General features: G+C 34.5%; 3 protein-coding genes across 4 annotated transcripts in view; 2 read left to right on the top strand and 1 right to left on the bottom strand.

Moving 5' to 3' along the window:
• Positions 1-16,642: 16,642 nt before the first annotated feature.
• On the bottom strand, positions 16,643-42,463 carry LOC120274152 (crossover junction endonuclease MUS81). Its single transcript, XM_039280910.1, has 15 exons — positions 42,110-42,463; positions 41,943-42,025; positions 41,787-41,865; positions 41,605-41,691; positions 41,401-41,526; positions 39,138-39,378; positions 36,223-36,328; positions 36,036-36,094; positions 35,743-35,885; positions 32,352-32,409; positions 19,807-19,965; positions 19,305-19,384; positions 17,359-17,602; positions 17,127-17,213; positions 16,643-17,026 (listed from the first exon to the last, which is right to left on the bottom strand). Exons 1-15 carry the CDS (start codon positions 42,298-42,300, stop codon positions 16,925-16,927), a joined length of 1,845 nt encoding a protein of 614 aa, XP_039136844.1. The 5' UTR covers positions 42,301-42,463; the 3' UTR covers positions 16,643-16,924.
• Positions 42,464-50,568: 8,105 nt separating this feature from the next.
• On the top strand, positions 50,569-52,076 carry LOC120273205 (uncharacterized mitochondrial protein AtMg00860-like). Its single transcript, XM_039279839.1, has 2 exons — positions 50,569-50,715; positions 51,495-52,076. The coding sequence occupies exons 1-2, from the start codon at positions 50,569-50,571 to the stop codon at positions 52,074-52,076; spliced, it is 729 nt and encodes a 242-aa protein (XP_039135773.1).
• A 2,352-nt stretch (positions 52,077-54,428) lies between these two features.
• The window catches only part of LOC120274158 (uncharacterized protein At2g37660, chloroplastic), a 10,995-nt gene continuing 4,475 nt past the window's right edge, over positions 54,429-60,948 (top strand). The window contains exons 1-5 of one of the 2 annotated variants that reach the window (XM_039280919.1): positions 54,429-54,752; positions 58,868-58,980; positions 59,494-59,547; positions 59,632-59,712; positions 60,184-60,332. In XM_039280919.1, coding sequence (XP_039136853.1) covers positions 54,479-54,752; positions 58,868-58,980; positions 59,494-59,547; positions 59,632-59,712; positions 60,184-60,332 — 671 coding nt within the window. In that variant the 5' untranslated portion in view covers positions 54,429-54,478. Of the gene's footprint in view, positions 54,753-58,867; positions 58,981-59,493; positions 59,548-59,631; positions 59,717-60,183; positions 60,333-60,948 lie in introns of both variants that reach the window. The other variant, XM_039280920.1, reaches the window with a different exon arrangement.

The raw sequence follows: 60,948 nt of genomic DNA, 5'->3' as shown, positions 1-60,948 counted from the left end.
TAGTTTTTTATAAAAGCCAAAAATAATCAATGTCTACCATTAATGAAAATATACGACCCACAAACTTCAGTGTCTATTTTTCATATAATTATTAAACCCAAACAGACAGACCACATGACTTGATACCTAAATCAATTTAGATATCTAATTTGGGTCATTTATGTAATAAACCTAGTGTGATATTGACCACCTTTAACTAAACCTATTGAATCTCTAGGATTTTTGTGACTCGAGTGAGCACAATTTTGTTTTTTGGAAAAAAAAATTTCATTCTTTCATTACATTTATTTTTATGTTAAAAAAATAAAATGTAATTTCCATTAAATTAAGAAATTGTAAAAAAAAATAGTGCTTAGGTTTTTGGTTTTTTAATAACTATGGTTGAAGCATTTGTACGTTAAGATTTTTTTTTAATTCATAGTTATACTAAGTGATTAACAAATTGTTTTTTTGTCCCTTTAAATTATTTATTTTATAATTAACATGATATTATATATCAAACAAATAAAAAAATAATTTATAATTCTAAAATAATATTTTAAAATATTTTTGTTAACCTAACATTTATCGAATGATCTGAAGATTGAACAAATTAATCTAATATCCAGAGCTTGATATTTGGACTAGTTCTAAGAAATATACTCCAAACATTATGTCAGTACACTTATTTCCATAAAATAAAAATAAATTTTTAATAATTATAATATGTTTGAAATATATAATAGAATATTTAATGCATAATGGAATTGAAAACCTCTCTCATTACTAATATCACATTTAATACAAAACAAAAACTTGTATTAAATGACTTAAATGCAATAGGAAAATTTCTAAAAATAAAAAATAAAAAAAATTCTTGTGGATTATACGTCTACTTTAAATATATATATACATATTGCCTCAAAAATTTGTGAAAATCTTGATGCAAAGCCAGAAAATTTATCTAATCTATACATATACTTAAAGTAGTAGTACAATTTGATGTGAGAGCATTTAGAAGAACAATTATAAATTTTTTTAAAAAAATTATTGTATTTAAATATTTGTTTGAATTAAATATGGCATTATTAATAGAAAACATTTAATTGCATTTTTTAGTTTTACATTAAATATTTCATTAAACTTTTGAAAACATTTAATTGCATTTATTAGTTTTACATTAAATATTTCATTAAAATTTTGAAACCAATTATAGTGACCGAAAAATATTTATTTTGTGGAAAATGTACCCCAACAGTTTACATTATAAGGAACTATTTGATCATTACTTTTTTTTTTTAAGGCCAACTTGCAAGTCATCATTGAAAATGGCTTTCTACCTTAGTTTATATCTAAGAAAATTAGAAGAATTTGAAGATGTTAAAATATCAAAAATTAAAAATTCAAGGATGGGAGATGTTGAAACCCCAGAAAAGTGAATGTATTTGTAAAAAAATGTGACTATGATCCTAAGTCAGTGGTTTTGATTTTAATTTGTTTAAATAGTTCTATGATATTTATTATTGTGTAATTAAAGTTTCTTTACCCTTTAGTTTCTCTTCTATTTTTTTCTTCTTTTTTTTTTTTAACTTTTTTTGAAAGGTTCTCTTCATGCATATGTTTCATTTACATTTGCTTTACTCATTTTCTCATAAAAACTCAGTGTATGATGTTATAATTGTATTAATTAAAATGTTTTATTTGTATTTTAAATTATATGTCTACATACAATATTGTCTTACAACCATCAAAATTGTAAAAAACAAAACAAAACAAAAAACAAAAACACGACTCGGGGCAAGTGAATTTGCCTAATATAATAGTAATTTGCTAGATTATTGCACCTTAGAAAGATAGTTTTTGTTTTAAGTCACAATATATACTTATATATTTCTCAGTAAATTTGTATTTTTCACAATTTTTTTAGAATTTTGCAATTATCAATATTGAAGGGGAAAATTAGAATTCAGGAAATGCTTGTTTTAAAAAAATGTTTATTTTAAATGTTGTTCTTTTAAAATATTTTCATTCTTATTATTATTTTTTGATTTTGAAAACCTCATGGAGTTAGGTCCGGACTAATTTTTATTTGCTCATTTTATAAAATTTAATTTCTTGTTAGTTCCTCCGGTGTGGTTTGTGGGTATTAAGTAACACTTAAGCACTCATAGAAGTCTCACACAAACCAATAAAAAAAAACACACAAACAAACACAAGGAGACACACAACGTTGGTAACCCAGTTCGGCGTCCACTCACCTACGTCTGGGGGGCCAAGCCCGGAGATAAACAATCCACTAAAAGAGGTAAAAATAGATGAGTACAAACACTTGTCACTCACACTCTCAACAATAAAGATCACTACCCTCTCTAGATTGTCTGGTGCTCACACACTCTTCTCCAAGAGTCACTCAAGAGTCACACCTACAATCTACGAGCAAGGTAGCTTATATAGACGCCTCAACGTTCCAAATATAGCACATACCTCTTTTAGAATCTCCGTGGCTACTAATTTAAAAACCTGCCGAAATTAGCTGTTGCAACTCCTGTTGTAACATAAGTTGCAACATGGCCATGACTGCTGACTTGACTGAGTTCTGGTTACGTTGCGGACGACCTCAAGACCCATCAACCTCCCGGTCATGCTTAGTCTGAGTCGATGCAGCCAAATCTCCCGATCCCGACTGCCGGTAACTAGCCTACCTCCTCAGTTCCTCATCATGCAGTCCCTTCGCAAGGGGCGCACGTCCTTGTGCGTCTTCACGAAACTTGCCAAACTTAGTCTTCAATTCACCTAAATTTGGTCTTCAAAGATTCTCCAAACTTGATCTTCAATTCATCTAAGTTTGGTCCTCAAATCTTGCCTTCAATAGACTTCAATCAATCCTCATCAAGGATTCTTTAAATCATATCTTCATTCACACCATGAATAGATCTTTCCTTAATTAAGCTCCACCATATTTAGTCTTCAACCATATCTCTCTAAATATGGTCTTGATATGATCTTGTCTTCAAAATGTATTGCATTGCCAAAAATAACTCCACCAAGATCTTTAAGATAGCTTCACCATGATCTTCAAGATGTTTGACCACATGTTGTAGACTTACTAAAAATATCTCCACCATGATCTTCAAGATATTTGCCTTGCACTCCAAGTCTCCATGCCATGTCACTATGCTTGCCATGTCATCAATTATGCCTTGTCACCATGGTTGCCACGTCATCTGCCTTGGTGTCAAATCATGCCAATTTAAATAGTGCGGTTGCACTAACAATCTCCCCCTTTGGCATAATTTGACACAAGCGCTTCGCACTGAGCCCGACTCTCGTTACAACATTACGTTACAACACCGACACGGACACGAGACTAAAGCGATCTTTCGTTATAACTTCCAGGTACAACATCAACTGGAGAACAGAAACTAGGACTGACACAAGATATCATCTAGTTGCTTACAAAATACTTGAGAAAAATATTACAAAGCTGCAACTAGTGAGACAAAAATACGATTAACCATAATGAGTCGACAAACATAACAATGTTCAACACAATAAGACTAAATGTTCAAATGCCCAAGAAATGAAAAAAACAAATAACTAGTCGGGATCTCGGTGCAAGCACACTTCTCCCCTCTGCGACATAATTGATGCCGAAGTCTTCATGAGCTGTTGCAAGCTTTGTTACTACCATCTTCGACAACTCCCCCCTTTCTTCGGGGTTTCACTGGTCTTCATCTCACCCACGAGTTGTGGCCATCGTCTTCTCTCTTCTTCTTCTTCTCAAAGAATTTCCGAGGCGAGATATAATCTTACGCTTTTGTTTGGCAATGATAAACAATTTTGCGAGATAATGCTCGATTGCCTCCTCTCCACATCTTCTAGTTGCTCTTTTCAACATCTTCTCATATTCTTCTTCTACCAATAGATCCGCCTCTTCTTCATTTTCGGGGCATTGGTGGTGGAGACACCCTTCCCTACTGGTAAATCAATTTTTCTTACACGGGGTGAGCGACTCGAGAAATCTTGACATCTTTACTTGCTGTGATTGCTTCTCCCTTCACGAGTTGTACTCCATGTTGTAACAAATCTCTGCGACGCGATGCAGGGGATACCCAAGTGATGTCAAGGAGCTTGTACAGTCAGCTTCTTTTACAATATTCCGGAAAAATCGGCCTTCCCAGTTGAACTTCTTGCCGGTACCAACGACGAAACAATAAAAAGCGCGAGCTCCTTCACTATATTGGAATTGTGTGGGGACTGGTAACGATTCCGAATGCCAAGTCTAAGCGAGAACATTGTACTTGGCCATAAGGGTGGATGCTGGGAGTCTTGTTTCTACTCCCCATGACTCCGTTCTTCCTCCAGTGATTTCTTTCAGAACTTCTTCATTCAACTCAAGCCGCTTCTTCAAAGTTTCCTTTTCACCTCTGGTTTAAACTCCAAGAATTTATTCAGACAAGTGGGAGTAAAAGGGATCCACTTACCTCGAACATAGACTCTAGTAATGCCTTTGTCAGATGGTAGTAAATTACTGTAAAACTCTTGGACCAATGACAAGCTGTAGCTTTTACGAAAATGTTGCGAGACTTGTATAAACTTCTTTGTTGCAGCTGACTCGGTTAACCCATACTTCTCAAAAAGCTTCTTCATCAATCATCCTTTCAACCACAATACCTCTCTCTTCAACAGATTCAAACTTCTTCTTGGATGCTTTGTCACGAAATCTGTCTTCATCATTGTCTTTTTGCCTGTTGGGTTGCTTTCTTCTTCTTTTTCCTTTCGTAGAACTTGCTGATGGTTTCTCCCCATTTTTCTTGCTTCGAGTACACCTTTTTCTTGTGCCCTAGGGAGGCTTCTACTTCAGGTTCAGAGAAAGATTTTCTTTTGGACTTGCTAGTTTTCTCCTTTTTCTGAATTTTCTTTCCTGACTGGGCCTTCTTTTCAGAATCTACTTTCTTCCTTTTGACAATCTAGGCAACTCGATCTTTTAATGGGATCTCATCAGAACTATGTGAACTATCTGATGTTGCAGAAGATGTTGTACCCGGCGCTGCGACATGTTCTGTTTCTATAGGTGCTTCAACATGTCGGTGTAGATCACCCAGAACTTCACTTAGGATAGTAGCAGCCTCTTCTTCAGCACTAGTGGGAGCATCTCCGCTTCCCTCTCCTGCTTGTGTTGGGGTCACTTCTTCTTCTATAGCATCTTCAACCCTAGCCTGTTGTTCTTCTGAACCTTCGCCTTCTGGAACTGTAGCAGAGTCCTCCTGTTCATCTTCCTCTGTTCTCTGAACATAAGCACCTGGAAAAGACTCACGAACCCATCTCAAGAGATCATCTCTATCTTTGACACCTGAAGGTAAATCTTGAGACGATGTTCCCGCTTCTCTTACTTCAGCATCCTGAGGGGAGACATAAGGGACAATCGCTTTCCCAAAATCTTCTGATTCTTCTCTCTTTGGTGGGCTTCCACCAGAATCAGTCCCTCTCATCCTTACTTCAGCAATTCGGGCAGCAATTTCTTGTGGGGTTGGTGGAGCACGGCGGGCCATCCTCTTTGTCCTCATTTTTTTCACTGTCTTCGTTTCTTTCTTCTCTCTCTCTCTCCTGATTTCAAAAACAATCTTTGGAAACAAATTGGGATATTAGGGTTTTTATGCCCCCATTAATTAGTTATAACTTCCAAGGCACCCTTTAAAAAAAATCTCTTTTCAAAAATAATCCCTCTCCTTTTTGAATATATATTTTTTATTTTCCCTCCTTTTTATTTCCTTTTTTTTGATTTTAAACTTTGAGAGACATCAAGAGATTTTTCACTCCTTGGAGTGTTTTGCTTGATTGACTTCATGGGACCTCAGTCAGACATATTCATTGTTGTACCATAATGTTGTACTGTCCGATTTATCACCATCTTCAAAACTCGAATTGGAGGACTCTTCTTCTTCTCTTGGTACTTTACCTTTTTGAATCCACAATTTCTTGATTACAATAGTCTTCCCTCGACTTTTCTTTTTAATGATTGCTTCTTCATGTCCAATTATTCTTCCACTTTTTCAAGTCTTCTTTCAATTTGTTGCACTTGGGTCTTATGTGGCGGTTTCTCCACAATGAAAGCATGTAGGCACTTCACTTTTTGGGTTCTTCCCTTGCTTTGACTTGTTTTTCTTTAACGTTTTGTTGGGCGAGTTGACTTGACAAACACAACTCCCCGAATCTTCGTCTTGACACTTGAGCTTTCTCCAATATACCCAATACCATGTCGGTCTTTACTAGTTCTTCCAAGCTGAAAGAATCTCGTCAAGCTTAGCGTTACCCTTGTTCATGGAGTCCAAGGTCTTCTCGAGCATTGAGCGACTTTTTCTTTACATATACTCAACTCTTCCTCCAGCGTTGGTTTTGCAACATCATATCATTAAATCTGTTCATTATGAGTTTTATAGTTTGTGAGAAGATCATTTTCATGTTACCTCATTGTACTCACTTTCGTCGGTTTCGAGTGGATGTTGTAGGCGATGTTGCAACATATTACGCAGCAGTGAGATCCATTCATCACGGCGAGGAAATGACGTATGATGGTTGCTCGAGACTTCCTTCATCGTCTTCTTGATTGCTACCATCGAGTCATCACTCCATCTAGCATTTAGTGATTTTCCTTTCTTTTACGAGAGTATTAGCACACTCGGCTGATAGTGCCCAAAGCCTCCACATTCTCTACACTTGATCTTCATGAGACGATCTTCAATTTCTTCCTTTTTGTGATGATCTTCGACTTCTTCCTTTTCTTTATTTAGACCATCTTTTCTTTGAAATTTCTTGCCTTGTGTCTTGTATCTTCTGAGCATGTCATGCATCTTTCTTGACAAGAAAACAATTTCTCTATCCTCTTCGTCTTCATCTTCTGTTATAACAGCCTGGTGTAACTCCTTCTGTTTTATTGCTTCCACCTTCAAGGCTATATCTTCTATTCTTCTTTTAGGATTAAGGTTCATCTCATATGCTTGCAAAGACCCCATCAGCTCATCCAGTTTCATAGTTGAAATATCTCTTGCTTCTTCTATTGCCGAGATTTTTGCATCAAATCTTCTTGGGAGTGATCTAAGAGTCTTCCGGACTAGATTTTTATCCGAGTACTCCTTGCAGAGCTGGTAGGCTTGATTTGCAATGTCCATCAATTTGGCATTGAACATGGCTATCGTCTCATCTTTTCCCATCCTGAGATTTTCGAACATAGTGGTTAACATTTGAAGTTTGGATTCTCTTACCAAGTTGGTACCTTCATGTATGGTTTGAAGAATCTCCCAAGCTTTCTTGGCACACTCGCATGTTGCAATATACTTGAACTAGTTCTCATCAACTCCTCCAAAGATTGCATTGAGAGCTTTCCCATTAGCATTAGCTTTGCGCATGTCTTCGACACTACAACAGCTTTTCTTCTTCATGATCACGTTCTTGTCTTCATCAACTAGAGTAGGAGGAGACCATCCTTCTTCTACAACAATCCATGCACTCCCATCAATGGACTTGATAAACGCCTTCATGCGTGCCTTCCAATATGGATAGTTGGATCCATTTAGCAACGGTGGTCGTGTGACGGAGGCTCCTTCTTTTCCGGCCATCAATGGAACTTGTTAGGACCTCGCCGACTTTGAAACCAAAGTGAAAACGGCGTCCAAGGCTCTGATACCACTTGTTAGTTCCTCCGGTGTGGTTTGTGGGTATAAGTAACACTAAGCACTCATAGAAGTCTCACACAAACCAATAAAAAAAACACACAAACAAACACAAGGAGACACACAACGTTGGTAACCCAGTTCGGCGTCCACTCACCTACGTCTGGGGGGCCAAGCCCGGGAGATAAACAATCCACTAAAAAGAGGTAAAAAAATAGATGAGTACAAACACTCGTCACTCACACTCTCAACAATAAAGATCACTACCCTCTCTAGATTGTGCGGGTGCTCACACACTCTTCTCAAGAGTCACTCAAGAGTCACACTCTACAATCTACGAGCAAGGTAGCTTATATAGACGCCTCAACGTTCCAAATATAGCACATACTCTCTTTAGAATCTCCGTGGCTACTAATTTAAAAACCCTCGCTGAAATTAGGTCATTGCAACTCACTGTAGTAACATAAGTTGCAACATGGCTACGCATGCTCGACTTGAGCGAGTTCACGTTACGTTGCGGGACGACCTCAAAAACCCATCAACCTCCCGGTCATGCTTAGTCTGAGTCGATGCAGCCAAATCTCCCGATCCCGACTGCCGGCAACTAGCCTACCTCCCTCGGTTCCTCATCATGCGGTCCCTTCGCCAGAGGGCGCAGCGTCCCTTGCTAGCGTCTTCACGAAACTTGCCAAACTTAGTCTTCAATTCACCTAAATTTGGTCTTCAAAGATTCTCCAAACTTGATCTTCAATTCATCCAAGTTTGGTCCTCAAATCTTGCCTTCAATAGACTTCAATCAATCCTCATCAAGGATTCTTTAAATCATATCTTCATTCACACCATGAATAGATCTTTCCTTAATTAAGCTCCACCATATTTAGTCTTCAACCATATCTCTCTAAATATGGTCTTGATATGATCTTGTCTTCAAAATATATTGCATTGCCAAAAATAACTCCACCAAGATCTTTAAGATAGCTTCACCATGATCTTCAAGATGTTTGACCACATGTTGTAGACTTACTAAAAATATCTCCACCATGATCTTCAAGATATTTGCCTTGCACTCCAAGTCTCCATGCCATGTCACTATGCTTGCCATGTCATCAATTATGCCTTGTCACCATGGTTGCCACATCATCTGCCTTGATGTCAAATCATGCCAATTTAAATAGTGCGGTTGCACTAACACTTGTTGTTATTAACAAGTAACTACCATTAATTAAAAACATTAAATTTAATGTTAAAATACTTAATTTAAATTATAAACCTTTATGGCAATGTATCATTGAACATCAATATCATAAAAGAAAATTACATTTTAAACTTTACCCTCAATTTAATATTAGATTTTCTTATTTTACCATAAAACTTTATTTTTCCAATTTGTTGCAATGTTGATCTTATTTTGTATTTTTTTTTTTTTATCAAACAACCATCATATAAGAGACTAAGATGCTAGTCCACATTGCTAGTGCAAATGAAAATTTGTCAAAAATACATTTTTAAATGTTATTAAAAAACAACATTTCTCACGTGTGTGTATATATAATCCGAAAATATTTGTATTCCTACTAAACATTTTCTTTTTTTTTGGCATGGTTGACATGGACTGTACCCCAAGTAATAGATCAACAAGTGATGAATTTCAATAACATTGAAAATAAAAAAAATCAAACAGGTGTAGTTCTAATGGTAGAGCTTTGATCAGCATAATTAAGTAGTTTTGAATTCAAATTTTTATATATAGAAAAACACCCGCTGGAAGAGGTCTATTCTCTTATATTCTAGTACCTCATCCTGAAAAACGGATGAGTTAAAAGATAAATATAATAATAATTGAAAATTTGAAAAATATTAGCAAATTAAGGGCAAGTTATTTTGCCCAAAAGTAGGGCAGTGATGCGAACATTGGTTACGATTTTTTTATTATTATTAAATCATTTAGTCATTTATTTAGTGAGATTTGGTACAAAATAGAATCATGTGATATCTAAAAGGCACCATCAAAGTGACTTTAGTTTAGTAGTACTGACCCTATTACAAAAGATATTTTACAAGAATTTTTATTGCCCAATCCATTAAATGCAATATTTGCATTCTTTTTTTCCATCACAAGTTGAAGGATTTTATAATGTTTTTTTATATTCAAAGTAAACAATGTTGATTTTTTAATCTAATTTATTTTATTTTATTTTGATAAAAATGACAAACGTTGTCCCACAAAAAAAAATTAAATAAATAAATAAGTATGATAGTGTACAAGTTACAATGATGGAAGAATTCGATCCTCAACCTCCTCATTCACTTTACTTATTTTTTCATTGTGCTAGGCAGTGTGGGGCTAATTTAAAATTAATGTTTTAAATTTAAATTAACTTTATTTTTTTTTGTAAAAAAAAATATATATACCGTTCATACTTTATGTAGTGATGGAGAAAGCACCTCATTGAACTCATGTTTTTTTTGCCTTATATGTGGAATGTTAGGATACTTTCTTTTAATTTTTGGCACATTAAGTTTTAAGGTGTCACATGCTCTAAAATGATAATAAGAGCTCATTGTAGAGTAAATTTTTATGTGTGTATATATATATATAAAGATCTGAATTTAAAATCACTTATTTAAATGATTTGAGTCTTTTTTTGGACCAATCTTAGTATAAGCCACGATATTTAGTTATATAATCAGATATAAATTCTACTCTATTAATATAAAAAAAAATTATAATCCAATCTAAAAGTATTAATGTATATGATAATGAATTGAATGATTATGTCTCGCATTGTATGTCAATTGACAACCAAAGTTATTTCTAAAGATGCAGATGGAAAAAATATCAGCAAAAATAAAATATGCAAAATACGTTTAATATTTTAAAAATATAAGGAGAAAAATACCTTTAACCTTGTGATATTTGATTATTTTCTACAAAATGAGAAATTGTAGTCATGTGGGGTAAGAGTACAAGCTCCTATTGAAAAGTACACATGAAATTTGATTCTTCTGTCACCTAACAAATTATAAATGATTTTTAAAAGTGCACTCAAAAATGGCATTTTTTTAAATAATATAATTTATAATTTAATTAAAAAATATATATATTTTAAATTATTTACAAGTTTAGGTAAACCAGGAAGTGTGATCCGGTTTTCATTCATTTTAAAAAAAACCGGGTCATTCTTTCCGTTTTCGGTGCAAATGCACTGAAAATTAAAAGTTGATCTTGTTTTCAAAATTTTATTTTATTTATTTAATTTTTTTTCTTTTGGGAAAATAGGATCATTGATTTAGTTCATTGATCCCGATATTAGTTTTTTTTTAATTATTTTTTTTAAATTTTTATATATTTTCATTTTAATCCGTTAAATATTTTTAATTATATTTCTGTTTTTAATTATTGGTTTCTTGCACTTTAACCTCTCATTTCTTTTGTAATTATTTAAATAATTTATTTTGTAGTCTTTTTAACCCAATTTCTTTTAAAAAAATGTTATTTAAATAAAAATATTATTTGAAACTAGAATTATTATTATTAATTATTAAAATAGGAATTATTTTATTAATACTTTGAATATTATTTTTATTAGAGTGATAATTATTTGAGTGGAAATTATTGAAAATTATTTTTATTATTACTACACACAAGTAAATGACACACAGATACAAAATTACAACTGCTTCCTGTTTGAATATTTTTTTTCTATAAACAGTTCATATGGAGGCCATATGATATGGACGATATATTTGTGTGTAATTTACCTGTGTGTCAGTGTAATAATAATAAAAATAATTTTCACTAACTCTTACTTTAATAATTGTCACTCTAATAATAATATTCAAAATATTAATTAAATAATTCTTGTTTTAATAATTAACAATAATAATTCTAATTTCAAATAATATTTTTATTTAAATAACAATTTTTTTTTAAAAAAATTGTATTATAAAGATCACAAATAATCTATTTAAATAATTATAAAACAATGAGAGGTTAGAGTGTAAGAAACTAGTAATTAAAAATAGTATTGTAATTAAAAATATTTAAAGGATTAAAATGAAAAATTGTATAAAATTTTAAAAATAATAATAAATAATTAAAAACTAAAAACGGGATCATTGATCCCATTTTCCCAAAAGGATGAAAAAAAATTAAAAGTTAAAAAATAAAAACTTGAAAACAGGATCAACCTTCGTGTTTTTAGTGCAAATGCACTAAAAATGAAAGAATGATCCCGTTTTTTTTTTTAAAATAAATTAAAATCGGGATCACACTTCCCGTTTTACTTAAACTCATAAATAATTTAAAATATACTTATTTTTTAATTAAATAAAAAACTACATTATTTAGAAAAAAAAGCCTGGAGAAAAGGTATTAATAATAAATATAAATTTAATATATTGATTGGTTCTTATGATCATTAATTTTGAGGAGATTATATAGTTACAATTTTTTAATGAAATTAATAATAAGTATAATTTTAATATAATGCAATTATAATTATTGATTGTTGCTTATGATCATTAATTTTGAGATTATATATATGAACACAACTAATAAATTTTGTTTTAAGAATAATTATTTATGAAATTTTTTATTTCATAATAATATTTAAAATCATCATTATTTTATTTTATTGTTTTTATAAGATATATGAGCGACTCAGATCAACTAATACTGTCAAATGATATAAATCTCTTAACATCCCATTTACTTAAAAAAAAAAAAGTTTCTATTATTTTGACTTGAGGGTGGTTATTATTTTGTTATTCATAATATCTTTTGTATTGTTTTCAAAATCATCACAATATTATAAAACAAATTCAAGAACTAATGTAGAAATCAGAAGTTAATTTTGAAATTTGATAGCAAGGTTGAGGTTGCCTCATCAAATAATCAAATTGAGAAGATTGAACTCGAATTGGACCAATTTGAGCAGCATATACACACATACACTGCCACGTTACCGGCTTTGGATGAGGTTTATTTATTTATTTTTTTTTAACACATTCATCTTTTAGGTCAAAGGTTTTTAGGTCTTATACTATTTGTAACAGTTTTTTTTAAAGAGTTATCTCTTTCATAACAATTTTTTTTCCACATACATAAGGGTATTTTTAGTGGTTAGACTATCCTAGAGTTTGATGGTTATGCCACCTCATCAACATATTAAACTCTTACTCATTAAACTATCTCCCATAATAGTTATATTATAAAATATGACCCACAATCAACACATCAACTCATTAAACTATCTCTCATTATTTATACTATAAAATAAGACCCACAACTATTTCATCCATTTTTTAAACTATTAACATTAATATATTTCAATAAAACATAGTTATTTAAAAAATTCTTGAATATTTAAAACAAAATTTAATAACATATTTAAAATTCTATTTCAAAACAAAATTTTAAAATATAATAAAAATGTTCTATATTATTCAAACAAAAAAAACAATTAATTTGTGATGTGAATAAATAAAAAATAATTTATGAAGATCATCAAAAAATAAAAAAAATAACTTATTTAAATTAGAAAATACTAAAAATATTACATAATTAAAGTCATTAATAAAAGACATAAAAGCATCAATTTTCGTTTTCGTTTCCTCCGAAGTGGTGCCAAATATGCTCTACTAAATCGGATCGAAGTTGATAGTGTACTTCTTAATCACGTATTTCGGCATTTCTTCTTATGTATTGTTGAAAATCTTGACTGCACCCTCGAATGATGAGGAATGGCGATTCACTTTTTTCGTCATCCCAATTTGTGATTGTATCCCCTTCATCTTCAACAATCATATTATGCAATATTATGCATGTGTATATTATATCTCTCAACTTTTCCCTGTGCCAAAAACAAGCAAGGCCACAAACAATTGCCCATCGAGATTGAAGCACGCCAAATGCTCGCTCAACGTCTTTTCTTCCAGCCCTTTGCATTTGTTTGAACTTGATTCTCTTTGGGTCTTCCGGATATGAAAAACTTTTCACAAATGTTGCCCAATTTGGATATATGCCATCAACAAGATAATATCCTTTCGTGTATGTTATACCATTAACATTGAACTGAATTGCTGGAGCATGTCCATGAAGTACAGAAGTACGTCATTGAATAGAGGAGATTGATTGAGCACATTGATATCTTTATTAGAATTAGCAGCTCCGAAGAATGCATGCCAAATCCATAGGTCTGCTGAAGCAACCACTTCCAACATAATTGTTGGAACTCCTTGATCCCCTCTAGTAAATTGGCCTTTCCATACGACTGGGCAATTTTTCCAATGCCAATGCATGTAATCTATGCTACTAAGCATACCAGGAAAGCCGGGTCGCTGAGAATGTAGTTGAAGTAAACGCCCAACATCATCATTATTGGGTCTTCTTAGATATCTTGCTACAAAATATCAATAATACATCGACAAAATTTAAATAGGTATTCAGTTGCAGTACATTTAGTAATTCATATGTACTCGTCATACTGATCAGCCGGTGCCCCATATGCTAATTGCCGAATAGCAACAGTACATTTTTGAAGTGGTGAAAGCCCTAGTTTACCAGTTGCATCAACCCTTAATTGGAAATATTCTGAATAACTTACCAGTGCTTCTACGATTCATAGAAATAATGCCTTGTGCATTCAAAATCTTCGACGAAATACATTATCAGGATAAACAGGTTCATCGGCGAAGTAGTCATTGAAAAGCCTTTCATGTCCTGCTTCATGACCATGATTCAGATGCCTTTGGATTCTTCTAGGGCCACTAGATGATTTACCTTTTTTCCACCTCTCCCATTCCTCGAATAATGCACACATCTTTTCTTCTGAATCATCCATCAACTCATCTACCAAAAATTGCTTGACTTGTTCCAACTGGGAAGGATCCATTATCTAGAATCTTAACAAAGTGATGTAGTTTACAGAACTTTGAATTTGTTAAGTGGAGAAGCATGGAATTTATTCTCATATATATACATATAGCACAATGTAATGACTAGTTTTCATACTGTTAGTAGTTACAGCGGCTAGTTTATAACGGCTAAGTTCAAACGGCTAGTTTATAATAGTTAGTTTACAACAGCTAGTTTCAAATGACTAGTTTATAACGGCTGGTTTCAAATGACTAGTTTATAACGGCTAAGTTCAAACGGCTAGTTTATAACAGTTAGTTTACAACTGCTAGTTTATTTTGATTTTATAACATTACACATTAGATGATGATTCTCGAGTTGTTCAGCTTTCATGTGGCTAGTATCAACGATTGTCGTTTTTCAACTTGATCTTCATGTTGGTCTTCATTCAAAATGATATTCTCAATCACTGGTTGTGTGGAAAAAAGGGGAAACTGAGAGTCAGAAAAAGAATGTTTCTGTTGTATTCTGTTGATCGGCATGATAATTTTTATCCAAATTTTCGGGGTCGCATGAAGGAATCTGAAAGCCACTTGTTTCAATATTGATTTGTTGACTTGTCATACCCATGCTTGGATTGATGAAACCGGGTCCAGAAAACATATGATAGCCTTATGGAAAATTTGGTTGATTTTGGACATTTGGATAAAAATGGAGAAAATTTTGTGAGGTGGGATAATTTTGTGGGTTTTGAGAATAATTTTGGAAATTTTGCATATGTGGTGGGAAGAAAGAATATGAAAAATTTTGAAAATTATTTGGAAAATTCGGAGCTTGAGAAGATGGAGGAATATTTTTATCCATAATATAATTGAAAATTTGAAGATGAAAAAATGGAGAAGAATGTTAAGGTTTGTTTGAGTATGTGGGTGTATTTATAGAGGTAAAATAAAAATTAAAAAATTAATTAAGAGTCACTGTCACATCTCAACGGTTAAATTTTAAAAATATTAAAAGTTGATCCAACGGCTCAATTAAAAAAAAAATTAAAATTTTTTTTATTCATGGGCCCACTGGTTGAGCACTCAACGGCCGTTGAGCGCTCATAATGGGCCTCCTTTTCTTTGAACACTCATTAAGCGTTAGAAAGCATCCATTAAAGATGCTCTAAGTATTCAAACTCAAAACCACTTATTTAATGAGTTCAAACTTTTATTACATAAAATAGTACGATTGGTGATGAGAGATGTTTTCATTATACTTTAATTACTTTTATATGTTTATTTTATCATAACAGTTTATATTAACTACATATATAGATTTTATGTATATATTGGAAAATTATATTAGTTTAAATTATTATGTATATATTTATATATTACATTAAATGAAAAATTTCTAGAAAAACATCCCTCTATATAATACCAAAAACTTTCATAATTTAACAATCTATTATTTTTGTGTAACTTTGTCTTTATTTTTATGAGGGTTATATTAATAAATGTTTAATAATTTGATGTTAAAACTTCAATATTTCCCTACATTCATCCTGCGGAAAAATTTATTTATTTATTTATTTTTTATAATGGAGATAAGTCATGTCACGCATTAAATTCTCAATTATGTTTTTTTTTTAAATTCAATTTCCAATTATATTTTTTTTTTTTTAAAAAATCGAACAACTAATTTTTTGTATGAGCTAAAAAACATTACAAATCACCTATTGCAATGATGATTTAAGTGAAATTTGTCGAAAGATATTTTTCGAATAGTTTGATTTAATTTCAATCAAACATTTAGCTCCACCGTCAATTTGTTGACAATTATAATTAGTTAACAATTGTTTTCTTGAAATTAAGAAATTCAACCAAACAAACGCTATCTGAAGCTTGTCATATTAACAATAACACCAGTAAATATCAAAATGTTTCAGTAAACTCATTTAATTCACAGGGAGTGAAACTAATAAATGTATGATTGACATTGCCAGAAAAAAATAAAATTAAAGATGTAAAAATAAATCATTGCACACTCCCATAAATTTCATAGAAGACACTTCCAAATGATCATAACTAATGGAAGAGAAAAACAAATCAATATTGGTTCTCAAAACCTTACAAATAAATTTCAATACAAAGCTAATGCCAGATATATATATATATATATATATATGAGACAGGTAACACAGTTAGGATCCTAATTGGCCTTGTCCAACTTCTTGAATTTAAATACAGAAGATGCTATAATCACTTGGAGTGATTTTACATAATTCATCTCTCATTTTAACTTCAATTTTTGTAACTCAAAGACGAAGATGACGGTCATCGAAGGAATGACATGCAAAATAGTTCACGCTGATATTCCGGAACCCCTTCGCTTAGAATCTGACTTCAGTGCAAGTTCAAAGTGAAAATTTTCAACCACCCCAAATCAACTTGAATATGTTCTTACTGGCTGCGCCACTGATCGATTTATTTTGATTCTTCAACATCTCCTCCTGAGCCCGAACATCACCTTCCTTCAACGATTGTCGGAAAATAAAAAAAATTCCAATGTCAGATGACTAGTAAGCAATGTTTCACTTAATAAGATAATGAAAGCTGAGAAAGGCTGCTCACCAGTTGAGCATATTTGTGAGCCAGGGATATAACAGTAGGATACAAGTCTACAACAGCAAGTGCCACTTCTTCCGTTACCTGTGGAACCTGTATCAAACACAATAAGCAACACAAAGTATATTCGATATATATACATAAAATGAACCCATCAAAACAATAGGAGGAAACGAAATCCAGGAACTTAGTGTGTCAATGACAGTATACTTATGTATCTCGTATTTAGAGTGAGTACCTGCATCAGTTGAAGAGCAAAGACATCACTGACTGTCATTCTCTCTAGATCTTGACATTTCTTAACAAAGTCACCAAAGGTAGGGCAAACTTTGTGGCTACTTAGTATGTCAGAGCCACGGGAAAAATGGTCGCTGTAGTACTGGCTTATGGCTTGTGTGAGATAGCCATACCTCTTTGCAGTATCAATCAAACCCTTTGTTCTTTGCACATCAAATCCTTCCAAGATTTCTGTTGTGAAACAACTGTAGACAGGAATGATTTCAAGCAAAATCTGAGATGGCATTGCTATGTTAACAGAACAGCAGTAAATAAGATTTTACATATATTGTGTGCGTGAGAGAGAGAGAGAGAGAGAGAGAGAGAGGTGACAATATGCAATGAGACTCAGAAGCAAGGGTTTCATATTTCAAGTGGTACCTAGTCATGATGACAACAAAGTCCTTGTTACTTCCGAAGATCAACCGAAATGTACAAGAAAAATTCAGATGCATGTGAAAAATTATATGCAACCCTTCAATAGAAACTTGTGACTATACATCTAGGCCACTTGAAGTCAGAATTGTATAACTTCCATCACTTATGAAATAACCTTAGTAGACATCTTTAAGAAAAGCCATAAAGACATTTATTGTTTATTTTTTACACGAGCAACAAATGAAAATTTGCAATTCTTCAATGGAAAACCATTGAAGAATTGCATATGTGCATATGTTTCTAATACACTTTAATTCAGAATCTAATACCTTCCATTAATTACAACATAGCTTATTTCAAACCTTCCCCCACAATAAAAATCATTTATTGCTGTTTACACCAAGCACCTAAAGAAAAAGGTCAAGCCCTATAGACATGGCTGGCTTATTAGCATATTAAACTAAAAATATTCTGGAATTTGGAGTAATTCCTACCAGCGTTTGTGAAGCACAACGAAATGCCAAATACTGACATTATGTTACCTGCTTTAAATGGTGATGGCACTCTGTTATGTATATTGAATAGCAACTGCCCATTTTATTTACCAAACCGCTAATGCATAGTAAGTTCGACCAAAGAAATTCAAAGCTGAATTCTAGAAAGTAGCGGCTAATATAACAATAAAATAATTTGAACACTGATCTATTTTGACTTACTGAGTTTCACTGAAGGATGAGGCAGAATGCCCCAAACTAAACAAACATAAATCAGCCACAATAAAATAAAATCCAGTAAATCATAGAGGAAACATAATTTGACTTGTTTACTCGAAGGATACCTCAGGTTATCTCTACAGCCGAAACCCCTAGAGTTGGGTTAAGGTAATCCCAACAATCTTTTTTAATTCACAAGATTTATTATTTAAATAAACTAATTAATAACTAAATTTTAAAATATTAATATTAATAAACAGCCATCATCAATAACGAAAATTTTTAATCTTAAAATATTTATTTTAATTAATATTAATTAAATCAAAGTTTGGAATAAATTTCTCTCTAAAACAAATTCAACCTAAAACTTAAACCCATTATCCCAACCCCAGCAAAACAAGGCTATTGGGTTTTTCATTTAGCTGCATAAAGCGCATTAGACGTTCGTCAAACCTACTTAAAAAGGAATGCCAGCACACCTGCAGCTGTTTCAAACAATATTGGCACAAGCAAACATGAAAGACCATCATATGTAATTCACAAATTGTAATGATATATGCATGATGAAAATTTTACATTTAGCTGGAACAGATATCTAGTTCATTGGATATACAGTCATTTACAGCTATCACATACTTCATGGATTAAAAATTGCACATGAAAAATGACATCTAGATAAGTAAAAAGATAAAAAAAAAAAATTGCATTCTGAGCTTAAATAAAAGTCTAATTTGACAGGCTTTCTACATCAATCATGAAGGAATAAGGTAGTAAGAGGTACATTGCTAAACACTATAGGATGTAAAAGTAGACATACGCTGTCTTGATGCTTTCAGCAGCTTCCAATGAATTTGGATCTCCTTCAACCAGGTATATCAGCTTTTGGAGTCCACATCTCTATAGAATGTGATAATTAATCTAAAATTAGATAGAAGAATAACATCTTGAACAAGAATATGGACAAGAACATAATATAAAGATGGAACAAGTTATAATTTGCTAGTAAGAATTTTTATGAGTTCTCAATAGTAGAACTAAATAAACTCATTATTTTCTTGGATGACTATGTCAAATGGCAAGGCTAAAACACAATATGAATAAAATAGACAGAAAAGATGAAGGAAATGTATCAAGGAAAATATTCTCCAATATTTGATAGAAGAGCATGGAGAACTCCACTCGTGAACTTATCCCACAGTGGGGCATTGTCTACAGACTTCTTGTATAATGATAAACTTGAAGAATTAGATAACTCAATAAGCCTACATGTACCAAAGGTTGTGAAAATAAGAAATCCAAGATTGCAAAAGAACCAATACCTGTAGCCTCAGTTTTTGATCTCTGTAACGGTTGTCCCTTATGGAGCTGCATAAGTCATCAACCTTTTTCCTTTCAACAATAAAGTCAAGCACATACTCGTTATTAGATTGTCTATCTCGAACAATCCAAACTCCATCTCCAATAGGCAAGCGTCTGACCTGTTAGAAAAATGTCAAACTTAAAACAAACACAAGATAGTCTTCATCAAGAAAAGAATTATTAATGCCACTAATAAGCAGATAAGCAAAAGCTCAATATATAAATTAAACTGGAAGTAGAAAATCAAGAAGATTATGTGTGCACACAGATGAAAAGCAGGTTAATATAACAAGAAAAAAGAGGATAAGCCCACAACTCTTAACAAGTTCCTTTTAAAAAATAGAATTTGGCTCATGATTTGAAATTAAAGAAACTTGAACTTCACCTGATGTTAACACGAAGTAATCTTTCAGCAACAGATAAATGAATGGTGTTAGGATTAATAGATGGTAAAAACACAAGATATTAAAGTAAAGTGGGAAAAATAAAAGAAGAAGACACCAAAATTAAGTGGTTCGGTTTTTTAATGTCTACGTCCACAGGAGGAGGAACAATTTTTTACTATAGAGATTGTAAATATACAAGTAGAGATTTTACTCAATGCCTATCAACTAAAAAACCTTAACACACTCATTCATCCAAGAGCCACTCTTGGTGTTTTTGTGGTAGTGTGTTCATCTTAACATGACCAAAGGGCCATGTATTTATAGGCAAAATGGACCAACCAAAGTCCATGCATTCGTACATGGATGTCAAAAGTTGTGGCTCCATGCATGTTTAAATGGAGGCTTCATACATACTTGTCAAAAATGAAAGGCTACACAAGGGTTTAGGCATGAACAACATGTGTAAAAATTCAAAGCATATTTTACACATACTCAGGTAGTCAAATTGAGATTCGAATCGTGAATCGAAATTCTAAATTTGTGAATCGAGAACCGTGAATCGAATCGTAAGATTCGGTTCAACATTTCAAAATCATATATATATAACATGATTATATAAAAAAAAATAAAAAATAAAAATTCTAAGTCATGCATTAAACATAAACTAGTTTGGAAGCCATTTTCTTAGTTTGAGATCCTGTTTTAAGCTTAGAAGACATTTTCAAGTGTTAAGCAAACCTATATATATTTAAAAAAAAAAATTAGTTATTTTAAAAATAGTTCAGATTTAAAAATTAATAGAATAATCACAGAAAGATTAAATTAAGTTAAAGATTAGTTTTTAAATTAAAAAGATTTCTTTCCATAACAAGGTTTTTAAGATAACAAATTAATTTGACATTAAAATTTTAAAAAAAAAGCATTATCTTTTAATTAATCTTTGAATTTGTTTTTAAAAAACAAATTCAAAGATTAATTAAATAATCACTAATTTAAAGAACTTTTCTAATAATTAAAATAGTTAATCGCATACATTATAATAAAGAATTTAAAAGTAAAAGAGATAAACGTCAAGAAAGATGAAGAGATGGTGTAAAATACCTTTGTTGAGGATGTTGGAATAAAACAACAAAATTTCTCTTTCCTCCTATGTTTCTTACTCTTTTTATTCTTCCTTTTGCTTTGATTTTCTTTTTTATAATTTTGGTATTTGTATCGTCAGGCTCTTCCTTTCCTACAAAGGCTAGTTTTCTTTTTCATTTTTTTTTTAAATTCAAAACTCATCTTAACTAGGAATCGTTGATCTTCTCGATTCATATCAATTCGGCCGATTCGTGACCGATTCAAACGATTCATTCACGATTCTAGATCAAATTCGATTCTTTTATAAGATTCGAACTATTACAGATAAAAAATAATATGAATCGTACGATTCGTATCGAGAATCGTATGATTCTAACGACACTGCACATACTTAACAAATCTCCATCTTGTCCTAAATTTTGTATATTTGAAGCTTTAAAATCTCCTTCTCCTCTGAAGTAACCCTGAAGGGCAGTCAAGTGCCGAGTATGTCAATCAAGTTTAGGCAATGGCTGAACTTGGCTAGTGGTAGAGGCTTGGTTAACATATCAGTAGGATTATTTGCAGTACTAATCTTTTTAACAATTATTTTGCCTTCAATGATAATTTCACAAATGAAGTGATACCTGACATCAATGTGTTTTGTCCTTCCATGAAACATTTGATCTTTGGTCAAATGTATTGCACTTTGGCTATCACAAAAGACAACAATCTCTTGATGATCTAAAATGAGTTCATTGTACAAGCCTCATAGCCAAATCGCCTCTTTAATGGCTTCAGTCACCGCTATTACGCCATATATTCTACTTCAGTAGTAGATAAGGCGACTGTAGACTGTAGAGTTGATTTCCAATTGATGGCACTGTTTCCAAATGTAAAAACATAACCCGTGAAAGACCTTTTATTGAGATCTCCTGCATGATCTGAATCAACATAACCAACCAATTTACTACTGCTACTGCAAAACTCCAAACAAGTATCAATAGTACCTTTTAAATATCTTAAAATCCACTTTATTACTTGCCAATGAGTTTTACTTGGATTTGCCATATATTGACTAACAACACTAACTGCATGTGAAATATCAGGTCGAGCACATACCATGGCATACATGAGGCTGTCTACTGCGCTGGAATATAGAACCTCCTCCATGTAGTTTCTTTCTTCATCTGTCTGGGATGATAGTGCTACTGAAAGCTTAAAATGCGCAGCAATAAAAGTACTCACAGATTTGGCTTCTTTCATGTTAAAACGTTCTAGGATTTTCTGAACATAGTTGTTCTGATTAAGAAATAATTTTCCTGCCTTCCTATCTCTTAAGAATTTCCATTCCAAGAATTTTCTTTGTTGCCCCAAGATCTTTCATTTCAAATTTTTCACTTAGTTGAGCCTTCAACTTCTTAATTTCAGAAATATCTTTTGCAGCAATTAACATGTCATCCACATACAACAATAAGTATATGAATGCTCCATATGCTATCTTTCTAGAATAAACACAACTGTCGTAGTTGCTTCTTGCAAACTCATTACTAATCATGAATGAATCAAATCTTTTGTACCATTGCCTTGGAGATTGTTTTAGTCCGTACAAAGATTTCATCAACAAGCAATCATGATCTTCTTTACCTTCAATTTTGAAGCCCTCTGGTTGTCGTATGTAAATCTTTTCTTCAAGCTCACCATGTAAAAATGCAGTTTTACCTAACTGCTCCAACTACAGATCATTCATGGCCACCAAAGCAAGTAAAACACGAATATAATTATGTTTTGCAACAGGTGACAAAACATCATTAAAATCTATACCTTGTGTTTGGATGTATCCTTTTGCCATTAGAAACAATAACTTTATTTTTTGTTGGTGGTTTGACAAGTTCCCAAGTGTGAATCTTGTGCAAAGACTCCATCTCTTCTTCCATTGCTATTAACCATTTACATGAATTTGTACTTAAAATGGCTTCTGAATATGATGACTGCTCTCCAGTATTATTTATGTCGTTAGCTACTATCAAAGCATAAGCAACCAATTCTGCATAATTACTTCCAAGTTTAAAAGGTACCTGTGGTTTTCTCCTTCCTCAATTTAGAACAATAGAGTATGGTCGCTTTTGTTCAATTTCATCTGAACTTGTTTCTGAATCATGAAGTGAATTAGATGGTATTGATTCTTCCTCTGTTGTTGATGGTGACTTGTGATGAGCTGGTTGATCATCAACATTTAGCTCAGCCTTCTCGATGTCATCATCCTCCTTGTCTTGATTATGTTGTATAGAAAATTCCCTTTTTAACTAAGTATAAAAGCTTCATCAAAAATAACATCTCTACTGATTATGAATTTGGGAGATGTTGGATCAGGACACCATAATTTATAGCCTTTTACTCTTGATAGATATCCAAGAAAGATGCATTTCTTGGATCTGGGCTCTAATTTTCCATCATTTACATGCATATATGTAGGACACCCAAAAACCTTTAAATTTGAGTAGTCAGCAGGCTTACCTGACCATAATTCTTCAGTAGTTTTGAATTCAAGTGGTGCTGATGGAGATCGGTTCACCAAATAGCAAGCCATGTCAATAGCTTCTGCCCAAAAACTTTTAGGCAGTTCAGCATTTAAGAGCATACACCGAGCTCTCTCAATAAGGGTTCGATTCATATACTCAGTAACTCCATTTTGTTGAGGTATGTTTCAGACAGTGTGATGATGTCTTACAATTCCTTCATTGCTGCAGAACTCATCAAACTCCCTGTTACAGAACTCCAAGCCATTGTCTGTTCTGAGACGTTTGATATGCCTCTCAGTTTGCTTCTCTATCATTATTTTTCACTTCTTTAATGTGGAAAAATTGTGCTTAAAAAAATAAACCCAAACCTTCAATGAATAATCATCAATAAAGGTAAGCATGTAGCTGGCACCTCCTTTTGAAGGAACTTTTGATGGCCCCCAAAGGTCTGAATGGATGTAGTCAAGATTGCCTTTGGTTTTATGTGTACCAGTACTAAAACTTATACACTTTTGTTTGCCGAAGACACAATATTCGCAAAACTCTAGCTTTCCTATGCTTTGGCCGCATAAAAGAGCCCTCTTGCTTAATAAGGTTAGCCTTTTTCACTCATGTGGCCTAACCTCATATGCCAAAGTTTAGTGACATCAGACTCTGGCATTGTTGTGGAAGCAGCAACAATATCTGTAGCTATCGTACCTTCTAAGACATAAAGGCTTCCAAATTTTTAAGCCTTCATCACAATAAAAGCACCTTTGCTAACCTTCATTACTCCATCTTCAGCTGTGTACTTGCACCCACTAGCATCAAGAGTGCCCATTGAAATGAGATTTTTCTTCAGGTCAGGAACATGACGAACATCAGTTAATGTTCTGATGATCCCATCATACATTTTGATGTGGATTGATCCAATGCCTACAACTTTGCAAGTTGCATTGTTACCCATCAAAACAACTCCATATGCAATAGATTCATATGTGGAAAACCAATCCCTATTGGGACTCGTGAAATAAGCAACCTGAATCCATGATCCACTCATTGCTAAATCTGCATTTATCAATGTTAGTGACCGAAAGAACTTCATATGTACTCATTTTCAGCAACACCTGCTTCTACGGAATTTGCATTTCTTTCTTCTTTATTTTTAAATTTGTAACAATCAACTTTAATATGCCCTTTTTTACGATAATAATTGCAAATCAAATTTCTATATACAGATTTTGATCTAGATTTATTACTGCTTGAACCCCTTTCTTTAGATCAAGGTTGTCAGAGGCGCTAGGCACATGAGGCTCGTCGGTGTGCGCCTTTATCCACATGAGGCGGGCGGTGTCAAGGAGGCGCGCGCCTTTGAGCCCAGGAGCCAGGTGCCAGGCGAAGGCCTAGGCATGCCTCCATGATATTTAGTATGTTTTTTTTCCATTCATTTCTACTTGAAATCATGGCCACACATCTTGTTTCAAAGTTTTAATCTCATCCACATATTTGCATCTTGATGATTTAAATTGAAGAAACCTAATCTAATCAACATATCAACCGATCAACCAATCTCATCCACAGAAAATCTCCAAACCCTCAGCCGTCACTCCTCTCCTCTCCCTTGCATCCGGCTGGATCAACACCGCCTCATCTCCCTTGCATCTCACGTGCATCCAGCTGGATCAGCACCACCTCCTCATATGAGATTTGTGTAATTTGTTGATTTTTTAACTTTAATTTTGTTAAAATTTGTGTATTAAGTATTAAATATAAATATATATATATATATTGGTTGATGTTCTCTTCCAATTCTTTCACAATATCGACCCCTTGATATGCTGTAGTTCATCAAATTGTTCTTGTAATACTGTTAACATCAATAATTGTCAAATTAATCTAAGAAAATAAGAGATGTCTAAATCAATTAGCAAAGAATGAGGAGGTGGACTTCTGTTTACACCAATTCAAGTACTTCATATTTTCTAAGTACGCCTAGTGTCACTCAGGCGCGTGCCTGCACCTTGCGCCTAGGCTCCAGGACCCCCTTGCGCCTAGATGCGCCTTGCGCCCGTGACAACCTTGCTTTAGGTCTTTCTCTAGCAATAAGACCTTCAGCCAAATTATCATTTTTATCTCTAATTATATCTTTATCAATTATAATTTTAGAAAGCAAAGCTGTCTTAACCTCTGACAAGGACACAACATCTTTTCCATATAATAATGCATCTCAAAAATATCTATATGACAATGATAATGAACATAATAATTTCATAGCAACATGTTCATCTTCAATTTTAGAACCCACATTCTCTAAATTAACTAGAATGGATGTATATTCTTCAAGTTGGGGTTTCATACAAGTACCTTCTTGCATCTGAAATGAGTAATACCGACTCAAGTGATATATAGCTTGTCAGTTAGAGTCTTGGTCATGTAGAGGGACTCTAACTTTAACCATAAGCTAGCAGCAACATCTTCTTTGATGACTTCTTGAAAAACTTCATTTGATAAACATAACTGGATCTTTGACAAGGCTTTTAAAATCAACTCATCCTTCTTGTCTTCACTCATTGAGTCTGGCATATTATTTTTTCCCCGTCAAGGCTTTTTCTAGTCCATTTTGAATCAAAATGGCACGCATTTTGATCTTCCATAAAGCAAAGTTTGTGTTGCGATCAAACTTCTCAATATCAAATCTTGTAGTCGCCATTACTTTCAACACAAAATTTTTGAATAAATAAAATATAACTTATTTTATGATGTGGAGGATCTATGTTTAGTAGTAACCATAGAGCATACGACAAGCAGATATATTCACCTAAAAATGGAACCCGCTCTGATACCAATTTGTTAGGATTGACAAACGGTAGCAACACAAGATATTAAAATAAAGTGGGAAAAATAAAAGAAGACACCAATATTACATGGTTCGGCTTTTTGATGCCTACGTCCACGGGAGAGGGAAGAGAAATTTTTCACTATAGAGATTGTAGATATACAAGTAGAGATTTCACTAAATGCCTCTTAACTAAAAAACCCTAACACACTCATTCATCTAAGAACCACTCTTGGTGTTTTTGTGGTTGTGTTCATCTTAACATGACCAAAGGGTCATGTATTTATAAGCAAAATGGACCAAACAAAAGTCCATGCATTCATACATGGATGTCAAAAGTTGTGGCTCCATGCATATTTAAATGGAGGTTTCATACATGCTTGTCAAAAATGAAGGGCTACCCTAAGGTTTAGGCATGAACAACATGTGAAAAAATTCAAGGCATATTTTACACATACTTAACAAATGGGAACACTTCTCAAAAGTTACTTAGCATAGATATTTAAATAAGAATCACCACTGTCACTTAAGGATAAGCCCATAAACTGACTTAAACTTTTGCTTCAAAAAGAATATTGACATAGGTCATTAAAACCCTCAGTTAATCTTCCACTACAAATACATATCGGCCAAGCAAGTTTATATTGTGATGGTTTCACGTGCAAAAAACAAGAAATTAATTTGTGACAATTTGACATTAACAACATTAGCAGGACAGAGTTAAAAAGCAGACTAACATTCACAAGTTGCATTCTGTTAGATTGTTTTCATAGTCCATGAGCAATTAAGAAAAATATTATCAATGGCAGAGATTGTGGGCTATCAATTGCTAAGATTATGGAGGAAATGGTGGCTGAGATTTAAAGATCTAATTTATAATAATTTGTGTATTAGCTGTATATATATATATATTCTTACCTAGAGTAGATTAGGAAAGATTTTCTTGTCTAAAATAGGTGTACAACAATTCTTATTTGAAGGGAGGAGGAAAAGAAGAGGGGGCATCGAGCCACTTTCTCAAATTTTGTTATGGTATCAAAGCAAGGTTTTGAAATTCATAGTTAAGTCTTCGAATCCTTGTTAGTTTCTTTTTGCTTCTGTCTTCCAAAGGTTTCTAGCTTGGTTTTATTTTTTTTCTTGGGTTGATTAATTACTGATCAACAACTTTGGCTTTGAGAATTTTCTTGGAAGAATGTCTACAAAGACTTGGGCTATCAAATTTACGGGAAAGAATTATGCAGCATGGGAATTTCAGTTCAGAATGTTTCTGAAAGGGAAGGAACTTTGGAATCACATTGATGGGTCTACTCCTGCTCCTAAAGAAGGTATAGAACTTAGTCAATGGGAGGCAAAGGATGCTCGAATCATCTCTTGGATTTTAGGTTCTATTGAAGCTCATATGGTAAACAATTTATGATCCTTTAGTACAGCTAAGGAAATGTGGGATTATCTACAACACATATATCATCAAGATAACACAGCAAGACGATTTCAGCTAGAACTTGAGATTAGTAATTTCAGTCAAGGTAATCTCTCTATTGAGCAGTATTATTCTGGATTTATTAATCTATGGAGCGAATATTCTGGTATTACCTATTCAAAGGTACCTAAAGAGGCCTTAGCCAGCCTTCAATCGATTCATGAAGATAGCAGGCGTGATCAGTTTTTGATGAAATTGAGGCCAGAATTTGAGGTGGCACGGGCTGGATTATTGAATAGAAATCCTGTTCCTTCCTTGGATGTATGTCTTGGTGAATTGTTGCGTGAAGAACAAAGAATGGCTACACAACCTGTTCTAGGCTCATCCAAGGACACATTTGAGGTTGTTAATATTGCTTATGCCGCTGAAGGGAAGAACCGAGGAAAAGGACAAATGCAGTGCTATAGTTGCAAGGAGTTTGGGCATATTGCCCGCAATTGTGGTAAGAAATTCTGCAATTATTGTAAACAGAATGGACACATTATCAAGCAATGTCCCACACGCCCAGAAAACCGGTGAGGCTAAGCTTTTCAGGCTGCTATCTCAGATCCTACTAGTATCAGTTCTACAGCTGCGATTGCTAGCACAAATCAGTCTTTTGCTACTCCAGAAATGGTCCAACAGATGATCATCACAACATTCTCTATTCTTGGACTTAATGGTCAAGGTAAGATTGTTTCTTCTTCTTGGTTTGTTGATTCTGGGGCATCAAATCATATGACTGGATCACCAAAGTGGCTGCATGATCTTCGGAAGTATACTGGTAAACAACAAATTCAGATTGCTAATGGAAGTAATCTTCCAATTACAGCCATTGGTGATATTGGACCTTCTTTTCGTCATGTATTTGTCTCTCCTGGGTTGTCTACTAGTTTAATTTCAGTTGGACAGTTGGTGGATACTAACTGTAATGTAAATTTCTCTCGTCGTGGTTGTGTTGTGCAGGATCAGGGGTCGGGGAAAGTGATCGCGAGAGGGCCTAAAGTGGGCAGATTATTTCTATTGCAATTGATTCCTAGAACTTTGTCTTTGGCTTCTATTATTATTGAAAATAAGGTTGATGTTTGGCATAAACGATTGGGTCATCCAAATAATGTGATACTGTCTCATTTGATGAAGCATGGTTTTCTTGGCAATAAAAACCAGCGTTCTTATAACAGTTTATCTCTTGACTGCTCTGCTTGTAAACTAGGAAAGAGTAAAGTGTTACCTTTTCCTACTTATAGTACTCGTGCTAATACATGTTTTGAGATTATACATAGTGATATTTGGGGTGTTACTCCTATCATTCCCATGCGCAGTATAAATATTTCGTGACATTCATTGATGACTATAGTCGTTTCACATGGATATATTTTCTGCGTACTAAAGCTGAAGTGTTAACTGTTTTCAGAAGTTTTGTGGCTTATATTGAGACTCAATTTTCCAAACCCATTAAGGTTTTACGGTCTGATAATGGAGGAGAGTATATGTCACATGATTTCCAAGTTTTCTTACAACAAAGAGGCATTATATCTCAACGATCTTGTCCTTATACCCCTCAACAGAATGGGATGGCTGAACGGAAAAACCGTCACCTACTGGATATGGTTCGCACTTTACTCTTAGAGGCCTCAGTTCCACCTCGATTTTGGGTAGAAACTTTGTCGACAGCCGTTTATTTGATTAATCAACTACCTTCTCAACAATTGAATTTTGATTCTCCTTACTTTCGCCTTTTTGGTATGCAACCTGATTATCATATGCTGCACACTTTTGGATGTGTTTGCTTTTTACACTTGCCTTCACATGAACGTCACAAGCTTGCAGCTCAATCAGTAAGGTGTGCATTTATATGAAATATAGTACTACTCACAAAGGATTTCTGTGTTATGATGCTGCCACTAATCGACTGCATGTTTCTAGAAATGTGGTTTTCTTTGAACATGAATACTATTTTCAACAGCAGGATCTCCCTTCAAATGGTGTTCTTCTTCCTAGCTTTGATGATATATCTCCCTCCATTGAGCGTTTTAAACCTGGTTTTGTTTATCAGCGATGACAAATCCCATCATTGCAAATTCTTCCCGATCCTGATCCAGTGCCCACTTCAATGGCTCTTCGAAGATCTAGTCGTATCAGTCATCCTCCTGATCGGTATGGTTTTTCTGCTGTTTTAGATGATATTCCAGTTCGTACCTCTTATTCTCAGGCTACTAAACATGTATGTTGGGATAAAGCTATGCAAGAAGAACTTCAAGCTCTTCAAGAGAACCATACATGGGATATTGTTCCCTGTCCTACTGGTGTTAAACCCATTGATTGTAAATGGGTATATTCCATTAAGCAGAGATTTGATGGGTCACTTGACCGATACAAAGCAAGGTTGGTGGCACTTGGAGATCGACAAGAGTATGGAGTTGATTATGAGGAGACATTCGCACCAGTGGCAAAAATGACAATAGTGCGACTTGTTCTAGCTATTGCTGCTTCCAAGAGATGATCATTACGACAGATGGATGTTAAGAATGCCTTTTTACATGGTGATCTTAAGGAAGACATTTATATGATTCCTCTACCCAGGTTATTTTCTACACTTCTTCTGATGTTTGTAAACTAAAAAAGTCGCTCTATGGTTTGAAGCAGGCTCCGCGTGCTTGGTTTGATAAGTTTCGATTCACGCTTATTAGCTTCGCCTTTGATCAGAGTCAATATGATTCCTCTTTGTTTCTTTGCAAGACTCCTAAAGGAATTGTTTTGCTTCTAGTATATATTGATGATATCATTATTACAGGGACTGACTCTGAATTGATTTCTCAGCTTCAACAGCATCTTCAAAGCTCTTTTCATATGAAGGACCTAGGTCATTTACGCTATTTTTTAGGCCTTGAAGTGAACTCTACAGCAGCTGGTCTTTTCTTAAATCAACATAAATTGATTCAGGAGATAATTACATTGGCTGGTCTTCAAGATGGTCGATCTGTTAATACTACCTTAGAAATGAATGTTAAATATCATCGTGATGAGGGTGATTTTTTATCTGATCCCTCCTTATATAGACGTTTAGTGGGGAGTTTGAATTATCTAACTATTACTCGGCCTGACATTTCTTTTGCTGTCCAAGTTAGTCAATTAATGCAGGCCCCTCGACATCTTCACTTGGCTGTTGTTCGTCGCATTGTTCGCTATTTGCAAGGCACTTCTACTCGAGGTCTTTTCTTTCCTGTGGATTCTCCTATTCACTTGGTTGCATATAGTGATGCTGACTGGGCTGGTTGTTCTGATACTCGACGTTCAATTACTGGCTCGTGCATGTTTATTGGGCAACTCTCTTGTTTCTTGGAAAAGCAAGAAGCAAGATCGGGTGTCGAAATCCTCAACTGAGTCTGAGTATCGTGCTATGTCCTCTGCATGTTCTGAGATTGTTTGGCTTCAAGGACTGTTGGGTGAACTTGGGTTTCCTCAAATGGAACCTACTCCACTTCATGCAGATAATACTAGTGCTATCCAAATTACAGCTAACCCAGTGTTTCACGAGCGCACCAAGCACATAGAAGTGGATTGTCATTCTATTCGTGAAGCATATGATGCACATGTCATTTCTCTTCCTCACATCACCACTACTCAACAGACTGCTGATGTATTTACTAAAGCCCTCTCCCGACAACGACATCATTTTCTAGTTACCAAATTGATGTTATCTGATCATCCAGCATCAATTTGAGGGGGGATATCAATGGCAGAGATTGTGGGCTATCAATTGCTAAGATTATGGAGGAAATGGTGGCTAAGATTTAAAGATCTAATTTATCATAATTTGTGTATTAGCTGTATATATATATTCTTACCTAAAGTGGATTAGGAAAGATTTTCTTGTCTAAAATAGGTGTACAACAATTCTTATTTGAAGGGATGAGGAAAAAAAGAGGGGGCATCGAGCCACTTTCTCAAATTTTGTTAAATATAAAGCCCATTCATCATATATATATAAAGCAAAAACCTGTAGATACCACAACAAGTGATTGCCATCAAGCAGTAGACTGATCATTTGAGTAACCAAAAAATTACTCCAGAACCTGCAAAACAAGCTGATTCCAAGGAAACTCTTTGTAAAACAATTTCAAGAAGGGCTCTTTGTTTACCATTATTGGATTACTACAGATAGGACATGATGATAAATCATCAAAACTGAATGGTGATAATGAATAGTGCATAAAAATTAAAATCTTCTGATAGCATAAAAAAAGTGACATTTACGAACCTCTACATGAATTTTGAATTGTGAACGTATACTATCAACAATATTTCTCGAGCGAGGCCTGTGTCATAAGAAAGTTCATGTAAAATATCCTGATTTTGCATGTTAATCAAGGCTATAATTACATATTAAAACAATATAAGGTGCAACTTACTATAAAAGAGAAGGAAAAGATAATAGGATGATAAAACAAAAATAGATAAATAAATGCTTTGAATGTTGAGTAATCGATAAAGATGCAATGATTATAATGCTATATGAAAAGGAAACTCAATCATGTTGATCAATGGCTTATTAAGTCAATTGATAAACATGGATAAAGGGTTTTTTAGAAGTTTCTACTAAACCACCAAATTTTGGAATGTAGATAGCTCAGGATAAAGCTAAGTTGGACAAAGGCTACCAATCAAACTCAAATAAATAAAATCTTTACGTAAATATTGAAAAATCATTAACAAGAAAAATATAATTTTAAGTATTTAACAAAATTAGTATTAACTAAATCAAAGATTGGTCAACTTGGATAAAATTTCCTCCAAACCAAATTCAAATTTCAAGACTTCTAACTCAACTTATACCAACTTGCTTCTATTAGAAGCAAACCATATATTGTTAGACCCAATATGATAATAAGAGTCTTGTTGGTGAACACGATAGGATAAGGGCGAATAAGATATGAGAATTAGATAAAGGTAGAAAAATAAATGGGCATAATAAGCTCATATTCTATCTTGTGCTTGATGCTACTATATAAGCCATGTGAGATAATTCTGTTATCCTATCCTACGTTTGAAGTGGACCAAATAATAATATGTTATGATATAAAATATATATAACTTGACAAAATTACCCTTTGCGATTATTTTTTAAAAAAGATTTTTTTTTTTAATAGTTCAACTACTTCGGATGTGAGAAACCCTCCTTAAAACAGTGAAATCAACGTCCTTATCTCGTTGTTGATGAGCTTCTTGTCCCAAGCCTTGATGGCGATGATCAAAAAAAAGGATACGGTGAAACCTAATCGAAGGAGAGACACCAAGTAAAGAGGCAAAAAAGTAAATTTTTTTATCTTATCCTACCTATTTCTATCTCAACCCTCCCATAAGATTGGTTATAAGGTGATGGGCAAGATAAAGTGGATCAATAGAATAAGGCTATTATATTCTGTTGGTTCACCAAACAAAAGATAAGAGTAGGATATGATAGTTTATCCTATCATGTTCTCCTTATCTAGTCCACCAAATAGCCCCTAAAAATTAAGCTAATCGGGAAAAAAAGACTCATACAGAGATATTTAAACCAAATTTACTAAATTAACTAACATACTTTAAAACGGTCCCTTGACATGTGAGAGTCCTTTAAGCTAGGCAATTATAACAAACTAATTAACAAGTTTTAAGAAACCATCTGAACTAGGCCAACACAGCCTTAAAGCTTAATTAGATAAGATGAGAAACTCATAATTACATATTCAAAGCCAAATTAGCAAATTAACCAATGTACTCAAACAAGTAGTAAACCCTAACCAATCATGCCATTCAGGTACAAACATGCATCAAATTTGAATTATTATATGTTTTCTACTTGTACACTGAAGGGCCTAGACACTTGTGATTTTGTGGTGCATCTATAAAATATGATGAGCATGAAGGCATTCAATTATGGCCATTTAAAAAAAGTGGCTACAAGCCTTCTAAAAAGATAAGCAAAGTTGCTAAACAGGGCATTTTCTCTCTTTTTTCCCTTTCTTATTTTTTCATTTTTCCCCCTTGTATTTCCCACCAGCTGAATAACCTTACATAAATTGAATATTAAAATATGCATCCTTACAGGAATAGGTGATTTTCCTAAGAAATTCCACCCATAACCTTATCAACAGCCCTAGATTTTTCCATTTTAGCTCTTTGAATACAATCCCAACTTAAACCAAGTTGGTTGGCCAGAATTATTTACTACTGACCAAGAAAGACAGTTTGGTTTCAGCTTGATGGTGATGCCTTGCTTTCATTTCAAGTGACTTTGGTAAATTGGTTTTGTAATGTAACAAGTAGTAATTGAAAGCAATAAATGGCTTTGGTTGAGCAAAATTCTGACTTTGCCATTGACATAAATGGCCCTCGCTAAGTATTGTGAACTACACAGACGCACATCATCCCTTACCAAAATTTTGTAAAAGAAACAACTGTCATTTTGCATCTGTTATTTATTTGTTCAATCTAATCCCTTCAAGTCTAAAGGCAATTAATACAATCATCACCAGTGTCCTCTCTATGCTCATTCTACGTCCATTTGAAGATCAAGATAACTATGAAATTCATCATTAGAATTCTCCACTCAAACTCAAATTAGATATTTGTGCAATTACTGACCCCTTTGTGCTAGACTGCCAGTAGTTCATTAGGAATTTCAATATTAGCACACATGGGCACCTTCTCAAAAATTTGAATGTCAAATTATATTCATCTCAACGCCAAGACCTATAACCAACCTCTGGTATCCCGATTCTTTAACTAACGCTTTCTGCCACTATTTGTAACCAACACTGATCTTATTTATCAATTTAAAAAATCCCCAAAAATCTTCAAATGAGCGAGACCAAGAGTCCAAAATTTTCATAATTTGGAACTTTTGATAAATACAAAGAAATATTCTCTCCTTCACCTTTACTCAGCATAATAGATACATACAATGAAGAGAAAAATCGACAATCATCACCTACAACACCTCTAAAGTTGCTTATTATAACCAGACTGCAGAGGACTTTTTGAACAAATTATAAGATAAATACAAGAAGAATTATTGATACTGTGGAATTATTGTTGCCTTTGAACAGTCATAACTGAGGTAGAAATATATTATCTTACGAGTATAAAAATTCATTCTATGTTTGCAACTTTTAATCAGTGCCCGTGGGTTGTAGTCAACCAAATTTCTAAAGATAGAAAACAGTAGTTCTAGAAGTACAGGAAGAGGAAATAAGTAGGAGCTAGAAGAACACAGAAAAAGGCTTAATCTCATAAATCCACAATTAATCAAGTCAAACAAAAAATTCAAAAGAATGCCTGTGATCAAACATGTAGCACGCATCAATTCCTTCTAAACAAAGCTATAAAAGTTTGGACAAATCTAAACTACATTATCAAAGTCATGAAAATCATTGTCAAGGAAAAAACCAACCAAACTTAAATAAAATCCAGGATACATGGATATGCATGCTACTCCATTTTTGTGGTGTCAAAAAGAATAGCTTGGACAGAAGTAAATCAGAAACCAAGCAAAAATTAAGCTAACGAAGTAAATCAGAAACCAAGCAAAAATTAAGCTAACAAAAAATTTATAATTAAATAAAATAACATGAAAGGCATGCCTTGAACAAGATTCTGTTTATACTAACCCAAAGTTCTCTCGGTCATCCAATATTAAGATGACATCATAGACGTCCTCAAATTTCTCACCAAACCTATGGGGTGGCATGGCCAGAATATTGACAGTTTCTTCAACAACACAGGCACAAGATATCTTGTTCACAGGAGAAACCTTCATGATTAAGAAGAAATTACTGACTTTCAAGTTAGCAATAAGTACTAGGTTGTCTTGTCTTCAACAACCATAAAAGTTGAAAAAGTTAAATCTAACATATCAAAAAGAACAATAATTTATATGCAGTAAAGACAAGGGCATGCATACAGAAGAAGAGCAGGCCTGCAAATTGAATGAGCTTGGAGCCGAACTGGCAGAAACTGAAACTGCATAATGTAAATCACCCCCAGAGTTTAAAGTTGTCCTATTCTTACTCTCTATAGGAAGCTTTATGCATAATAATAGAAGTAATATGTTAAGCATATTTACTGACACAAGCAAAGTAAAAAAATACCTTTATTCATATATGTACAGGCAGTCAACTTTCCAGGAAAACTCTTTTCAGTAAATCCTTCTTCATCTGACTCTGAAGAATCAACTTGGCCACTTGTTGAGATATCCTGCAAAATAGAAAAAGGTTTGATGCAACGAAGATGTGTCAGTCTGGGAAGATTCTTTACTTTTTTAAGGCAAAGATGTTGCCTGAAATCAACACACAATTTACATACAAAGAAGTGAAGTTTAAATTCATAGAATGCAACTTTTCTACACATCTAAAAATCAAGGTCCCATAACAATAATGCACAAGATACAATTGTTTATATTAGAAGTTTCAATTAATATTCCCCCTACAATAAGTGAAGGCAATATTCAAATGTTGCATCATTATTTCTGGAGTTATTCACACAACAAGGATTCAATTTCTTTTATATTTCCTTGCTATAAATTCAACTTCATGTTGAAATACCATCAATTCCCCTTCATTTACACTCTCCCACATTATAAAAGAACATAAAGGTGTTTAAGACTCTGTATTACCTCAATATATATATATATATATACATAAGATGTAACCACCAAATCCTAAAATACTGTGACCTTCTCCATCAATCACCACCCATAACCTTGCTTCTGCTGTCCTCCATCACCACCACCACTATCAATCCCTTGCCATGTACCTCTATTCCCCACCCCTCCTCTATCACCACTTCTACTGTTATTTTCTCACTCTTAGGTAAACATGACCAACCCTGGGCATCTCTATCATGTTGGATGCAAATCTAGTGGTCAGAAGTTGGATCTACGCCATGAATGTTATTAATGTCAACCGCAAGGATGGCATCTACTGCCAGATCTTCCTTGTTATGGCTGCATTAGAAACATCTAGAAGTCCTCAAGTACATGGTGCACTTGAGGACAACAACATCATTTGGAACCCTTCATCCAATTTCACCCGCCAAGTTTTCACTGGTCCTACATCACTACATCAATCCCTTGGACACCCATCCTCACCAGTGCTTGAAACAACCAAATAGACCAAAATTATTTCAGTGGGTTTGGTTTTCTCAGTTTCTATATAAATTCTATTAGTATGGTACACCATTTTCAGTTTTGAGTATTCAATCAACCGAATGAACTGAATAAACTGAATGCACCCCCCTTGCCAACAAATTTTGCATCCATGGGGACAATATAAAGGTATACATTACATGAATCTATTCCCTTACGACAATAAATATTAGTTACAAGCATTCGTAAAGGATACATAATTGTGCTCTCATGTGTAATGCACCATGTTAAAACTTCAAAGTAATATAATTAAATTAAACATAACTTCTAATATCCGAAAAGTTATCTAACAAGAATTGCATTATTGAAATTTATTCAAGGGTTTAAATTATGGATGACCAAGAGTTGAGTTAAACCTTTGAAGGTCCACTAATAAGGCCGTGAACAAGTAAGGGGGAAGAGATCAGTTAAGGAAGTGTGAGAATAATACGGAGGAAAATTGAAATTAAAGTGTGATTTTCATTAAACATTATATTCAATTATTATTGGGCAAAAGCTGCAACATAAGGGGAAGATAAATAGATACACTTAAATAATATAAATAAAGCTATTCCTCAAGGCAATATATAGAAAGCCCTTGCATATATCAGTTATGTGCATTCTGAAAAGCCACTTGCCAAGGAGCTCAGCAGAAACTCATAACTAATGCCCAACGCATTTGCAAGGAACAGCCTCAACCAAACTATTTCTCAAAATGGGAAAGATTTTACAGCCAAACACAACACAAACACAAAGATCAGAAATTTTGGGTTGAAAAATAAAGCTAGGCTGGAAAATTTTTTGAAAGATATTAATTTCACCTTCTCTTTGCACATGGAGCTTAAATAGTAATTAAATACAATTTTGATGCTTACTGAATATATTACATTTTGAGAATGAACCGCATAATTTTATTATACAGAAGAAAAATTTTATAAGTGATTGATTGTATTTATAAACATGCTTTGTTACATAATGTCAAAAAAACTTCTTGCCTATCTAATAAATCAAGAGAAATAGTCTTCCATATTGAGCATGGATGAGAAATGTGCCAACCATGCCAACAGAATCATCAGTAAAATATTTAATCAAATTTCAAGAAAACAATATAAAATTTACAACCATCTTTCATATCATTGCAACCAAACTTTTAGACAAAGACTTAGCCAAACTCAAGGTACATGGTCTTAATTAAAACCCACAACAAACCAGGCAACGAACCAGGCCCGAGTTTCTCAGAAAATAGAATACATATTGATTCAAAAACACTATCTCAAAATAATTTCTTAGAACTCTAGGTGACCATTGTAGTTATCTTTCGAGTGAGATTTTACTAAAGCCTTTTATAACTAAAAGGAGGTAATATTCCTATCACAAAAGGCATGGGAAAATAGAAAAACATTCATCAGACCAATATAGGATCCTCAAATATTGGGTATTGGCATGGCTCGCAGTTGTGTATGTTTTGTATCTGTGCATTTGAATATGTACCCATGAATATATGAGCCAGAATACATAGTTTGACATATCTTCATGAATGAAACATGAATGATTCTTTCACTATGGGTTTGCAAATAGATTGACCCAATTGGTTAAGGAGGATTCATCGTCCTCTTCACACTTGCAAGAACCTGATAATACAGTAAATTATGAAAATTTTCCTTGAATCTCAGCAAAACAGCTATGCATATTTTGCCACAAAGAATTGGGTGAAGAAAAAGATATGGCCAAGCTTAAACATAAAATGGGTTCCCTTCATTCTCAAAGCAAGAAAAAGTAACAAGTCCACAAATTTAATAAGCTAACTCTAGACTAGATTAGAGCTAGCTAGAGTGCATAAAAAATTTGGAGTATTTCAGATTGCAGGAAGATAGATATCACCTTATCACTGAGCACAATTTGAACAAGATTTGATTTCATTTGATTGGCCAAATAAGAAGACGATGATGAAGTGTCTTGATCAGCAGAAGCAGCGCGAACAAAGTTTGAATGTGATGCATTTCCTTCACTAGCACCTTTTTGAGATATGCCTATTTGATTCAACTTCTCAGCAGAATCAATCAGACCAGATCTTAGGAGGCATTCACGGGCAGCTTCTTGACCCTCTTCAGTAAGCATATACCTATGAAGAATTAGGGGTCAGCAGATGGCCACCTAAACCGGAAGAAAAGAAAAACTCCAGCTAAAACAACCAACTAGATCAAAAAATTATAGAAAGTTTAATCATATAAACAATATATAAGCACAAGTTTGTGTATTTCTTATGACATAATTGGTCAAATCCCACCACTTCAAACTTACAAATATATAAGCACAAAGTTTACTGCATAGTACCATGTTGGAATTTACCAAGGTTTCCAATAGTACTTGCTGCCTTTGCCTGAAAAACTAGCTTGAGGCTTCCATATTAGCCTTTCGGGGCTATGAACCAGGCCTGCGCTTGGCTGGGCTCGACCTCAATTATAAGAATAAGGTTAGTGTAAGTTCCCAAGCCTCCATATATAGTAGAAGAGTGGTCATACATTGGTTGCATCCAAAGGCAAAGACCTTTCTCAAGAATTATTAACTTTCCACCATCTATTACATAATTAGATGAGACTACAACAACAACAACAACAATAACAAGCCGTTAGTCCTATCTATTTGGAGTTAGCTACATGAATCTTTCCCTTCCACGCTGCTCTATCAAGGATCAAAAGACTATATAAACCAAGCTTAGACATATTATTTCATAAAGTTTCTACTCAACACTTTTTAAATCTACCTCAACTTATGCAATCTGCCGCTTGAAGAACTTCCACTTTTCTTATGAGGACATAACTAAATGAGATTGATGATAAAAAATAAGGAGCACCCCTAATTCAAGCCAATAAACCTATTAGCACCAACAAATGTTTGAAGAGCCCGTTCTTGAACCAAATCAACTGTATTACCAAGAAAACTAGTCAAACCAACCAAGAGATAGCATGGACACATCTGATCCAACACTAAAAACAAGTTAATCACATGGTCTGTATGAAGCAACAACAATTCACATTGCAAGTTTGCAAGTATATATTTTGACATGTAATCCAAAACAATTTCCCATCCAACTTTCAATGAATCCAGTGGATAATTATGACAGTTTTATTTTAGCGACTATTTATCATTTGATTTCTTTCAATTTTTAAATCAAGAAGGGAATTTGAATCAAAGCAAAGTGATTAAACCATTAGTTGAGTCTAATAGGTAATTGGAGTTTGTCTTAATTTTATGTTAAAATATGCATTACATTATGTTTTGGTTACATGCAAAAAATTGCATCCCAACTTATTTAAAAGAAAGAAAAAAGACATTTGACATAGATGTGACTACTTTGCTAATAGCAGTAACAGACCTCTATGATACAAGATCTTTAAGAAATTTTTTATAATTTTGTTTTGTCTTAGAAAGAATTTTAGAACCAAATAAAAAAATGAAAATTCTCCAGGGCAAATAAAAACTGAAATTCTCTGCCCACCTTCCAACTTATCCTTATCTTGAAAGCTAACTTCTGCTATAGCTGTAAAATTTCTTTGGAAGGAGGTCATTTGAAAGAGGAAGCTCAGAAAGGTAAACAAAAAGGAAGCTAAAAGAAACCTAAAGCTTGTAGCAATACAACATTACATATAACAGTGTTTTAATGGGACAAAATAAAAGAAGTGAGTAGAAGTATACAATAGACTAAGGTTGAGAAAAAAAATCTGAAGCAGGATTAACGCTAAACTCAACAATATATATAGCAAATAACATAAGAACACCAAAGTTCTTGAACATACTATGTTTAACAAAAAATAAAAATAAAAACATTAGAACAGGCTAGGTGCTATTTAGCTCTTTTGATTGAATGTTTGCTTCTTGTGAATGCTTGGTCCTCCTAAAGTGCATTAGTTGTAGTTTATCTCATCTATATGAAAATATTGCCAAGCATTCAATGATGTGCATTCTTTATCAATCAATTTTTCTACAATCCCGGATATCCTACTTCATACAATTGGTTTATCATGATCCCTACATATCTCAGTTGGCATGTTTCTATCATTTCAGTTTTCAATAAGAAACATAACAGCATTCTTAACCTAAGAAATAACCTGTGCACATGTCATAAGAAAGACAGAATTGTTACTTTGCAGGGCAGCTAGACTTGACCACTAGTCCTTTTGCTATCAAATTCTTCATGCAGTTCCAGCCAGAATACCAGTCCCTTCCCGAGCTCCCAAATTGCCCAGGTTTCCCTGTCCCCTTTTCCATCCTGTACACATTAAATCAAAAGGCCAAACCAAAAATCCACACATAAAAAAATCATCAAACAGAAGAAAGATATTCTCACAAAATAGACGTCCTCGAAAGCCCACTCGCTTCAGCAGCATCAATGAGTTCTTGTTTCATCATAAAACTACTTTCATTCGCAATTCCTCTTTATCATGAAAATCAACACTTCAAGTCCAAACGAGTTCAAACAAAAACCAAGAAGAAAGCTTCCGACTTGGAAGACAAGGGTAATACAGATACCTATACAGTGTGATCAGAAGAGCATATGCCGCTGAATTCTTTTGTGGTAGATAGCGTTTCGGTCCTTTTGTCTTCTTGGCTAAAAGATCACACTTTTACTGCTAATACACAAAAGAAAATCCAATTAAATTAGCTAAAAGCGCATAAAGCACATACCCGCAGCCTTCGTTGGAGATTTCTCAGAAACATCCTTGGGGAAATACCCCTGCATAAGCCTCAAAATCCATTTCCCCACACCCCTAAAACCAACATTCCCAAGAATCATCAAGACCTAACCAAAATCAAGAAAACAAGAATGAATCCAACCCGGCCCTACTTCTTACTTGATCTGTGAGAGTTCCTTGAGGGTTCTGACGGGGGTCTTGGATTTGCAGAGGTTACGATACGCGATAGACAGCGTGAGGTCGAGGTTCTCCGAGATGCCATTCTGATCAGCCATTTCCTGTCTCTTCAACCACAGATAGGCGGCGACCTCCTCGTTCTCGCTGCAGCGCACTGGTGGCTTATTCTCCATCGAAGCTCAGAGAGAGGAGAGGAGATACGAGAAGGGATTCTAGGATTTCAAGATCGATCGGGTGAAGATGTGCTTCGAGTTCGGTTTATGGAGAGGAATGATTCGTTCCATTTGAGAGAAGTCCGCCAATTTGGGAATTCGAAAAATGCAGTCTTTTGGAAGTAGAGACCCTTCTCTTGTAACCAAAGATTATTCCACTGTTTATATATATATATATATAAATTACTGCGTAAAATGGCAAAATTAATTATTTTTTTATTATTATTATTATTATTATTATTATTATTATTATTATTATTATTATGAATTCTGTATTATTATTTTTTTAAAAGGAAATAACTCCTAAACCCCTCCCAATTTTTTAAAGATGTTTATAATAATTAAAATATTATTAATAATCAAAATACTTTTTTATAAAAATAACATTAATAAACATCTATAATTAATTCGAAAAGTAAATTCTAATTTTAAAATGTTTAATTTTAATAAAATATTAATTAAATCAAAATTTAATATAAAATTTTCCAACTACACAATCTTGGTATTGTTTTTTCATCTTCCTTAAATGCATGCATTTGTTGTCTATTTGTCAAAGTTTTTTTTTAACCACTAGTAGTTCAGCAGTGTGAGAGTTTGAAACTTTGCTCCCGTAGTACTATTCATGCATTACACACTATTTGGTAAGTACTGTTCATTATTATTGTTTGTTGGTCTTGATGTGGGTCCCTGTCGCAAGCAAATTTACATCAAGTACCAATTACTCTAGTTTGATAGTATGTGTAAGTAGAAAGCCTTTTGGTAACTCCTTGAGTCAGCAATACAGTTGATAAAAGGATGGGTTATAGTGGGAGTGGGTGATTTTGAACATTGTTACTTGCTTACTTTTCGCCTTCTCAGAAATAAATGTAGTGCATCGGGTTAAAATTAGCTGCTTTGCAGAGCACAGCTCTCGAAAGCAAAGTCGGACTTCTAATTCTGATTTATAACTTTATGCCATTGCGAGTTGAAATCGCTCGTCTGACGAATATAATAAGCTGCAAATTTGTGGAGTACAGCCCATTCTGAGATCGCGATCACCGACAAATATAAAGAAAAGTATAGGACACTCGGTCTTGGACTTAACCGGTAGCTCTAAACTTGAGCGGAAATCTGGGTCTGCTCACGATTCCGGCACGTTCGGTTGGTGGTGGTGACTTAATAATTTCAAATATTCAAATCAGTTATATATAAAATATATAAATACCGACTTACCAGAATGGTGCCAGAAACTCCCGAGAAATCATGAGTTACGGCGGTACGTTTTAAAGGCTTTGAAACATAATAGGTTCGTGCAAATCAATGTCGAATCAGTTTGGAAATCAGGAATTGTTGTGAGGGACGTGGCAAGCCTGTGCAGCCGAGAATGGGACTGCCAGGTTCCACGACTGGGCACCAGGCCAGGTCAGGTTTGGGAGGCGCACTTGAGTCTGTACCCTTGGCGTTTGTGGTGGTCCCCTAAAGTATGAAGTGTCTGGGATCGTGTATAATCGATCGAGCACTGCGGCTCGCTTTGATGCGGACAAATCAGCGCTCGGTCCGCGCCACCTACAGGTGGCGGGGACCCACTCTTTCGATGGTGGGACGCGGTGTCAATCGCGTGCCGTCTGACTGATAAAGCGATAAAGCGCCAAATCACGTGGTCATTATCGGGACGAACCATCGCGGTAAAACGCCGTTTCCATGACCCGATATGGAAAGTATAGCATTCGTAAAACCGATTAAAATCAGGATCAGCGTCACAGATTCATTCGAGGAATGGCTTGATTCCACAAATATTGTCGGTGAAAACATTTTTAAGCGGCTCACATGGGTTTAGCCCAGTCGTTCGAATCAGCGTATATAATAGTGAAATAAATACATTGGATTGAATAATTAATCGGCGTATCACGTGTTTTCACTGTGATGCGTGTATTATGCGAGCTGGTGTGTGATGCGGGTTGTCGAGGAGACGTCGTGACGAGTAAATGTACATATGTTTTAACGTATCGCCAAATTAAGTAAAATGAAATCTTGCCAAATAATTATTCGAAATACTGGTTATTAATGATTATTTCAAAATAATAATAATTAATATTAAAAATAATAATGGCCTATAAAATGCTGGTGTCCTTAAGGTTTCCTTCCTAGGTCTGGAACTTCCTCCCGAGGCGGAGCAAGCCTTTGCTTGAGAATAATGTAATAAAAAATAAAATAAACATATTTAAACTCAAAAATCTGAAACAATAATAAGGCTCTATTGGGCTACTCACTCCAGTCGGTTAAGGCTTGAGCCTTGCATAGTCAGTTGCACACGGTTGTATTTAAAAGCGAACTGGGTTCAGTGGCAGCTCTTGAATCAGTCTGAGGCAGAAGCGGCAGTGCAGCGAGACCAGAGCTTGAATTTCCACCAGACCAGCAGACCAACTCAATTCTTTATTCCAAAATCCATTGAACCAACTTGGTTCGGTCCAAAGACATAACCCAAATCAGCTGAACCAAGCCAAACCATCTCCAACGGTTTGATCAGAAGCCCAACTCCTGGCATAAAATCAACCAGCTCCAGGCAGGCTCGAGTTCAACTCAATCCAGAACTCAATCCAGGCTTGGTTTGGTCTCACAGTCGAATCAGTTTGGTAGCTGATTTGATCTCACATGGTTGTGGATTTATTATCACCAGTAGTGTGGTGTCAGAACTGATTAGTCAGGCGCAATGCCGATTAATATGGTGACTACTACGGTCGTCAGGCGAGCTGGCAAGTTCAGTGATTAAATTTCAGTCTGGTGTTTTTAAGTAGGAGATTAGATGACAATTTCTTTGCATGTGATGGCTGGGTTTTATTAAGTAAGTCATTGTATATCGAAGGAATTCGTTTCTCGATCGAGAATCTTGGCGTGGACCAATTATCACAAATGAATAAATCATTGAAATCTTTAGATAATAATCTTCGTCCATTCTATTATATAGAATCAACATGGGTTTCTCCGAGATCTCTCCATTTCTTCATAACTTGCTCTCGGTTCTTTGTGTGAAATGGTGGAGAAGAGATGAACTGATCGTGAAAAGTACGAATTTTTTCTCTCAATTAACTCTTTAGCCGGAAATTCACTTTTAGTCCCTCAAAACTTAACTCAATCTCTACAAACCAGTCCACTGAAAAACTCACAAATGGTCCCTGGATTATAAAATAATATTCTCAAAGGTCCTTTCTAAATTAGTCCAAATCTGGCCCTTGGATTATAACACAAATATTTTCCAAATGATCCTTCAACTTACCTTTCAGTCGTAGTTTCGCATTTATGTCAATCGCTTTTTTCTTTCTTTAACCCAAAATCTTTTAAAACTTTTACGTAAGTCCTTGATACATCCCTTGGGGTTTTACCAAAGCCAAGATTGCTACTGTAGAAAATTGCTACTTGTTTGTAGTAATACACTGAATATATTTTTATTGATTATCGCGGGTTCGGTGTCTCTGATCAGCCCATCGCTTAAAAAATTTAAGATCCTCGAGTTTCCTTGTATCTGATGATCGATATCATTTTGAATTTAACTTCTGGGTCCGAGACCACATTTCTCTTCTTCTGATGCGCTCGATAGTGAAATAATCGCTTTCTGATCGCTCATGTATCGATTCGATAAAAGCGAACGCTTTCTTTGGCGTCTTTTAGGATCTAACTCATTTGGATAAAAACCCGATTGACCGAATATCGACCGTGATCCGATATCGCGATTCTTGTTTCATTTCTTTTATGCCGAATCGCTAAAGCCTGCCTCGGTCCCTTGATCGATGTCGACTTAGGTTTAACTTGGATTGGAGACTACAAGAAATACTTCTTGGGCCCTTAACTACGTCTAATCATTTCTTAACCCTCTGAAAGTCACAGAGCGGCTGACTTCTAAACTTGAGCTCGGTCTGACCGTGATCTACACAATGGGGATATCTCGACCTCGACTCGTGCAGATGTCGGCTTGGCCCGCTTCTAGGGAGTAAATGTGGCCGTGGGTTAAAATTAAACTTTTAGCGGAAGCGCAACAGCTCTGACCGAATCGGACACCGCAATTACGATTTATAACTTTCACCTTGCATTGCGGTTGAATACGCCGTCTGACCCAAAATATAATAACTTTCGAATTTGTGGAGTGCAATAGGCATACCAGAATCGCGATGCTGCATGAAATATAAAGAGAGAGTATGGGACCAGCTGCTGGGTCTTGGACTTAACCACGACCCAGCTCTAAGCTTGAGCAGCCCGATCTGTCTTCAGCTCTAGCGATTCTGACATTCGGTTGGTCGGTAGTAACTTAATAATTTACAAAATATTAATCAATTATATATAAAATATATAAGCCTGACTTCTCAAATAATTTTTCAGCACTAGAAATCTTGGGGTCCATGAAATCGTTTTTGAGAACTTTTGAAGCGTAAATTAAGTATTCGAATCGATATCAGTCGATTTTCTAAGAAAATCAGGTGTTGTGAAATTTATACTCCAGGTAGACTCGCTCCTCGTATGACCAAAATAACATAAATATTATAAAAATCCGTTCTCAATTCAACTGGAAAACTCTACATGGCCAGCGAAATGCGCTAGGTTTAGGAGGAGGCCGCAAAATGTGCGCGCAGCGTTGTTGGTATTGGTCCCGTATGGTGGCTGAGATGGAATGTATAATCGATCGGGGCTCTAAGCTCGCGATGCAGACGAATCGGCGCTCGGTCGGCATGCTCTGGTGGCGGTAGGGACCCACTAACTTTGCGATGGTCGGACGCCAGCATGATCGCCGATCGACCGACGTGTAAATCTGATAAAACAAAATACGTATAAATCGGCATTACATGGGATCGCTATCCAGGGACAGCGTTAGCGTCGCGAAAATAAGCGTCGTTTTGTGGCCGTTAATAAAGGTATAACGATGCGTAAGGCGATGAAATCCGGATCCGTGATAAATTCACATTAGGGTAATGGGTCCATGAATATTGTCGGTAAGCGTTTTAAAAGCAGCTCGGCGGTTGTGAATCGTTCCGGTCAAGCGTATATAATAGTAGTCGTCGTGAATTGAATAATTCGTCATATACATTATGTTTTATTTGCATGTGAATCACGTATAATTATCACGAAACCCGATGTATGCAATACTGATTGTCCCAGAACTTGTCTAATAGATAAAATATACATATATTTTAACCTATATACGCCGATTAAAACATGATAAAATGAAATACTTAAATAATTATTTCCAAAATACTAGTTATTAAACAATTATTTCAAAATAATAATAATAATTAATATTAAAAATAATAGCCACTACCATCTCACTCTGGTGTCCTGGGTTCCTTCCTCAGATCCCGAACTCCCTCTCAAGACCGAACAACACCTGATGATAATAATATAATAAAAATAAATAACATATTTAAACTCAAAAAGAAAATACAGAAACAATATGGACTCTCATCGCCCACTCACTCCAATCGGTTAAAAACCCGACCTGATAGCCCAATTGCCTTTTTCAGTCAGTATTTAAACAAACTCGCTCAGGCTAAACATCTCTGAATCAATGCGAAACCAACCTTAATTTGACGCTTGAACCAAACTTAATTTCACTGAACCAGCTTGAACCAACTCAATTCTTTATTCAAAATCCATTGAACCAACTTGGTTCAGTCCAAAACCCTTAACCCAAATCAACTCAACTAAACCTAAAACTGCATCTCAACTTGAGTTTGATCGAGCCCAACTCAACCAAATCAACTCAACTCAACCAAATCAATTCAACTCAATCAATTTGATCCAACTTGGTTTGATCTAATCAAATCAATTTGACTAACTCAACCCATTTCAATCTAACCATTATCATTAACCTCCTAATCATCATAATTATCAACTTAATTAATCAAACCAAACCCTAATCTCGGTGCTACAGTAATACTACAATGAAATCCAAAGCAAACTCACCTCCATTTCAAGCAAATTCCAACTCAAATACAAGTGTTTTTCCAACCAAAATCAAGCAACAACTCTTTATTAACAATAACTCATCATTTTTCATCATAAATCCTTCTTCTTTTCTCAAGAAAAATTACATTTCTCAATCCAAAAATACACATACATACATTCAAGTATACCAACAAATAAATCATCGAAAATACTTACCAAATAATACTTCATCCATTCTTCTCTCCAAAATACTAAAGCTTTTATCTCTTCCAATTTCTCCAAATCTCTCACCTTTCTCTTTTTTCTAACTCTCGGGTTATCATGAAGCAAAATGGTGGAGAAGATGTAACAATCATCAAAAAGTCTAGATTTTTCTCTCAATTAACTCTTCAGCCGAAAATTCACTTTTAGTCCCTCAAAAACTTAACTCTTACAAACCAGTCCCTGAAAAACTCACAAAATGGTCCCTGGATTATAAAATAATATTCTCAAAAAGGTCCTTTCAAATTATCCAATGGTCCTTGGATTATAACACAATATTTTCCAAAATGATCCCTTCAACTTACCTTTCAGTCCTTAGTTTTCACAAGCATTTCATATCAATCCTTTTTCTATTACTCTTTTAACCCAAAAATCTTTTAAAAACTTTTTACACTTAAGTCCCCTTATTACTGTCCCACTCGTGGGTTTCTCAACAAGACTACTCAGAAAATTCTTATCAGAATCTGTAGTAATACCCTGAATATATTTTTCAACAGTTATCCACAGGTTCAGGGTATTACAGTTCTCTTACTTTCCTCTTGCTTTCTCTTTAATATTTAGGGTTCCAGGAGATCCAATCCTTTGGTTTTCCTTCTTGTATTTTTTGTTTGCATCTGATAAATCCTATTTCAATGCTATTTGTTGTCCCAAATCTCAGGGTTTGTATTAATTGGTATTAGAGATAGTCGAATACCAGGTCTGTGAAAAGGAATTTCTGTCATGGAGATGAGGGCCCAGGAGCTGAAGAAGATGGAAGAAGATCTGGAGAAACTTGTTACATAGCAAACTGATAAACATGAGTGGGCTATACAAGAGATTAAGGATAAACAACGAGAACTCAAGGAGCAGAAGTATGGGAATTTTGATAAGGTGAGGAAAATGCTTGCTAAACTGGAGAATGTTATCAGTGTGCAAATAGTTGATAGTCCTCCTTCGAGCTTGAAACTTAGCAGAGACTCTAGTCGTGGGTAGATCTCTTAACCAACGTTAACAAGGCTAGAATTTCTAAATTTTTTTGGTGTTGGGATGAATAACTGGATGTATAGATGTAATCAATACTTCGAGTTTGATGGCACACCTGAGGAAACGAAGGTGAGAATTGTATCCTTACATCTAGAGGGAAAGGTTTTGCAATGGCACCAAAATTACATAAAGGGTAGATCTGGTCAGGGGAATCTTTTGTGGGCAGAGTATGTACAGGAATTGAGTGTAAGATTTGGTGAAGATCTACACTATAATCCAATGGCTTAGCTCATGAATTTGAAACAAAATAGTTCAATACAAGCATATTCGGACAGATTTGATGAAATAATGTGTAGGGTACAACTATCGGAAGAATATACAGTTAGTTGTTTTCTTAGTGGATTAAAGGAAGAAATACAATATCTTGTCAGGATGTTCGCGTCTAGAGCCTTACGACAAGCTATTAGTTTGGCTAAACTTCAAGAACTAACAGTTGAGAATGCTAGTAGAATGGGGAAAATGATTTCAAGGAGTACTTCATTTCCCTTGCTTCCCAATCCCAAAATGTTAACAGACAAGGAGTCTCATCATACTAAATCCAATCTCAATGAAGTGACAAGCAATAGTGGCAGGACAATTAAATATTTGACCACCAAGGAAATGGATGAAATAAGAAAGAAAAGCTTATGTTTTTGGTGCTAAGGGAAATTCACTCCTGCTCATCACTGTAAATTTAAACACTTATTCAAGATTGCAGTTTATCAAAAAGGAGAAAATGTCAACTGCAGGTGATGAATCAAAGGAGATTTTTGAAGATGCAAAAGCACCAAAAATAGTATCATCGGTAATCAATTTGAATGCCTTAGCAGGAGTTTGATACTAGATGATTTTCAGAACTATGAGGGTTGACATCACAATTATGGGTTGAAAAATTCACATGTTAGTTGATTCGAGTAGTACACCTAACTTCATTGACTCTTTTACAACAGAGAAGTTGGGGTGTCCAATAACTAAAACATCCTCGATCATTGTGGTAGTAGCTAACGAGAATAAAACTAACTAAAAAGATTTGTTCTTGTCTAAAGTAGAGGATGCATGGTTAGGAATTTCAGGCAGATATATGTGGGTATTGCCTTTGGAAGGATATCAAATGGTTTTTGGGTACAGTGGCTAGTGTTTCTTGGACCCATTTTGCGGGACTTCAAACAATTGGAGATGGAGTTCAAGGTGAACAATAAGAAGGTAGTGCTAAGAGGATCATCATCAGCTCAGCTTTAGCTAATGCAGGGAAAATTGCTAGCCAAGGAATTGCAATTGCCGAGTCAACTATGTAGGATCCACCTACGTTCGTTAGAAGTGGTGGATGAGCACAAGAATGGGCAGGAAGAAGTTGAACCATCTACATTGAGCAATGAGGTTCAGAGGAAGGAATTAGATAAGCTTTTGCATAAATATGGTGACATATTTAGTGAAGTACAAATCTTACCTCATATAAGCTGTGACCACAAAATTCTACTGAAAGAATGAACAAATCCCATCAGTGTAAGGCCATATCGGTACCCTACTTATTAGAAGAATATAATGGAGAACTTAATGGAAGAATTATTGGAGAAGGGAATCATCAAATCAAGTTACAATCCATTTTCTTCCTCGGTGGTACTAGTGAAAAAGAAGGATAATACTTGGTGAATGTGTGTGGACTATAAAGCCATCAATAACAAAACCATGAAAGATAAATTTCCTATTCCTTCGATCGAGGAATTGTTAGATGAGCTACATGGTGCACAATTTTTCTCTAAGTTGGGTCTCAAATTTGGGTACCACTTAATCAGGATGTGCGAGGAAAGGCATCAGCAAAACCACCTTCAGAACACATGATGAGCAATATGAATTTGTGGTTATGCCGTTTGGGTTAACCAACACACCTTGTACTTTTCAAGGCTTGATGAATGAAATTTCTAGGAAAATTATGAGAATATCCATATTGCCGTTTTTTTGACAACATTTTGGTTTATAGCCAGACTTGGCAGCAACATTTGGAAGACTTGGAGACAGTCTTCAGAACATTACAAACTCATCAACTCTATGCTAAAAGGAACAAATGTACTTTTACAGTTGGGCACAAAGACTATTTGGGGCACACTATTAGCAGCAAAGGAGTGCGAATGGATCAAGTTAAAGTTGAGGTAATTCTATCTTGGCATATACCAAAAATTGTGAAAGAATTAAGAGCCTTCTTGAGCTTAGCAAGGTATTATAGAAGGTTTATCAAAGGCTATGGAATTATCTCTCAACCATTGAACAATTTCTTAAAGAAAGGGGGTTTTCAATGGAGTCAAGTGAGTTCAATAGCTTTTGAAAGGCTGAAAAAGGCCATGACAAGTGCCCCACTGCTAGCTCTTCCAGATTTTAATGTTGAATTTACAGTAGAGACTAATGCCAGTGATACAGGAATTGGGGTAATACTATTACAAAAAGGACGACCAGTTGTATATTTGAGCAAAGCTTTGTTAGGGCAACGCCATGCATATTCAATATACGAGAAGAAAAATGTTGGCGATCATACTGATTATTCAGAAATGGAGACCATACCTAGTGGGTAGCCTTTTCAAGATCAGAACTGATAACTACAGTTTGAAATTCTTGATACAACAAGGAATTGTAACACCTGCCCAATAAAAATGGCTAGCAATATTAATGGGGTATGACTTTGAAATCATATAGAAGAATGATGCTAATAATGCAGTGGTTGATGCTCTATCTCGGAAATCTTCACTTTTGTCTATTTCTATATAGTGAGTTCAAAAATTTGGGATCTTATATACAGTAGTTGGCATAATGACAAGGAGATTGCAGAACTTCTGGAGAATGTTAGACAAGACTCAAAATATAAATCCCATTACCTTTGGTCTCAAAACCAATTGAGGAGATAGGGAAGGATTGCCATTGGTAATTAGCAAAACTTAAGGCAATTGCTTATTAAGGAGTTTCATGCATGCACTTTTGGAGGGCATTCGGGAATTAAAGCAACCAAGAAGAAAATCAATGCTTATTTCTATTGGAAGGGGATGAAAAAGGGCATCAAACAATTTGTATTGGAATGTGAGCTTTCTTAAAGGAATAAGGTGGATAACAAGGCCCCTGAGGATTTGTTACAACCTTGCCTATACCAGGAGTTTGGGAGGATATAAGCATGCCAGTGTCTCAAGGGATGAATACTATATTTGTTGTAGTGGATTAGATGAGTAAGTACGCTCATTTCATACCTCTATCTCATCCATACACTGCAATCATGGTAGCACAACTATTTTTGGACCAAATATACAGGTTTCATGGCTTGGCGAGGTCTATTGTTAGTGGTCAGGACACGATATTTGTCAGTTAATTTTGGAGGGAATTGTTCAAATTACAAGGGGTTCAATTACACCATTCAACAACCTACTTTTCCCAAACAGAAGGACAAACTAAAGTAGTAAACTGTTGTTTAGAGCAATATTTGCGGTGCATGACTGGTGATAAACCAAGGGATTGGGTGAAGTGGCTCCTTTTGGCTGAATGGTGGTATAATACCAACTACCACTCCTCCATCAAAGCCAGTCCCTATGAAGTAATATATGGCAAAAGTCCAACCATGCATTTGCCTTACCAAAGTGGCAACTTAAAATTTAAGTTATTGGACAAAAGTCTCCTAGATCGAGAGTCAATTCTCAAATCCCTCAAGGAAAATTTGGCCAGAGCTTAAAACATAATGAAGCAACTAATTGATAAAAGGAACATACAAGGAATTCTCAGTGGAAGACATGCTCTATATTCGGTTACAACCTTACATACAGGGTACCATTACTCAAATGGAGAATCATAAATTATTAGCAAGCTATTTCAAGGCATTTAAAGTGGAAGATCAAGTGGGAAAGGTTGCTTATTAACTGAAATTACCTAGAGAATACCAAAATTCACGAGGTCTTTCACATCTCACAATTGAAAAGGAGGGTTAGTGGAACAGTTTCAACTATCTTGCCTAGTTTTGTTAATTTGACTAAAGAAGTTGTTTTGAAACTTGTGGCGATACTCAACAGCCAGCTAGTGAAAAGATTCAATAGAGCAGCTTTGAAGTATCTGGTACAATGGTCTAACTCTACAAAAGAAAAGGCAACTTGGGAATATTTTGAAGATTTAATGAAGAAGTATCATGAGTTCTACTCAGCAAATCCTTAAGATAGCAAGTTCTGGCCACCGAATCCTTAAGGGCAACATTTATTTTGAGTGGGTCATTTTCCTTAAGATTGTTGTCCTACTTTCCTCTTACTTTCTCTTAAGTGATTAGGGTTCTAGGAGATCTCCAGGATCATTTGATCCTCTCATTTTCCTTCGTGTATTTTCTGTTTGCATCTAATAAATCCTATTTTAGTGTTATTTGTTGTCCCAAATTTCAGGATTTGCATAAGTCCCCCTATAAGAGGAATAATATTTTCTCTCTTTTAGAGTTACATGGAAGATAGATTTATTTATAAAGGCTCCGTAAACCACTGTAATTAGTGCACCTAAATATCTGTTTGTATCTTTAATCATGTTTATCATCTTTGTAAAAAAGAAAAAAAAATTTCCCCTAAAGCAATTAAAAATGGCTTTGTACAAAAAAACAAAAAAGTCACAAGCAACTTCAAGAGGACATGAATTAAGTACATAAACGGATCTCAAATTTTCCGGATATATATAAATATATGAAAGAAGAAACTTTACCATGTATATGTTTAATTAATTTTTTTATAAATTAATTTCATTTTTTTAAAGGGTATATACAAGTAAAAAATAAAATTGTTTAGATTTACTGCATTTTATAATTTTTATTGCTTTATGGTTTTCCATATTATTATGCATATATATATATATATCCACAAAATATAAATATATAAATAAATATATTTATATATCCATTGGTTGAAGGAAGGCTTGTAGCTTTGTATCCGTGAGTTTCCGAAGCTGCTTGTTTCCTCTACTTCTCAGAATGGCTCTTACTCCCTGGTCTTTCTCTCTTTATCACTTCTCCTTTTTAACTGAGAAATCCCACAAGAGCATTCAATCATGCCCACCATCTCTTCTTCTCCAACCACCCAGACTTTCAGCCTTTGCCCGTTCGATTCTTCCAAGCTTCTGCAATGCGAGAAGGCTTGTTGCTCTCTGTGTGAAAGAAGAACAGACCCAATCACCAGTGCTGGATTCAGACGCTTCTCCTCCTTCTTCAAAGACTGTTCTTGTTGTTGGTGGGAGTGGTGGTGTTGGTATGTGCTCTCATTTTCTTTCTTTCTTTCTTTCTTCCTCCAATTGTCCTGCTTTTAGTTTGTGCTTTTGTATTTTGTTTTGTTCTTGTTGTATTTGTGCACATCAATTTTGGGGTAGAAAAATTTTGATGATTATGTGATGTGCTGAAATTGATGAAGATAGGTTAGTTTATAATTCAATTTTTAATATTTGTTTATGCTGACTGATGAGGGTTTCACTAGGATTCTGGAAAGTCTAATGTTAGTGAAGTTTTTCAAAGTGGTTGTGAACAAGATTAGCTATTAGTTAAGAAACATTTGATGTTGATGTGTAAGAAAAAATGGTGTTAATTTAAAGTAACATTTTCCAGTATAGCATTTAAAGTTTGGTCTCTTGCCTCGGTTCTTGGTCAGCTATTCATCACCAAACCTCTTATTTAGGGCATCTCTGGATTGCTGAACTTGATCTTAGCCCAATTGCCTGTACCCTTGTTCTGATGGTTACAAATCATTTTTTTTCACCCTCTTTTCTGGATCATATACTGATTATAGCATGAATGAAATCCTAATTAGAACAATAAATATGAGTGAAACCTTCGAAGCCTGGGTTAGACGAGTTAAACAATGACCTAAGAGGGGTTTAAAACAAGTAGGAATGCTTTAAAACAAGTAAATTATAGAAGAAATAATCAGCTCAGTAGTTCAGCAATGATTTCATTAATTTGTTAATAGTAATTTCAGAATGAGAATGAGTAACAGTAATTCAAGAATGAATGTAAGACTTAACTGTAATGTTAGAACAAGGTAACAGTGTTCAAATAGTGATTAACAGTAATTCCAGAATTGCTTCAACAAAGGTTGCAATAGTGCTTAACATTGATTTCAGAATTGATTCAATAATAGTTTTGAGAGGGGAATATGGCAGAAATTTCAATGATTATACAAGTAATTGGTGAGCCAAAACTCATGAGAACAGTGATTTCAGCATGCACAATCGAGAAGGAAATCGGTCTCAGATGTTGGATCTTCTACTGCTGATAGCATGCAATAAATCCTAATTAAATAATAAATTCGAGTTAGAACTTCCAAGCCAAAGATTTGGCAAGTTAAAACACTGCCTTAAAACTGATTTTGCCTATTTTATACATGAATTTCCATTGTCTCTTCAGTTGTGCAAGAATTTTCAGTGTCCTTTTAGTTGTTAGGGTACACCTAGGTGTGCCTATCATGTCTCAGCAAGGAGCTTGTGCAAGTGTCGACCCAAGCAAGGAAAAAAAGAACGAGATATGAGCAATGGAGAAGCCTGTGGTTTCTAGGGTTTTCAATGAAAATAGAGACTCATGACAAGATTATTGTTAACTAGAGAAATCAAGGGTGTATATACAAGGGGGGTTGGGGTTTGTCATCCAATGGTCCAAAAAATATTTGTTGGAGTATAAGTATCCAATGGCTATACAATTAGCCGTTGCGATATAAGCAACGATAAAGAAAAAAATAAAACAAAGTAAAAATAGGCTGCCAGTGAGGTGGGACCACCACACGTGCTGCCTCTGCTTGCCAGCCGATACGGTATGTGTGCATGTGGATGTGGTATAAAAAGGCCAACCCACCAAGAGCCCAAATGAGATATTCAAGAGAGCATGGCAATAAGCATATATAAATATGCAGCAGTTTTTAAGTACCCGATGTGGAACTATCTTTGCAAGAGAAACTGTTTTGACTTAGGTTTGGTTGTGTAGGAATGTGGGTATGGCCTAGCTTTGGTAGTGGCCTAGCTTGTCCTAGTTCCAATAATTTTTTCATTGGAGGAAGATTTGATGATTAAAATGTTTGTGTTATTCAATTTGTGAGTTTTCATACCTTTTTAGCCCTTCATATCAAGATGGATACATAATGAGATTGAGATAACTTTATTGAGAAGAATTGCCCTCTATAAATAGAGAGGCTACAAATCATAATCGGAATTACATGATATGATGACTGACCAATCAATTCATTCAAACTTCTATTGGTGTTCTCATGAGGAGATTAATGCATTAACAATCATGGTTAATAATCAATTTCAAAACACAATTTTAAGAACTTAATTAATAACACGACAAATTTCGAGTCATACTATAATATGTAACTGGACCAATTTCTTGGCTAAATCAATTCTCTACATCGCTAAGATCCTCGAGATTGACAATTCAACTTAGTGTCTAATACCACTAAAATTTGTCATACCTCGTATCAGAAACCACGAGGTTGGCATGTGACAAATCACTGCTTGCCCGCGTGGCGTGCACCTTGTAAGCATGCAAGGCTTTACAACATGTTTCATGCACCTAAGCACAAAAAACCAACAATATAATTTAAAACAATTACAACACCAATAAACATATCATCCAAATCCTCCAAAATTGAAACATTCACTAAAACCTTATAACAGCACGTCATCAAGTAAAACATCCCACAATAGTAAAAAATTTAATCCAAATATAAAAGGTCTGACAAACTAACAGACTTTGGACTACACCAAGTGAACATGGTGCTACTCAATGAACCATTGCTCAGCTAGCCACTTGACTAATTACTATTGTCTAGTAAGCAATCCACTAAACATTAAACATGGTGTAAGGAAGGTAATAGTTCAATGATCAAATAAATATGTCACAAGTTATTTCATCAAAATATAGTTTTCAAGAATTTATATCTGAATATTGTAAAAAATCAGAGCATATATATATATATATCATAACCAAGCTGATTGAGTATTAGAATATTAAAAAATCAGATTGTATATGTATATCCAGTTAGAATTGTTTCCCAAAATCTATATGTCTCCCAAATTTGCAACTATCATCATTTAACTCGTGATAAGAGACAAAATGCGGAGTTACCACTAGTGTTATCCCAGTGGCTCAAGTAAGAATACAAAACTTGTTATTATTTCACCAACTGCTCAACGCGAAGCTAGTTTCATTTCTAGACGTTCATGTCGACATAGTTCTTGTTGTACCTCTGTTGGCTAGGTGAGAGCATAGTTAATTTAGATACTAAGTAAGATAAATTAAATTACTTTTTGCGTCAAAAATTATAAATGCTGGTATGTCTACAAGTCAAACGTCAATAACTACATGAAGTGCAATTGTGAATTTTTACTTTAAAAATACAACAAATATACTAAAATAAAATTCTAAAAATTGAGCATATATAGTAACTACATGAAGTACAATTGTGAATTTTTACTTTGAAAAATACAACAAATATACCAAAATAATATTCCAAAAATTTAGAATTCAGAGTTCAAGCAGATAGCATACTCAAAACAACTAAGAAAGGACAAATTATGTGATTCCTTTTTTAGGAAAATAATCCAATTATTTTCATAATCAAATTATAAGTACTTGAAACTTCATAATTAATTATATGTGGATTATCTTACATGGCCGACTCCAAAACCAAATCTTGAACACCTAGTCAAACTCCTTGAAGGGGTCCTATAATGAGAAAAGTTTCTATAAGGTTCCGATAAGACTCTAATAGTAGCCCAATTTGCTATCTTTCCAAACATAATTCTGATGGCATGACAATATAAATCATCCAATCAAATGACCAAAACTATATGATTGGACCATCATGGTCTTACTCAAAGCTTTATCAACTAGGATGTCAATATAATAAAGTTTCATTCCACATTCATTGAGGAAAATTACCAAAATTTTAGTAGGTATAGTGACCAATTTAATGCATTATTGTTTACTCTCAAAAGGTTATTTAATAAGATGCTGCTAAAGCACTCTGTGGAATACATCAACTAGCTCTTCAAGGTAGGAACTTAAGTTGAGAAAGCGATTTGTAGATTTGACCTTATCCATGTGAAGTTAATGACTAAGACAGAATTATGATTCAACATTTTTTGCTTAGATTTGTCTTTTATCCTTTCCTCAAAGAGCAAAACACATTATTCAATGTCTCACTACCTCAAGCACAGGACTGAGACACGCAGATGTGTAAGCTGTTGCTGTGCGCATTTCCTCGTGTGCTTTAATGTCTGTTGTGCCTTAATCTTATAAGCGTAAGACGACCTACCAGTTTTAAGAGAACCTAATTCTTTGCAAGTTAATTGTTTAAGTCAATTGTTTTTTCCCCAGGGCAGTTAGTGGTAGCCGCTCTTTTAAACAGAAACATCAAGTCGCGGTTGTTGCTTAGAGATCCTACAAAAGCAATACAATTGTTTGGTGTGCAAGATAAGAGTAAACTAGAGGTATTATTTACTAACTTTTTTCTTTATTTGTCCCTTTTTCTTCTCATGCTATATTTTTTTGTCTGTTTGGTTCAGTATTTCCTTATGACCTTTACAATAGGGGTATGATCAATCTTGTCCTCATATTAGGATTCATCTGGCTCAATCTCAAGATGCCTGTTTGATTTTGTATAGTTTCACTCACAATCCTGAAAATTACAACTGCATACTTGCTAGTAATTTGATTCTCAACCTATCTTAAATATCATTATTGGAGGAATGTGTACCTCAAGAAAATGTTATATCCATTTCTAGTCTTCATGAACTCATTCCTAAATAATGCTTTAATGATTGTTGCAGCAAATAAATTCTTCATCCAATCCACTAGATTTTTAGTATGAATATTGTAGATTGCTTGTGCATCTTCTGAATTGCTTTTGCACTTTTTCTAACCATATTTATTTGACATTGAAGCTCTATTTCCTTGAATCTACTTTCCATTGATGATCATGTCAAAAGTTTTTAAGTGGATAGGTATGGAAAGGAGACACAAGGAATCCCAGTGACTTAGATCCCGCTAAATTTGAGGTATGTAAAATGCTGTCTTCTTGATATTTTCTTAGTTTAGGGGATAGTTTACTAGTTTTTGCATCTTCTTTTCCCTCTTCACAGGGAGTTACCCATGTAATTTGCTGTACCGGGACTACTGCCTTTCCTTCGAGACGCTGGGATGGAGACAACACACCTGAAAGAGTAGGTATGCATTATGCTTAGCTATTTACCTTATACTTTCATTAATTTGTTCATCATTGCCTGTGTGTATTAAACTTCATCGTACCAACTGTTCTTAATGTTTTCATTTGAATAGAATACTTAACAAAGTTAAGCTTTCCATGATCTGAATGATACAATACTGACTTCTATTAAATCATTTTTGTAGTTCTTTTGGTTTGTCCTTGGCAGTTGAATTAAGGTCCATGTGTTTTGACGTGCTTTCTTGCTTCTGACAAGCTTTTGCTCCTGCTTCAAACTATGATGACAAACGTTTCTCTTTATCAATGCAGTTTATTGTTTGTGATAACTTCCTTATGCACTCAGAAGAAGCATCATTATGTTATCTTCCTATTTTGATTCACAATTGGTTCTTCTACAATAGGACGTCTAAATGTTTTTAATCTTGAAGGCCCTTTCATTTTGTTCAAAATATGGGTTATAATATAGTAGGTGCAAGTCATTTCTTTCAATTATCTCACTATGCCATTTGAAGATTGGGACGGCGTCAGGAATCTTGTTTTGGCATTGCCTTCAACGCTTGATAGATTTGTTCTTGTCTCATCAGTTGGAGTTACGAAATTCAATGAGCTTCCATGGAGGTATGTTTGCTCAAGAAAGTAAATTTTTCTATATTGAACATTTATTTGTTTATATCCAATTTGGTCAGGATATCCAAAGTTACCATCTTTAATGAAATTTCTGAGATGACCATGTTGTGTCAACGGGCATCTGCTCAATGCAAATATTTTTAACAATTGTGATAAGTTGCCCATTTTGCAAGTGCTTGTGTATAAATGGTTCTTAATAGTTTAGTTATCATTGGCCTGCTTGGTGTAATTCTCATTATTGAAGACCGTATGTAATTTTTCAAACTTATGTAATATGCATTATTGCTGACTCATTGAACTGAATGGCTAACTGACAATTTTATATTCACTGGTGGATATGTACTCAGTAACTGATTTGTAGAATAGTAGAAGACACTAATTTACAAAAAGCCAGACTGAACATGACTCGAAACATGTTCATTGAATTGTATATGCATTTAACTAGTGCTTCACATTGACATGAGATGTAGATTTTGTAGTTTTTATTTATACCTTCTTGAGAAATTGATCATGTTTCTTTAGATGTCCAAATTTGTGTAGAGATTTCGATTTTTTTTTTCTTTTCTGAATGCCATAATCAGCCTACTTGCTGGCAAATCTCCCTACT

The sequence above is a fragment of the Dioscorea cayenensis genome, chromosome 12, assembly GCF_009730915.1.
Source record: "Dioscorea cayenensis subsp. rotundata cultivar TDr96_F1 chromosome 12, TDr96_F1_v2_PseudoChromosome.rev07_lg8_w22 25.fasta, whole genome shotgun sequence".
NCBI classification, from domain to species: domain Eukaryota; kingdom Viridiplantae; phylum Streptophyta; class Magnoliopsida; order Dioscoreales; family Dioscoreaceae; genus Dioscorea; species Dioscorea cayenensis.
This window is presented reverse-complemented; position numbering and strand designations above follow the sequence as displayed.

Coding starts and splice junctions, on each gene's coding strand:
- LOC120274152 (XM_039280910.1), bottom strand. CDS start 42,300: ATGGAGAATAAGCCACCAGTGCGCTGCAGCGAGAACGAGGAGGTCGCC. Junction 42,026..42,109: donor AAGGAACTCTCACAGATCAA/GTAAGAAGTAGG, acceptor TGTTGGTTTTAG/GGGTGTGGGGAAATGGATTT. Junction 41,527..41,604: donor CTTTCGAGGACGTCTATTTT/GTGAGAATATCT, acceptor TAATGTGTACAG/GATGGAAAAGGGGACAGGGA.
- LOC120273205 (XM_039279839.1), top strand. CDS start 50,569: ATGGTTAGGAATTTCAGGCAGATATATGTGGGTATTGCCTTTGGAAGG. Junction 50,716..51,494: donor TCAAGGTGAACAATAAGAAG/GTAGTGCTAAGA, acceptor GTTTATAGCCAG/ACTTGGCAGCAACATTTGGA.